We start from the raw sequence: 72,089 nt of genomic DNA, 5'->3' as shown, positions 1-72,089 counted from the left end.
TGTGAAATACGAGTACTATGTGTTCTAAGACATTTCCATCTAAATCGAGTAACGTTTCTATGGAAACGACAGGATTTTCTTTAGGGATACGACAATCTCATTTCCGATCCACTAATCCTTCTTTACTGCATCCCTCACTCCCACACATTGAAGAATTCACACGGAAATTGCGTCGCTGTGAAATACGAGTACTATGTGTTCTAAGACATTTCCTTCTAAATCGAGTAACGTTTCTATGGAAACGACAGGATTTTCTTCTGGGATACGACAATCACATTTCCGATCCACTAATCCTTCTTTACTGCATCCCTCACTCCCACACATTGAAGAATTCACACGGAAATTGCGTCGCTGTGAAATACGAGTACTATGTGTTCTAAGACATTTCCTTCTAAATCGAGTAAGGTTTCTATGGGAACGACAGGATTTTCTTTTGGGATACGACAATCTCATTTCCGATCCACTAATCCTTCTTTACTGCATCCCTCACTCCCACACATTGAAGATTTCACACGGAAATTGCGTCGCTGTGAAATACGAGTACTATGTGTTCTAAGACATTTCCTTCTAAATCGAGTAACGTTTCTATGGAAACGACAGGATTTTCATTTGGGATACGACAATCTCATTTCCCATCCACTAATCCTTTTTTACTGCATCCCTCACTCCCAAACATTGACGAATTCACACGGAAATTGCGTCGCTGTGAAATACGAGTACTATGTGTTCTAAGACATTTCCTTCTAAATCGAGTAACGTTTCTATGGAAACGACAGGATTTTCTTTTGGGATACGACAATCACATTTCCGATCCACTAATCCTTCTTTACTGCATCCCTCACTCCCACACATTGAAGAATTCACACGGAAATTGCGTCGCTGTGAAATACGAGTACTATGTGTTCTAAGACATTTCCTTCTAAATCGAGTAACGTTTCTATGGAAACGACAGGATTTTCTTTTGGGATACGACAATCTCATTTCCGATCCACTAATCCTTCTTTACTGCATCCCTCACTCCCAAACATTGACGAATTCACACGGAAATTGCGTCGCTGTGAAATACGAGTACTATGTGTTCTAAGACATTTCCTTCTAAATCGAGTAACGTTTCTATGGAAACGACAGAATTTTCTTTTGGGATACGACAATCTCATTTCCGATCCACTAATCCTTCTTTACTGCATCCCTCACTCCCAAACATTGAAGAATTCACACGGAAATTGCGTCGCTGTGAAATACGAGTGTTATGTGTTCTAAGACATTTCCTTCTAAATCAAGTAACGTTTCTATGGAAACGACAGGATTTTCTTTTGGGATACGACAATCACATTTCCGATCCACTAATCCTTCTTTACTGCATCCCTCACTCCCAAACATTGACGAATTCACACGGAAATTCCGTCGCTATGAAATACGAGTACTATGTGTTCTAAGACATTTCCTTCTAAATCGAGTAACGTTTCTATGGAAACGACAGGATTTTCTTCTGGGATACGACAATCACATTTCCGATCCACTAATCCTTCTTTACTGCATCCCTCACTCCCACACATTGAAGAATTTACACGGAAATTGCGTCGCTGTGAAATACGAGTACTATGTGTTCTAAGACATTTCCTTCTAAATCGAGTAACGTTTCTATGGAACCGACAGGATTTTCTTTTGGGATACGACAATCACATTTCCGATCCACTAATCCTTCTTTACTGCATCCCTCACTCCCAGACATTGTAGAATTCACACGGAAATTGCGTCGCTGTGAAATGCGAGTACTATGTGTTCTAAGACATTTCCTTCTACATCGAGTAACGTTTCTAAGGAAACGACAGGATTTTCTTTTGGGATACGACAATCACATTTCCGATCCACTAATCCTTCTTTACTGCATCCCTCACTCCCACACATTGAAGAATTCACACGGAAATTGCGTCGCTGTGAAATACGAGTACTATGTGTTCTAAGACATTTCCTTCTAGATCGAGTAACGTTTCTATGGAAACGACAGGATTTTCTTTTGGGATACGACAATCACATTTCCGATCCACTAATCCTTCTTTACTGCATCCCTCACTCCCACACATTGAAGAATTCACACGGAAATTGCGTCGCTGTGAAATACGAGTACTATGTGTTCTAAGACATTTCCTTCTAAATCGAGTAACGTTTCTATGGAAACGACAGGATTTTGTTTTGGGATACGACAATCTCTTTTCTGATCCACTAATCCTTTTTTACTGCATCCCTCACTCCCAAACATTGACGAATTCACACGGAAATTGCGTCGCTGTGAAATACGAGTACTATGTGTTCTAAGACATTTCCTTCTAAATCGAGTAACGTTTCTATGGAAACGACAGGATTTTCTTTTGGGATACGACAATCACATTTCCGATCCACTAATCCTTCTTTACTGCATCCCTCACTCCCACACATTGAAGAATTCACACGGAAATTGCGTCGCTGTGAAATACGAGTACTATGTGTTCTAAGACATTTCCTTCTAAATCGAGTAACGTTTCTATGGAAACGACAGGATTTTCTTTTGGGATACGACAATCTCATTTCCGATCCACTAATCCTTCTTTACTGCATCCCTCACTCCCAAACATTGACGAATTCACACGGAAATTGCGTCGCTGTGAAATACGAGTACTATGTGTTCTAAGACATTTCCTTCTAAATCGAGTAACGTTTCTATGGAAACGACAGGATTTTCTTTTGGGATACGACAATCTCATTTCCGATCCACTAAACCTTCTTTACTGCATCCCTCACTCCCACACATTGAAGAATTCACACGGAAATTGCGTCGCTGTGAAATACGAGTACTATGTGTTCTAAGACATTTCCTTCTAAAACAAGTAACGTTTCTATGGAAACGACAGGATTTTCTTTTGGGATACGACAATCACATTTCCGATCCACTAATCCTTCTTTACTGCATCCCTCACTCCCAAACATTGACGAATTCACACGGAAATTCCGTCGCTATGAAATACGTGTACTATGTGTTCTAAGACATTTCCTTCTAAATCGAGTAACGTTTCTATGGAAACGACAGGATTTTCTTCTGGGATACGACAATCACATTTCCGATCCACTAATCCTTCTTTACTGCATCCCTCACTCCCACACATTGAAGAATTCACACGGAAATTGCGTCGCTGTGAAATACGAGTACTATGTGTTCTAAGACATTTCCTTCTAAATCGAGTAACGTTTCTATGGAAACGACAGGATTTTCTTTTGGGATACGACAATCACATTTCCGATCCACTAATCCTTCTTTACTGCATCCCTCACTCCCAGACATTGTAGAATTCACACGGAAATTGCGTCGCTGTGAAATACGAGTACTATGTGTTCTAAGACATTTCCTTCTAAATCGAGTAACGTTTCTAAGGAAACGACAGGATTTTCTTTTGGGATACGACAATCACATTTCCGATCCACTAATCCTTCTTTACTGCATCCCTCACTCCCACACATTGAAGAATTCACACGGAAATTGCGTCGCTGTGAAATACGAGTACTATGTGTTCTAAGACATTTCCTTCTAAATCGAGTAACGTTTCTATGGAAACGACAGGATTTTCTTTTGGGATACGACAATCACATTTCCTATCCACTAATCCTTCATTACTGCATCCCTCACTCCCAGACATTGTAGAATTCACACGGAAATTGCGTCGCTGTGAAATACGAGTACTATGTGTTCTAAGACATTTCCTTCTAAATCGAGTAACGTTTCTAAGGAAACGACAGGTTTTTCTTTTGGGATACGACAATCACATTTCCGATCCACTAATCCTTCTTTACTGCATCCCTCACTCCCACATATTGAAGAATTCACACGGAAATTGCGTTGCTGTGAAATACGAGTATTATGTGTTCTAAGACATTTCCTTCTAAATCGAGTAACGTTTCTATGGAATCGACAGGATTTTCTTTTGGGATACGACAATCACATTTACGATCCACTAATCCTTCTTTACTGCATCCCTCACTCCCACACATTGAAGAATTCACACGGAAATTCCGTCGCTGCGAAATACGAGTACTATGTGTTCTAAGACATTTCCTTCTAAATCGAGTAACGTTTCTATGGAAACGACAGGATTTTCTTTTGGGATACGACAATCACATTTCCGATCCACTAATCCTTCTTTACTGCATCCCTCACTCCCAAACATTGAAGAATTCACACGGAAATTGCGTCGCTGTGAAATACGAGTACTATGTGTTCTAAGACATTTCCTTCTAAGTCGAGTAAAGTTTCTATGGAAACGACAGGATTTTCTTTTCGGATACGACAATCTCATTTCCGATCCGCTAATCCTTCTTTACTGCATCCCTCACTCCCAAACATTGAGGAATTCACTCGGAAATTCCGTCGCTGTGAAATACGAGTACTATGTGTTCTAAGACATTTCCTTCTAAATCGAGTAACGTTTCTATGGAAACGACAGGATTTTCTTTTATGATACGACACTCACATTTCCGATCCACTAATCCTTCTTTACTGCATCCCTCACTCCCACACATTGAAGAATTCACACGGAAATTGCGTCGCTGTGAAATACGAGTACTATGTGTTCTAAGACACTTCCTTCTAAATCGAGTAACGTTTCTATGGAAACGACAGGATTTTCTTTTGGGATACGACAATCACATTTCCGATCCACTTATCCTTCTTTACTGCATCCCTCACTCCCAAACATTGACGAATTCACACGGAAATTGCGTCCCCATGAAATACGAGTACTATGTGTTCTAAGACATTTCCTTCTAATTCGAGTAACGTTTCTATGGAAACGACAGGATTTTCTTTTGGGATACGACAATCACATTTCCGATCCACTAATCCTTCTTTACTGCATCCCTCACTCCCACACATTGAAGAATTCACACGGAAATTCCGTCGCTGTGAAATACGAGTATTATGTGTTCTAAGACATTTCCTTCTAAATCGAGTAACGTTTCTATGGAAACGACAGGATTTTCTTTTGGGATACGACAATCACATTTCCGATCCACTAATCCTTCTTTACTGCATCCCTCACTCCCAAAGATTGAAGAATTCACACGGAAATTGCGTCGCTGTGAAATACGAGTACTATGTGTTCTAAGACATTTCCTTCTAAATCGAGTAACGTTTCTATGGAAACGAAAGGATTTTCTTTTGGGATACGACAATCACATTTACGATCCACTAATCCTTCTTTACTGCATCCCTCACTCCCACACATTGAAGAATTCACACGGAAATTGCGTCGCTGTGAAATACGAGTACAATGTGTTCTAAGACATTTCCTTCTAAATCGAGTAACGTTTCTATGGAAACGACAGGATTTCCTTTTGGTATACGACAATCACATTTCCGATCCACTAATCCTTCTTTACTGCATCCCTCACTCCCACACATTGAAGAATTCACACGGAAATTGCGTCGCTGTGAAATACGAGTACTATGTGTTCTAAGACATTTCCTTCTAAGTCGAGTAACGTTTCTATGGAAACGACAGGATTTTCTTTTGGGATACGACAATCTCATTTCCGATCCGCTAATCCTTCTTTACTGCATCCCTCACTCCCAAACATTGACGAATTCACACGGAAATTCCGTCGCTGTGAAATACGAGTACTATGTGTTCTAAGACATTTCCTTCTAAATCGAGTAACGTTTCTAAGGAAACGACAGGATTTTCTTTTGGGATACGACAATCACATTTCCGATCCACTAATCCTTCTTTACTGCATCCCTCACTCCCACATATTGAAGAATTCACACGGAAATTGCGTCGCTGTGAAATACGAGTATTATGTGTTCTAAGACATTTCCTTCTAAATCGAGTAACGTTTCTATGGAATCGACAGGATTTTCTTTTGGGATACGACAATCACATTTACGATCCACTAATCCTTCTTTACTGCATCCCTCACTCCCACACATTGAAGAATTCACACGGAAATTCCGTCGCTGCGAAATACGAGTACTATGTGTTCTAAGACATTTCCTTCTAAATCGAGTAACGTTTCTATGGAAACGACAGGATTTTCTTTTGGGATACGACAATCACATTTCCGATCCACTAATCCTTCTTTACTGCATCCCTCACTCCCAAACATTGAAGAATTCACACGGAAATTGCGTCGCTGTGAAATACGAGTACTATGTGTTCTAAGACATTTCCTTCTAAGTCGAGTAAAGTTTCTATGGAAACGACAGGATTTTCTTTTCGGATACGACAATCTCATTTCCGATCCGCTAATCCTTCTTTACTGCATCCCTCACTCCCAAACATTGAGGAATTCACTCGGAAATTCCGTCGCTGTGAAATACGAGTACTATGTGTTCTAAGACATTTCCTTCTAAATCGAGTAACGTTTCTATGGAAACGACAGGATTTTCTTTTATGATACGACACTCACATTTCCGATCCACTAATCCTTCTTTACTGCATCCCTCACTCCCACACATTGAAGAATTCACACGGAAATTGCGTCGCTGTGAAATACGAGTACTATGTGTTCTAAGACACTTCCTTCTAAATCGAGTAACGTTTCTATGGAAACGACAGGATTTTCTTTTGGGATACGACAATCACATTTCCGATCCACTTATCCTTCTTTACTGCATCCCTCACTCCCAAACATTGACGAATTCACACGGAAATTGCGTCCCCATGAAATACGAGTACTATGTGTTCTAAGACATTTCCTTCTAAATCGAGTAACGTTTCTATGGAAACGACAGGATTTTCTTTTGGGATACGACAATCACATTTCCGATCCACTAATCCTTCTTTACTGCATCCCTCACTCCCACACATTGAAGAATTCACACGGAAATTCCGTCGCTGTGAAATACGAGTATTATGTGTTCTAAGACATTTCCTTCTAAATCGAGTAACGTTTCTATGGAAACGACAGGATTTTCTTTTGGGATACGACAATCACATTTCCGATCCACTAATCCTTCTTTACTGCATCCCTCACTCCCAAAGATTGAAGAATTCACACGGAAATTGCGTCGCTGTGAAATACGAGTACTATGTGTTCTAAGACATTTCCTTCTAAATCGAGTAACGTTTCTATGGAAACGAAAGGATTTTCTTTTGGGATACGACAATCACATTTACGATCCACTAATCCTTCTTTACTGCATCCCTCACTCCCACACATTGAAGAATTCACACGGAAATTGCGTCGCTGTGAAATACGAGTACAATGTGTTCTAAGACATTTCCTTCTAAATCGAGTAACGTTTCTATGGAAACGACAGGATTTCCTTTTGGTATACGACAATCACATTTCCGATCCACTAATCCTTCTTTACTGCATCCCTCACTCCCACACATTGAAGAATTCACACGGAAATTGCGTCGCTGTGAAATACGAGTACTATGTGTTCTAAGACATTTCCTTCTAAGTCGAGTAACGTTTCTATGGAAACGACAGGATTTTCTTTTGGGATACGACAATCTCATTTCCGATCCGCTAATCCTTCTTTACTGCATCCCTCACTCCCAAACATTGACGAATTCACACGGAAATTCCGTCGCTGTGAAATACGAGTACTATGTGTTCTAAGACATTTCCTACTAAATCGAGGAACGTTTCTATGGAAACGACAGGATTTTCTTTTGGGATACGACAATCACATTTCCGATCCACTAATCCTTCTTTAGTGCATCCCTCACTCCCACACATTGAAGAATTCACACGGAAATTGCGTCGCTGTGAAATACGAGTACTATGTGTTCTAAGACATTTCCTTCTAGATCGAGTAACGTTTCTATGGAAACGATAGGATTTTCTTTTGGGATACGACAATCACATTTCCGATCCACTAATCCTTCTTTACTGCATCCCTCACTCCCACACATTGAAGAATTCACACGGAAATTGCGTCGCTGTGAAATACGAGTACTATGTGTTCTAAGACATTTCCTTCTAAATCGAGTAACGTTTCTATGGGAACGACAGGATTTTCTTTTGGGATACGACAATCACATTTACGATCCACTAATCCTTCTTTACTGCATCCCTCACTCCCACACATTGAAGAATTCACACGGAAATTCCGTCGCTGTGAAATACGAGTACTATGTGTTCTAAGACATTTCCTTCTAAATCGAGTAACGTTTCTAAGGAAACGACAGGATTTTCTTTTGGGATACGACAATCACATTTCCGATCCACTAATCCTTCTTTACTGCATCCCTCACTCCCACATATTGAAGAATTCACACGGAAATTGCGTCGCTGTGAAATACGAGTATTATGTGTTCTAAGACATTTCCTTCTAAATCGAGTAACGTTTCTATGGAATCGACAGGATTTTCTTTTGGGATACGACAATCACATTTACGATCCACTAATCCTTCTTTACTGCATCCCTCACTCCCACACATTGAAGAATTCACACGGAAATTCCGTCGCTGCGAAATACGAGTACTATGTGTTCTAAGACATTTCCTTCTAAATCGAGTAACGTTTCTATGGAAACGACAGGATTTTCTTTTGGGATACGACAATCACATTTCCGATCCACTAATCCTTCTTTACTGCATCCCTCACTCCCAAACATTGAAGAATTCACACGGAAATTGCGTCGCTGTGAAATACGAGTACTATGTGTTCTAAGACACTTCCTTCTAAGTCGAGTAAAGTTTCTATGGAAACGACAGGATTTTCTTTTCGGATACGACAATCTCATTTCCGATCCGCTAATCCTTCTTTACTGCATCCCTCACTCCCAAACATTGAGGAATTCACTCGGAAATTCCGTCGCTGTGAAATACGAGTACTATGTGTTCTAAGACATTTCCTTCTAAATCGAGTAACGTTTCTATGGAAACGACAGGATTTTCTTTTATGATACGACACTCACATTTCCGATCCACTAATCCTTCTTTACTGCATCCCTCACTCCCACACATTGAAGAATTCACACGGAAATTGCGTCGCTGTGAAATACGAGTACTATGTGTTCTAAGACACTTCCTTCTAAATCGAGTAACGTTTCTATGGAAACGACAGGATTTTCTTTTGGGATACGACAATCACATTTCCGATCCACTTATCCTTCTTTACTGCATCCCTCACTCCCAAACATTGACGAATTCACACGGAAATTGCGTCCCCATGAAATACGAGTACTATGTGTTCTAAGACATTTCCTTCTAAATCGAGTAACGTTTCTATGGAAACGACAGGATTTTCTTTTGGGATACGACAATCACATTTACGATCCACTAATCCTTCTTCACTGCATCCCTCACTCCCACACATTGAAGAATTCACACGGAAATTCCGTCGCTGTGAAATACGAGTACTATGTGTTCTAAGACATTTCCTTCTAAATCGAGTAACGTTTCTAAGGAAACGACAGGATTTTCTTTTGGGATACGACAATCACATTTCCGATCCACTAATCCTTCTTTACTGCATCCCTCACTCCCACATATTGAAGAATTCACACGGAAATTGCGTCGCTGTGAAATACGAGTATTATGTGTTCTAAGACATTTCCTTCTAAATCGAGTAACGTTTCTATGGAATCGACAGGATTTTCTTTTGGGATACGACAATCACATTTACGATCCACTAATCCTTCTTTACTGCATCCCTCACTCCCACACATTGAAGAATTCACACGGAAATTCCGTCGCTGCGAAATACGAGTACTATGTGTTCTAAGACATTTCCTTCCAAATCGAGTAACGTTTCTATGGAAACGACAGGATTTTCTTTTGGGATACGACAATCACATTTCCGATCCACTAATCCTTCTTTACTGCATCCCTCACTCCCAAACATTGAAGAATTCACACGGAAATTGCGTCGCTGTGAAATACGAGTACTATGTGTTCTAAGACATTTCCTTCTAAGTCGAGTAAAGTTTCTATGGAAACGACAGGATTTTCTTTTCGGATACGACAATCTCATTTCCGATCCGCTAATCCTTCTTTACTGCATCCCTCACTCCCAAACATTGAGGAATTCACTCGGAAATTCCGTCGCTGTGAAATACGAGTACTATGTGTTCTAAGACATTTCCTTCTAAATCGAGTAACGTTTCTATGGAAACGACAGGATTTTCTTTTATGATACGACACTCACATTTCCGATCCACTAATCCTTCTTTACTGCATCCCTCACTCCCACACATTGAAGAATTCACACGGAAATTGCGTCGCTGTGAAATACGAGTACTATGTGTTCTAAGACACTTCCTTCTAAATCGAGTAACGTTTCTATGGAAACGACAGGATTTTCTTTTGGGATACGACAATCACATTTCCGATCCACTTATCCTTCTTTACTGCATCCCTCACTCCCAAACATTGACGAATTCACACGGAAATTGCGTCCCCATGAAATACGAGTACTATGTGTTCTAAGACATTTCCTTCTAAATCGAGTAACGTTTCTATGGAAACGACAGGATTTTCTTTTGGGATACGACAATGACATTTCCGATCCACTAATCCTTCTTTACTGCATCCCTCACTCCCACACATTGAAGAATTCACACGGAAATTCCGTCGCTGTGAAATACGAGTATTATGTGTTCTAAGACATTTCCTTCTAAATCGAGTAACGTTTCTATGGAAACGACAGGATTTTCTTTTGGGATACGACAATCACATTTCCGATCCACTAATCCTTCTTTACTGCATCCCTCACTCCCAAAGATTGAAGAATTCACACGGAAATTGCGTCGCTGTGAAATACGAGTACTATGTGTTCTAAGACATTTCCTTCTAAATCGAGTAACGTTTCTATGGAAACGAAAGGATTTTCTTTTGGGATACGACAATCACATTTACGATCCACTAATCCTTCTTTACTGCATCCCTCACTCCCACACATTGAAGAATTCACACGGAAATTGCGTCGCTGTGAAATACGAGTACAATGTGTTCTAAGACATTTCCTTCTAAATCGAGTAACGTTTCTATGGAAACGACAGGATTTCCTTTTGGTATACGACAATCACATTTCCGATCCACTAATCCTTCTTTACTGCATCCCTCACTCCCACACATTGAAGAATTCACACGGAAATTGCGTCGCTGTGAAATACGAGTACTATGTGTTCTAAGACATTTCCTTCTAAGTCGAGTAACGTTTCTATGGAAACGACAGGATTTTCTTTTGGGATACGACAATCTCATTTCCGATCCGCTAATCCTTCTTTACTGCATCCCTCACTCCCAAACATTGACGAATTCACACGGAAATTCCGTCGCTGTGAAATACGAGTACTATGTGTTCTAAGACATTTCCTACTAAATCGAGGAACGTTTCTATGGAAACGACAGGATTTTCTTTTGGGATACGACAATCACATTTCCGATCCACTAATCCTTCTTTACTGCATCCCTCACTCCCACACATTGAAGAATTCACACGGAAATTGCGTCGCTGTGAAATACGAGTACTATGTGTTCTAAGACATTTCCTTCTAGATCGAGTAACGTTTCTATGGAAACGATAGGATTTTCTTTTGGGATACGACAATCACATTTCCGATCCACTAATCCTTCTTTACTGCATCCCTCACTCCCACACATTGAAGAATTCACACGGAAATTGCGTCGCTGTGAAATACGAGTACTATGTGTTCTAAGACATTTCCTTCTAAATCGAGTAACGTTTCTATGGAAACGACAGGATTTTCTTTTGGGATACGACAATCACATTTACGATCCACTAATCTTTCTTTACTGCATCCCTCACTCCCACACATTGAAGAATTCACACGGAAATTCCGTCGCTGTGAAATACGAGTACTATGTGTTCTAAGACATTTCCTTCTAAGTCGAGTAACGTTTCTGTGGAAACGACCGGATTTTCTTTTGGGATACGACAATCACATTTCCGATCCACTAATCCTTCTTTACTGCATCCCTCACTCCCAAACATTGAAGAATTCACACGGAAATTGCGTCGCTGTGAAATACGAGTACTATGTGTTCTAAGACATTTCCTTCTAAATCGAGTAACGTTTCTATGGAAACGACAGGATTTTCTTTTGGGATACGACAATCACATTTACGATCCACTAATCCTCCTTTACTGCATCCCTCACTCCCACAAATTGAAGAATTCACACGGAAATTGCGTCGCTGTGAAATACGAGTACTATGTGTTCTAAGACATTTCCTTCTAAATCGAGTAACGTTTCCATGGAAACGACAGGATTTTCTTTTGGGATACGACAATCACATTTCCGATCCACCAATCCTTCTTAACTGCATCCCTCACTCCCACACATTGAAGAATTCACACGGAAATTGCGTCGCTGTGAAATACGAGTACTATGTGTTCTAAGACATTTCCTTCTAAATCGAGTAACGTTTCTATGGAAACGACAGGATTTTCTTTTGGGATACGACAATCACATTTCCGATCCACTAATCCTTCTTTACTGCATCCCTCACTCCCAAACATTGACGAATTCACACGGAAATTGCGTCGCTGTGAAATACGAGTACTATGTGTTCTAAGACATTTCCTTCTAAGTCGAGTAACGTTTCTATGGAAACGACAGGATTTTCTTTTGGGATACGACAATCACATTTCCGATCCACTAATCCTTCTTTACTGCATTCCTCTCTCCAACACATTGAAGAATTCACACGGAAATTGCGTCGCTGTGAAATACGAGTACTATGTGTTCTAAGACATTTCCTTTTAAATCGAGTAACGTTTCTATGGAAACGACAGGATTTTCTTTTGGGATACGACAATCACATTTCCGATCCACTAATCCTTCTTTACTGCATCCCTCACTCCCAATCATTGACGAATTCACACGGAAATTGCGTCGCTATGAAATACGAGTACTATGTGTTCTAAGACATTTCCTTCTAAATCGAGTAACGTTTCTATGGAAACGACAGGATTTTCTTTTGGGATACGACAATCACTTTTCCGATCCACTAATCCTTCTTTACTGCATCCCTCACTCCCACACATTGAAGAATTCACACGGAAATTGCGTCGCTGTGAAATACGAGTACTATGTGTTCTAAGACATTTCCTTCTAAATCGAGTAACGTTTCTATGGAAACGACAGGATTTTCTTTTGGGATACGACAATCACATTTCCGATCCACTAATCCTTCTTTACTGCATCCCTCACTCCCACACATTGAAGAATTCACACGGAAATTCCGTCGCTGTGAAATACGACTACTATGTGTTCTAAGACATTTCCTTCTAAATCGAGTAACGTTTCTATGGAAACGACAGGATTTTCTTTTGGGATACGACAATCACATTTCCGATCCACTAATCCTTCTTTACTGCATCCCTCACTCCCAAACATTGACGAATTCACCCGGAAATTCCGTCGCTGTGAAATACGAGTACTATGTGTTCTAAGACATTTCCTTCTAAGTCGAGTAAAGTTTCTATGGAAACGACAGGATTTTCTTTTCGGATACGACAATCTCATTTCCGATCCGCTAATCCTTCTTTACTGCATCCCTCACTCCCAAACATTGAGGAATTCACTCGGAAATTCCGTCGCTGTGAAATACGAGTACTATGTGTTCTAAGACATTTCCTTCTAAATCGAGTAACGTTTCTATGGAAACGACAGGATTTTCTTTTATGATACGACACTCACATTTCCGATCCACTAATCCTTCTTTACTGCATCCCTCACTCCCACACATTGAAGAATTCACACGGAAATTGCGTCGCTGTGAAATACGAGTACTATGTGTTCTAAGACACTTCCTTCTAAATCGAGTAACGTTTCTATGGAAACGACAGGATTTTCTTTTGGGATACGACAATCACATTTCCGATCCACTTATCCTTCTTTACTGCATCCCTCACTCCCAAACATTGACGAATTCACACGGAAATTGCGTCCCCATGAAATACGAGTACTATGTGTTCTAAGACATTTCCTTCTAAATCGAGTAACGTTTCTATGGAAACGACAGGATTTTCTTTTGGGATACGACAATGACATTTCCGATCCACTAATCCTTCTTTACTGCATCCCTCACTCCCACACATTGAAGAATTCACACGGAAATTCCGTCGCTGTGAAATACGAGTATTATGTGTTCTAAGACATTTCCTTCTAAATCGAGTAACGTTTCTATGGAAACGACAGGATTTTCTTTTGGGATACGACAATCACATTTCCGATCCACTAATCCTTCTTTACTGCATCCCTCACTCCCAAAGATTGAAGAATTCACACGGAAATTGCGTCGCTGTGAAATACGAGTACTATGTGTTCTAAGACATTTCCTTCTAAATCGAGTAACGTTTCTATGGAAACGAAAGGATTTTCTTTTGGGATACGACAATCACATTTACGATCCACTAATCCTTCTTTACTGCATCCCTCACTCCCACACATTGAAGAATTCACACGGAAATTGCGTCGCTGTGAAATACGAGTACAATGTGTTCTAAGACATTTCCTTCTAAATCGAGTAACGTTTCTATGGAAACGACAGGATTTCCTTTTGGTATACGACAATCACATTTCCGATCCACTAATCCTTCTTTACTGCATCCCTCACTCCCACACATTGAAGAATTCACACGGAAATTGCGTCGCTGTGAAATACGAGTACTATGTGTTCTAAGACATTTCCTTCTAAGTCGAGTAACGTTTCTATGGAAACGACAGGATTTTCTTTTGGGATACGACAATCTCATTTCCGATCCGCTAATCCTTCTTTACTGCATCCCTCACTCCCAAACATTGACGAATTCACACGGAAATTCCGTCGCTGTGAAATACGAGTACTATGTGTTCTAAGACATTTCCTACTAAATCGAGGAACGTTTCTATGGAAACGACAGGATTTTCTTTTGGGATACGACAATCACATTTCCGAACCACTAATCCTTCTTTACTGCATCCCTCACTCCCACACATTGAAGAATTCACACGGAAATTGCGTCGCTGTGAAATACGAGTACTATGTGTTCTAAGACATTTCCTTCTAGATCGAGTAACGTTTCTATGGAAACGATAGGATTTTCTTTTGGGATACGACAATCACATTTCCGATCCACTAATCCTTCTTTACTGCATCCCTCACTCCCACACATTGAAGAATTCACACGGAAATTGCGTCGCTGTGAAATACGAGTACTATGTGTTCTAAGACATTTCCTTCTAAATCGAGTAACGTTTCTATGGAAACGACAGGATTTTCTTTTGGGATACGACAATCACATTTACGATCCACTAATCTTTCTTTACTGCATCCCTCACTCCCACACATTGAAGAATTCACACGGAAATTCCGTCGCTGTGAAATACGAGTACTATGTGTTCTAAGACATTTCCTTCTAAGTCGAGTAACGTTTCTGTGGAAACGACCGGATTTTCTTTTGGGATACGACAATCACATTTCCGATCCACTAATCCTTCTTTACTGCATCCCTCACTCCCAAACATTGAAGAATTCACACGGAAATTGCGTCGCTGTGAAATACGAGTACTATGTGTTCTAAGACATTTCCTTCTAAATCGAGTAACGTTTCTATGGAAACGACAGGATTTTCTTTTGGGATACGACAATCACATTTACGATCCACTAATCCTCCTTTACTGCATCCCTCACTCCCACAAATTGAAGAATTCACACGGAAATTGCGTCGCTGTGAAATACGAGTACTATGTGTTCTAAGACATTTCCTTCTAAATCGAGTAACGTTTCTATGGAAACGACAGGATTTTCTTTTGGGATACGACAATCACATTTCCGATCCACCAATCCTTCTTAACTGCATCCCTCACTCCCACACATTGAAGAATTCACACGGAAATTGCGTCGCTGTGAAATACGAGTACTATGTGTTCTAAGACATTTCCTTCTAAATCGAGTAACGTTTCTATGGAAACGACAGGATTTTCTTTTGGGATACGACAATCACATTTCCGATCCACTAATCCTTCTTTACTGCATCCCTCACTCCCAAACATTGACGAATTCACACGGAAATTGCGTCGCTGTGAAATACGAGTACTATGTGTTCTAAGACATTTCCTTCTAAGTCGAGTAACGTTTCTATGGAAACGACAGGATTTTCTTTTGGGATACGACAATCACATTTCCGATCCACTAATCCTTCTTTACTGCATTCCTCTCTCCAACACATTGAAGAATTCACACGGAAATTGCGTCGCTGTGAAATACGAGTACTATGTGTTCTAAGACATTTCCTTTTAAATCGAGTAACGTTTCTATGGAAACGACAGGATTTTCTTTTGGGATACGACAATCACATTTCCGATCCACTAATCCTTCTTTACTGCATCCCTCACTCCCAATCATTGACGAATTCACACGGAAATTGCGTCGCTATGAAATACGAGTACTATGTGTTCTAAGACATTTCCTTCTAAATCGAGTAACGTTTCTATGGAAACGACAGGATTTTCTTTTGGGATACGACAATCACTTTTCCGATCCACTAATCCTTCTTTACTGCATCCCTCACTCCCACACATTGAAGAATTCACACGGAAATTGCGTCGCTGTGAAATACGAGTACTATGTGTTCTAAGACATTTCCTTCTAAATCGAGTAACGTTTCTATGGAAACGACAGGATTTTCTTTTGGGATACGACAATCACATTTCCGATCCACTAATCCTTCTTTACTGCATCCCTCACTCCCACACATTGAAGAATTCACACGGAAATTCCGTCGCTGTGAAATACGACTACTATGTGTTCTAAGACATTTCCTTCTAAATCGAGTAACGTTTCTATGGAAACGACAGGATTTTCTTTTGGGATACGACAATCACATTTCCGATCCACTAATCCTTCTTTACTGCATCCCTCACTCCCAAACATTGACGAATTCACCCGGAAATTCCGTCGCTGTGAAATACGAGTACTATGTGTTCTAAGACATTTCCTTCTTAATCGAGGAACGTTTCTATGGAAACGACAGGATTTTCTTTTGGGATACGACAATCACATTTCCGATCCACTAATCCTTCTTTACTGCATCCCTCACTCCCACACATTGAAGAATTCACACGGAAATTGCGTCGCTGTGAAATACGAGTACTATGTGTTCTAAGACATTTCCTTCTAGATCGAGTAACGTTTCTATGGAAACGACAGGATTTTCTTTTGGGATACGACAATCACATTTCCGATCCACTAATCCTTCTTTACTGCATCCCTCACTCCCACACATTGAAGAATTCACACGGAAATTGCGTCGCTGTGAAATACGAGTACTATGTGTTCTAAGACATTTCCTTCTAAATCGAGTAACGTTTCTATGGAAACGACAGGATTTTCTTTTGGGATACGACAATCACATTTACGATCCACTAATCCTTCTTTACTGCATCCCTCACTCCCCCACATTGAAGAATTCACACGGAAATTCCGTCGCTGTGAAATACGAGTACTATGTGTTCTAAGACATTTCCTTCTAAGTCGAGTAACGTTTCTATGGAAACGACAGGATTTTCTTTTGGGATACGACAATCACATTTCCGATCCACTAATCCTACTTTACAGCATCCCTCACTCCCAAACATTGAAGAATTCACACGGAAATTGCGTCGCTGTGAAATACGAGTACTATGTGTTCTAAGACATTTCCTTCTAAATCGAGTAACGTTTCTATGGAAACGACAGGATTTTCTTTTGGGATACGACAATCACATTTCCGATCCACTAATCCTTCTTTACTGCATCCCTCACTCCCAAACATTGACGAATTCACACGGAAATTGCGTCGCTGTGAAATACGAGTACTATGTGTTCTAAGACATTTCCTTCTAAATCGAGTAACGTTTCTATGGAAACGACAGGATTTTCTTTTGGGATACGACAATCACATTTCCCATCCACTAATCCTTCTTTACTGCATCCCTCACTCCCAATCATTGACGAATTCACACGGAAATTGCGTCGCTATGAAATACGAGTACTATGTGTTCTAAGACATTTCCTTCTAAATCGAGTAACGTTTCTATGGAAACGACAGGATTTCCTTTTGGGATACGACAATCACATTTCCGATCCACTAATCCTTCTTTACTGCATCCCTCACTCCCACACATTGAAGAATTCACACGGAAATTGCGTCGCTGTGAAATACGAGTACTTTGTGTTCTAAGACATTTCCTTCTAAATCGAGTAACGTTTCTATGGAAACGGCAGGATTTTCTTTTGGGATACGACAATCACATTTCCGATCCACTAATCCTTCTTTACTGCATCCCTCACTCCCAAACATTGACGAATTCACACGGAAATTGAGTCGCTGTGAAATACGAGTACTATGTGTTCTAAGACATTTCCTTCTAAGTCGAGTAACGTTTCTATGGAAACGACAGGATTCTCTTTTGGGATACGACAATCTCATTTCCGATCCGCTAATCCTTCTTTACTGCATCCCTCACTCCCAAACATTGACGAATTCACACGGAAATTCCGTCGCTGTGAAATACGAGTACTATGTGTTCTAAGACATTTCCTTCTTAATCGAGGAACGTTTCTATGGAAACGACAGGATTTTCTTTTGGGATACGACAATCACATTTCCGATCCACTAATCCTTCTTCACTGCATCCCTCACTCCCACACATTGAAGAATTCACACGGAAATTGCGTTGCTGTGAAATACGAGTACTATGTGTTCTAAGACATTTCCTTCTAGATCGAGTAACGTTTCTATGGAAACGACAGGATTTTCTTTTGGGATACGACAATCACATTTCCGATCCACTAATCCTTCTTTACTGCATCCCTCACTCCCACACATTGAAGAATTCACACGGAAATTGCGTCGCTGTGAAATACGAGTACTATGTGTTCTAAGACATTTCCTTCTAAATCGAGTAACGTTTCTATGGAAACGACAGGATTTTCTTTTGGGATACGACAATCACATTTACGATCCACTAATCCTTCTTTACTGCATCCCTCACTCCCCCACATTGAAGAATTCACACGGAAATTCCGTCGCTGTGAAATACGAGTACTATGTGTTCTAAGACATTTCCTTCTAAGTCGAGTAACGTTTCTATGGAAACGACAGGATTTTCTTTTGGGATACGACAATCACATTTCCGATCCACTAATCCTTCTTTACAGCATCCCTCACTCCCAAACATTGAAGAATTCACACGGAAATTGCGTCGCTGTGAAATACGAGTACTATGTGTTCTAAGACGTTTCCTTCTAAATCGAGTAACGTTTCTATGGAAACGACAGGATTTTCTTTTGGGATACGACAATCACATTTCCGATCCACTAATCCTTCTTTACTGCATCCCTCACTCCCAAACATTGACGAATTCACACGGAAATTGCGTCGCTGTGAAATACGAGTACTATGTGTTCTAAGACATTTCCTTCTAAATCGAGTAACGTTTCTATGGAAACGACAGGATTTTCTTTTGGGATACGACAATCACATTTCCGATCCACTAATCCTTCTTTACTGCATCCCTCACTCCCAATCATTGACGAATTCACACGGAAATTGCGTCGCTATGAAATACGAGTACTATGTGTTCTAAGACATTTCCTTCTAAATCGAGTAACGTTTCTATGGAAACGACAGGGCTTTCTTTTGGCATACGACAATCACATTTCCGATCCACTAATCCTTCTTTACTGCATCCCTCACTCCCACACATTGAAGAATTCACACGGAAATTGCGTCGCTGTGAAATACGAGTACTATGTGTTCTAAGACATTTCCCTCTAAATCGAGTAACGTTTCTATGGAAACGACAGGATTTTCTTTTGGGATACGACAATCACATTTCCGATCCACTAATCCTTCTTTACTGCATCCCTCACTCCCAAACATTGACGAATTCCCACAGAAATTGCGTCGCTGTGAAATACGAGTACTATGTCTTCTAAGACATTTCCTTCTAAATCGAGTAACGTTTCTATGGAAACGACAGGATTTTCTTTTGGGATACGACAATCACATTTCCGATCCACTAATCCTTCTTTACTGCATCCCTCACTCCCAATCATTGACGAATTCACACGGAAATTGCGTCGCTATGAAATACGAGTACTATGAGTTCTAAGACATTTCCATCTAAACCGAGTAACGTTTCTATGGAAACGACAGGATTTTCTTTTGGGATACGACAATCACATTTCCGATCCACTAATCCTTCTTTACTGCATCCCTCACTCCCACACATTGAAGAATTCACACGGAAATTGCGTCGCTGTGAAATACGAGTACTATGTGTTCTAAGACATTTCCTTCTAAATCGAGTAACGTTTCTATGGAAACGACAGGATTTTCTTTTGGGGTACGACAATCACATTTACGATCCACTAATCCTTCTTTACTGCATCCCTCACTCCCACACATTGAAGAATTCACACGGAAATTCCGTCGCTGTGAAATACGAGTACTATGTGTTCTAAGACATTTCCTCCTAAATCGAGTAACGCTTCTATGGAAACGACAGGATTTTCTTTTGGGATACGACAATCACATTTCCGATCCACTAATCCTTCTTTACTGCTTCCTCACTCCCAAAGATTGAAGAATTCACACGGAAATTGAGTCGCTGTGAAATACGAATACTATGTGTTCTAAGACATTTCCTTCTAAATCGAGTAACGTTTCTATGGAAACGACAGGATTCCCTTTTCGGATACGACAATTACATTTCCGATCCACTAATCCTTCTTTACTGCATCCCTCACTCCCACACATTGAAGAATTCTCACGGAAATTGCGTCGCTGTGAAATACGAGTACTATGTGTTCTAAGACATTTCCTTCTAAATCGAGTAACGTTTCTATGGAAACGACAGGATTTTCTTTTGGGATACGACAATCACATTTCCGATCCACTAATCCTTCTTTACTGCATCCCTCACACCCACACATTGAAGAATTCACACAAAAATTGCGTCGCTGTGAAATACGAGTACTATGTGTTCTAAGACATTTCCTTCTAAATCGAGTAACGTTTCTATGGAAACGACAGGATTTTCTTTTGGGATACGACAATCACATTTCCGATCCACTAATCCTTCTTTACTGCATCCCTCACTCCCAAACATTGACGAATTCACACGGAAATTGCGTCGCTGTGAAATACGAGTACTATGTGTTCTAAGACATTTCCTTCTAAGTCGAGTAACGTTTCTATGGAAACGACAGGATTTCCTTTTGGGATACGACAATCTCATTTCCGATCCGCTAATCCTTCTTTACTGCATCCCTCACTCCCAAACATTGACGAATTCACACGGAAATTCCGTCGCTGTGAAATACGAGTACTATGTGTTCTAAGACATTTCCTTCTAAATCGAGTAACGTTTCTATGGAAACGACAGGATTTTCTTTTGGGATACGACAATCACATTTCCGATCCACTAATCCTTCTTTACTGCATCCCTCACTCCCACACATTGAAGAATTCACACGGAAATTGCGTCGCTGTGAAATACGAGTACTATGTGTTCTAAGACATTTCCTTCTAAATCGAGTAACGTTTCTATGGAAACGACAGGATTTTCTTTTGGGATACGACAATCACATTTATGATCCACTAATCCTTCTTCACTGCATCCCTCACTCCCACACATTGAAGAATTCACACGGAAATTGCGTCGCTGTGAAATACGAGTACTATGTGTTCTAAGACATTTCCTTCTAAATCGAGTAACGTTTCTATGGAAACGAAAGGATTTTCTTTTGGGATACGACAATCACATTTACGATCCACTAATCCTTCTTTACTGCATCCCTCACTCCCACACATTGAAGAATTCACACGGAAATTCCGTCGCTGTGAAATACGAGTACTATGTGTTCTAAGACATTTCCTTCTAAATCGAGTAACGTTTCTATGGAAACGACAGGATTATCTTTTGGGATACGACAATCACATTTCCGATCCACTAATCCTTCTTTACTGCATCCCTCACTCCCAAACATTGAAGAATTCACACGGAAATTGCGTCGCTGTGAAATACGAGTACTATGTGTTCTAAGACATTTCCTTCTAAATCGAGTAACGTTTCTATGGAAACGACAGGATTTTCTTTTGGGATACGACAATCACATTTCCGATCCACTAATTCTTCTTTACTGCATCCCTAACTCCCACACATTGAAGAATTCACACGGAAATTGCGTCGCTGTGAAATACGAGTACTATGTGTTCTAAGACATTTCCTTCTAAATCGAGTAACGTTTCTATGGAAACGACAGGATTTTCTTTTGGGATACGACAATCACATTTCCGATCCACTAATCCTTCTTTACTGCATCCCTCACTCCCACACATTGAAGAATTCACACGGAAATTGCGTCGCTGTGAAATACGAGTACTATGTGTTCTAGGACATTTCCTTCTAAATCGAGTAACGTTTCTATGGAAACGACAGGACTTTCTTTTGGGATACGACAATCACATTTACGATCCACAAATCCTTCTTTACTGCATAACTCACTCCCACACATTGAAGAATTCACACGGATATTGCGTCGCTGTGAAATACTAGTACTATGTGTTCTAAGACATTTCCTTCTAAATCGAGTAACGTTTCAATGGAAACGACAGGATTTTCTTTTGGGATACGACAATCTCATTTCCGATCCGCTAATCCTTCTTTACTGCATCCCTCACTCCCAAACATTGACGAATTCACACGGAAATTAAGTCGCTGTGAAATACGAGTACTATGTGTTCTAAGACATTTCCTTCTAAATCGAGTAACGTTTCTATGGAAACGACAGGATTTTCTTTTGGGATACGACAATCACATTTCCGATCCACTTATCCTTCTTTACTGCATCCCTAACTCCCACACATTGAAGAATTCACACGGAAATTGCGTCGCTGTGAAATACGAGTACTATGTGTTCTAAGACATTTCCTTCTAAATCGAGTAACGTTTCTATGGAAACGACAGGATTTTCTTTTGGGATACGACAATCACATTTACGATCCACTAATCCTTCTTTACTGCATCCCTCACTCCCACACATTGAAGAATTCACACGGAAATTCCGTCGCTGTGAAATACGAGTACTATGTGTTCTAAGACATTTCCTCCTAAATCGAGTAACGCTTCTATGGAAACGACTGGATTTTCTTTCGGGATACGACAATCACATTTCCGATCCACTAATCCTTCTTTACTGCTACCTCACTCCCAAAGATTGAAGAATTCACACGGAAATTGCGTCGCTGTGAAATACGAGTACTATGTGTTCTAAGACATTTCCTTCTAAATCGAGTAACGTTTCTATGGAAACGACAGGATTCCCTTTTCGGATACGACAATTACATTTCCGATCCACTAATCCTTCTTTACTGCATCCCTCACTCCCACACATTGAAGAATTCTCACGGAAATTGCGTCGCTGTGAAATACGAGTACTATGTGTTCTAAGACATTTCCTTCTAAATCGAGTAACGTTTCTATGGAAACGACAGGATTTTCTTTTGGGATACGACAATCACATTTCCGATCCACTAATCCTTCTTTACTGCATCCCTCACACCCACACATTGAAGAATTCACACGGAAATTGCGTCGCTGTGAAATACGAGTACTATGTGTTCTAAGACATTACCTTCTAAATCGAGTAACGTTTCTATGGAAACGACAGGATTTTCTTTTGGGATACGACAATCACATTTCCGATCCACTAATCCTTCTTTACTGCATCCCTCACTCCCAAACATTGACGAATTCACACGGAAATTGCGTCGCTGTGAAATACGAGTACTATGTGTTCTAAGACATTTCCTTCTAAGTCGAGTAACGTTTCTATGGAAACGACAGGATTTCCTTTTGGGATACGACAATCTCATTTCCGATCCGCTAATCCTTCTTTACTGCATCCCTCACTCCCAAACATTGACGAATTCACACGGAAATTCCGTCGCTGTGAAATACGAGTACTATGTGTTCTAAGACATTTCCTTCTAAATCGAGTAACGTTTCTATGGAAACGACAGGATTTTCTTTTGGGATACGACAATCACATTTCCGATCCACTAATCCTTCTTTACTGCATCCCTCACTCCCACACATTGAAGAATTCACACGGAAATTGCGTCGCTGTGAAATACGAGTATTATGTGTTCTAAGACATTTCCTTCTAAATCGAGTAACGTTTCTATGGAAACGACAGGATTTTCTTTTGGGATACGACAATCACATTTATGATCCACTAATCCTTCTTTACTGCATCCCTCACTCCCACACATTGAAGAATTCACACGGAAATTGCGTCGCTGTGAAATACGAGTACTATGTGTTCTAAGACATTTCCTTCTAAATCGAGTAACGTTTCTATGGAAACGACAGGATTTTCTTTTGGGATACGACAATCACATTTCCGATCCACTAATCCTTCTTTACTGCATCCCTAACTCCCACACATTGAAGAATTCACACGGAAATTGCGTCGCTGTGAAATAAGAGTACTATGTGTTCTAAGACATTTCCTTCTAAATCGAGTAACGTTTCTATGGAAACGACAGGATTTTCTTTTGGGATACGACAATCACATTTCCGATCCACTAATCCTTCTTTACTGCATCCCTCACTCCCACACATTGAAGAATTCACACGGAAATTGCGTCGCTGTGAAATACGAGTACTATGTGTTCTAGGACATTTCCTTCTAAATCGAGAAACGTTTCTATGGAAACGACAGGACTTTCTTTTGGGATACGACAATCACATTTACGATCCACTAATCCTTCTTTACTGCATAACTCACTCCCACACATTGAAGAATTCACACGGATATTGCGTCGCAGTGAAATACTAGTACTATGTGTTCTAAGACATTTCCTTCTAAATCGAGTAACGTTTCAATGGAAACGACAGGATTTTCTTTTGGGATACGACAATCTCATTTCCGATCCGCTAATCCTTCTTTACTGCATCCCTCACTCCCAAACATTGACGAATTCACACGGAAATTAAGTCGCTGTGAAATACGAGTACTATGTGTTCTAAGACATTTCCTTCTAAATCGAGTAACGTTTCTATAGAAACGACAGGATTTTCTTTTGGGATACGACAATCACATTTCCGATCCACTTATCCTTCTTTACTGCATCCCTAACTCCCACACATTGAAGAATTCACACGGAAATTGCGTCGCTGTGAAATACGAGTACTATGTGTTCTAAGACATTTCCTTCTAAATCGAGTAACGTTTCTATGGAAACGACAGGATTTTCTTTTGGGATACGACAATCACATTTACGATCCACTAATCCTTCTTTACTGCATCCCTCACTCCCACACATTGAAGAATTCACACGGAAATTCCGTCGCTGTGAAATACGAGTACTATGTGTTCTAAGACATTTCCTCCTAAATCGAGTAACGCTTCTATGGAAACGACAGGATTTTCTTTTGGGATACGACAATCACATTTCCGTTCCACTAATCCTTCTTTACTGCTTCCTCACTCCCAAAGATTGAAGAATTCACACGGAAATTGCGTCGCTGTGAAATACGAGTACTATGTGTTCTAAGACATTTCCTTCTAAATCGAGTAACGTTTCTATGGAAACGACAGGATTCCCTTTTCGGATACGACAATTACATTTCCGATCCACTAATCCTTCTTTACTGCATCCCTCACTCCCACACATTGAAGAATTCTCACGGAAATTGCGTCGCTGTGAAATACGAGTACTATGTGTTCTAAGACATTTCCTTCTAAATCGAGTAACGTTTCTATGGAAACGACAGGATTTTCTTTTGGGATACGACAATCACATTTCCGATCCACTAATCCTTCTTTACTGCATCCCTCACACCCACACATTGAAGAATTCACACGGAAATTGCGTCGCTGTGAAATACGAGTACTATGTGTTCTAAGACATTTCCTTCTAAATCGAGTAACGTTTCTATGGAAACGACAGGATTTTCTTTTGGGATACGACAATCACATTTCCGATCCTCTAATCCTTCTTTACTGCATCCCTCACTCCCAAACATTGACGAATTCACACGGAAATTGCGTCGCTGTGAAATACGAGTACTATGTGTTCTAAGACATTTCCTTCTAAGTCGAGTAACGTTGCTATGGAAACGACAGGATTTTCTTTTGGGATACGACAATCTCATTTCCGATCCGCTAATCCTTCTTTACTGCATCCCTCACTCCCAAACATTGACGAATTCACACGGAAATTCAGTCGCTGTGAAATACGAGTACTATGTGTTCTAAGACATTTCCTTCTAAATCGAGTAACGTTTCTATGGAAACGACAGGATTTTCTTTTGGGATACGACAATCACATTTCCGATCCACTAATCCTTCTTTACTGCATCCCTCACTCGCACACATTGAAGAATTCACACGGAAATTGCGTCGCTGTGAAATACGAGTACTATGTGTTCTAAGACATTTCCTTCTAAATCGAGTAACGTTTCTATGGAAACGACAGGATTTTCTTTTGGGATACGACAATCACATTTATGATCCACTAATCCTTCTTTACTGCATCCCTCACTCCCACACATTGAAGAATTCACACGGAAATTGCGTCGCTGTGAAATACGAGTACTATGTGTTCTAAGACATTTCCTTCTAAATCGAGTAACGTTTCTATGGATACGAAAGGATTTTCTTTTGGGATACGACAATCACATTTACGATCCACTAATCCTTCTTTACTGCATCCCTCACTCCCACACATTGAAGAATTCACACGGAAATTCCGTCGCTGTGAAATACGAGTACTATGTGTTCTAAGACATTTCCTTCTAAATCGAGTAACGTTTCTATGGAAACGACAGGATTTTCTTTTGGGATACGACAATCACATTTCCGATCCACTAATCCTTCTTTACTGCATCCCTCACTCCCAAACATTGAAGAATTCACACGGAAATTGCGTCGCTGTGAAATACGAGTACTATGTGTTCTAAGACATTTCCTTCTAAATCGAGTAACGTTTCTATGGGAACGACAGGATTTTCTTTTGGGATACGACAATCACATTTCCGATCCACTAATCCTTCTTTACTGCATCCCTCACTCCCACACATTGAAGAATTCACACGGAAATTGCGTCGCTGTGAAATACGAGTACTATGTGTTCTAAGACATTTCCTTCTAAATCGAGTAACGTTTCTATGGAAACGACAGGATTTTCTTTTGGGATACGACAATCACATTTCCGATCCACTAATCCTTCTTTACTGCATCCCTCACTCCCACACATTGAAGAATTCACACGGAAATTGCGTCGCTGTGAAATACGAGTACTATGTGTTCTAAGACATTTCCTTCTAAATCGAGTAACGTTTCTATGGAAACGACAGGATTTTCTTTTGGGATACGACAATCACATTTCCGATCCACTAATCCTTCTTTACTGCATCCCTCACTCCCAAACATTGACGAATTCACACGGAAATTGCGTCGCTGTGAAATACGAGTACTATGTGTTCTAAGACCTTTCCTTCTAAGTCGAGTAACGTCTCTATGGAAACGACAGGATTTTCTTTTGGGATACGACAATCTCATTTCCGATCCGCTAATCCTTCTTTACTGCATCCCTCACTCCCAAACATTGACGAATTCACACGGAAATTAAGTCGCTGTGAAATACGAGTACTATGTGTTCTAAGACATTTCCTTCTAAATCGAGTAACGTTTCTATGGAAACGACAGGATTTTCTTTTGGGATTCGACAATCACATTTCCGATCCACTAATCCTTCTTTACTGCATCCCTCACTCCCACACATTGAAGAATTCACACGGAAATTGCGTCGCTGTGAAATACGAGTACTATGTGTTCTAAGACATTTCCTTCTAAATCGAGTAACGTTTCTATGGAAACGACAGGATTTTCTTTTGGGATACGACAATCACATTTACGATCCACTAATCCTTCTTTACTGCATCCCTCACTCCCACACATTGAAGAATTCACACGGAAATTGCGTCGCTGTGAAATACGAGTACTATGTGTTCTAGGACATTTCCTTCTAAATCGAGTAACGTTTCTTTGGAAACGACAGGACTTTCTTTTGGGATACGACAATCACATTTACGATCTACTAATCCTTCTTTACTGCATCCCTCACTCCCACACATTGAAGAATTCACACGGAAATTCCGTCGCTGTGAAATACGAGTACTATGTGTTCTAAGACATTTCCTTCTAAATCGAGTAACGTTTCTATGGAAACGACAGGATTTTCTTTTGGGATACGACAATCACATTTATGATCCACTAATCCTTCTTTACTGCATCCCTCACTCCCACACATTGAAGAATTCACACGGAAATTCCGTCGCTGTGAAATACGAGTACTATGTGTTCTAAGACATTTCCTTCTAAATCGAGTAACGTTTATATGGAAACGACAGGATTTTCTTTTGGGATACGACAATCACATTTCCGATCCACTAATCCTTCTTTACTGCATCCCTCACTCCCAAACATTGAAGAATTCACACGGAAATTGCGTCGCTGTGAAATACGAGTACTATGTGTTCTAAGACATTTCCTTCTAAATCGAGTAACGTTTCAATGGGAACGACAGGATTTTCTTTTGGGATACGACAATCACATTTCCGATCCACTAATCCTTCTTTACTGCATCCCTCACTCCCACACATTGAAGAATTCACACGGAAATTGCGTCGCTGTGAAATACGAGTACTATGTGTTCTAAGACATTTCCTTCTAAATCGAGTAACGTTTCTATGGAAACGACAGGATTTTCTTTTGGGATACGACAATCACATTTCCGATCCCCTAATCCTTCTTTACTGCATCCCTCACACCCACACAATGAAGAATTCACACGGAAATTGCGTCGCTGTGAAATACGAGTACTATGTGTTCTAAGACATTTCCTTCTAAATCGAGTAACGTTTCTATGGAAACGACAGGATTTACTTTTGGGATACGACAATCACATTTCCGATCCACTAATCCTTCTTTACTGCATCCCTCACTCCAACACATTGAAGAATTCACACGGAAATTGCGTCGCTGTGAAATACGAGTACTATGTGTTCTAAGACATTTCCTTCTAAATCGAGTAACGTTTCTATGGAAACGACAGGATTTTCTTTTGGGATACGACAATCACATTTACGATCCACTAATCCTTCTTTACTGCATCCCTCACTCCCAAAGATTGAAGAATTAACACGGAAATTGCGTCGCTGTGAAATACGAGTACTATGTGTTCTAAGACATTTCCTTCTAAATCGAGTAACGTTTCTATGGAAACGACAGGATTTTCTTTTGGGATACGACAATCACATTTCCGATCCACTAATCCTTCTTTACTGCATCCCTCACACCCACACATTGAAGAATTCACACGGAAATTGCGTCGCTGTGAAATACGAGTACTATGTGTTCTAAGACATTTCCTTCTAAATCGAGTAACGTTTCTATGGAAACGACAGGATTTTCTTTTGGGATACGACAATCACATTTCCGATCCTCTAATCCTTCTTTACTGCATCCCTCACTCCCAAACATTGACGAATTCACACGGAAATTGCGTCGCTGTGAAATACGAGTACTATGTGTTCTAAGACATTTCCTTCTAAGTCGAGTAACGTTGCTATGGAAACAACAGGATTTTCTTTTGGGATACGACAATCTCATTTCCGATCCGCTAATCCTTCTTTACTGCATCCCTCACTCCCAAACATTGACGAATTCACACGGAAATTCCGTCGCTGTGAAATACGAGTATTATGTGTTCTAAGACATTTCCTTCTAAATCGAGTAACGTTTCTATGGAAACGACAGGATTTTCTTTTGGGATACGACAATCACATTTCCGATCCACTAATCCTTCTTTACTGCATCCCTCACTCGCACACATTGAAGAATTCACACGGAAATTGCGTCGCTGTGAAATACGAGTACTATGTGTTCTAAGACATTTCCTTCTAAATCGAGTAACGTTTCTATGGAAACGACAGGATTTTCTTTTGGGATACGACAATCACATTTATGATCCACTAATCCTTCTTTACTGCATCCCTCACTCCCACACATTGAAGAATTCACACGGAAATTGCGTCGCTGTGAAATACGAGTACTATGTGTTCTAAGACATTTCCTTCTAAATCGAGTAACGTTTCTATGGAAACGACAGGATTTTCTTTTGGGATACGACAATCACATTTATGATCCACTAATCCTTCTTTACTGCATCCCTCACTCCCACACATTGAAGAATTCACACGGAAATTGCGTCGCTGTGAAATACGAGTACTATGTGTTCTAAGACATTTCCTTCTAAATCGAGTAACGTTTCTATGGAAACGAAAGGATTTTCTTTTGGGATACGACAATCACATTTACGATCCACTAATCCTTCTTTACTGCATCCCTCACTCCCACACATTGAAGAATTCACACGGAAATTCCGTCGCTGTGAAATACGAGTACTATGTGTTCTAAGACATTTCCTTCTAAATCGAGTAACGTTTCTATGGAAACGACAGGATTTTCTTTTGGGATACGACAATCACATTTCCGATCCACTAATCCTTCTTTACTGCATCCCTCACTCCCAAACATTGAAGAATTCACACGGAAATTGCGTCGCTGTGAAATACGAGTACTATGTGTTCTAAGACATTTCCTTCTAAATCGAGTAACGTTTCTATGGAAACGACAGGATTTTCTTTTGGGATACGACAATCACATATATGATCCACTAATCCTTCTTTACTGCATCCCTCACTCCCACACATTGAAGAATTCACACGGAAATTGCGTCGCTGTGAAATACGAGTACTATGTGCTCTAAGACATTTCCTTCTAAATCGAGTAACGTTTCTATGGAAACGAAAGGATTTTCTTTTGGGATACGACAATCACATTTACGATCCACTAATCCTTCTTTACTGCATCCCTCACTCCCACACATTGAAGAATTCACACGGAAATTCCGTCGCTGTGAAATACGAGTACTATGTGTTCTAAGACATTTCCTTCTAAATCGAGTAACGTTTCTATGGAAACGACAGGATTTTCTTTTGGGATACGACAATCACATTTCCGATCCACTAATCCTTCTTTACTGCATCCCTCACTCCCAAACATTGAAGAATTCACACGGAAATTGCGTCGCTGTGAAATACGAGTACTATGTGTTCTAAGACATTTCCTTCTAAATCGAGTAACGTTTCTATGGGAACGACAGGATTTTCTTTTGGGATACGACAATCACATTTCCGATCCACTAATCCTTCTTTACTGCATCCCTAACTCCCACACATTGAAGAATTCACACGGAAATTGCGTCGCTGTGAAATACGAGTACTATGTGTTCTAGGACATTTCCTTCTAAATCGAGTAACGTTTCTATGGAAACGACAGGACTTTCTTTTGGGATACGACAATCACATTTACGATCTACTAATCCTTCTTTACTGCATCCCTCACTCCCACACATTCAAGAATTCACACGGATATTGCGTCGCTGTGAAATTCTAGTACTATGTGTTCTAAGACATTTCCTTCTAAATCGAGTAACGTTTCTATGGAAACGACAGGATTTTCTTTTGGGATACGACAATCACATTTCCGATCCACTAATCCTTCTTTACTGCATCCCTCACTCCCAAACATTGAAGAATTCACACGGAAATTGCGTCGCTGTGAAATACGAGTACTATGTGTTCTAAGACATTTCCTTCTAAATCGAGTAACGTTTGTATGAAAAGGACAGGATTTTCTTTTGGGATACGACAATCACATTTCCGATCCACTAATCCTTCTTTACTGCATCCCTTACTCCCGCACATTGAAGAATTCGCACGGAAATTGCGTCGCTGTGAAATACGAGTACTATGTGTTCTAAGACATTTCCTTCTAAATCGAGTAACGTTTCTATGGAAACGACAGGATTTTCTTTTGGGATACGACAATCACATTTCCGATCCACTAATCCTTCTTTACTGCATCCCTCACTCCCACACATTGAAGAATTCACACGGAAATTCCGTCGCTGTGAAATACGAGTACTATGTGTTCTAAGACATTTCCTTCTAAATCGAGTAACGTTTCTATGGAAACGACAGGATTTTCTTTTGGGATACGACAATCACATTTCCGATCCACTAATCCTTCTTTACTGCATCCCTCACTCCCAAACATTGACGAATTCACACGGAAATTGCGTCGCTGTGAAATACGAGTACTATGTGTTCTAAGACATTTCCTTCTAAATCGAGTAACGTTTCTATGGAAACGACAGGATTTTCTTTTGGGATACGACAATCACATTTCCGATCCACTAATCCTTCTTTACTGCATCCCTCACTCCCAATCATTGACGAATTCACACGGAAATTGCGTCGCTGTGAAATACGAGTACTATGTGTTCTAAGACATTTCCTTCTAAATCGAGTAACGTTTCTATGGAAACGACAGGATTTTCTTTTGGGATACGACAATCACATTTCCGATCCACTAATCCTTCTTTACTGCATCCCTCACTCCCACACATTGAAGAATTCACACGGAAATTGCGTCGCTGTGAAATACGAGTACTATGTGTTCTAAGACATTTCCTTCTAAATCGAGTAACGTTTCTATGGAAACGACAGGATTTTCTTTTGGGATACGACAATCACATTTCCGACCCACTAATCCTTCTTTACTGCATCCTTCACACCCACACAATGAAGAATTCACACGGATATTGCGTCGCTGTGAAATACGAGTACTATGTGTTCTAAGACATTTCCTTCTAAATCGAGTAACGTTTCTATGGAAACGACAGGATTTACTTTTGGGATACGACAATCACATTTCCGATCCACTAATCCTTCTTTACTGCATCCCTCACTCCAACACATTGAAGAATTCACACGGAAATTGCGTCGCTGTGAAATACGAGTACTATGTGTTCTAAGACATTTCCTTCTAAATCGAGTAACGTTTCTATGGAAACGACAGGATTTTCTTTTGGGATACGACAATCACATTTACGATCCACTAATCCTTCTTTACTGCATCCCTCACTCCCAAAGATTGAAGAATTCACACGGAAATTGCGTCGCTGTGAAATACGAGTACTATGTGTTCTAAGACATTTCCTTCTAAATCGAGTAACGTTTCTATGGAAACGACAGGATTTTCTTTTGGGATACGACAATCACATTTCCGATCCACTAATCCTTCTTTACTGCATCCCTCACACCCACACATTGAAGAATTCACACGGAAATTGCGTCGCTGTGAAATACGAGTACTATGTGTTCTAAGACATTTCCTTCTAAATCGAGTAACGTTTCTATGGAAACGACAGGATTTTCTTTTGGGATACGACAATCACATTTCCGATCCTCTAATCCTTCTTTACTGCATCCCTCACTCCCAAACATTGACGAATTCACACGGAAATTGCGTCGCTGTGAAATACGAGTACTATGTGTTCTAAGACATTTCCTTCTAAGTCGAGTAACGTTGCTATGGAAACGACAGGATTTTCTTTTGGGATACGACAATCTCATTTCCGATCCGCTAATCCTTCTTTACTGCATCCCTCACTCCCAAACATTGACGAATTCACACGGAAATTCCGTCGCTGTGAAATACGAGTATTATGTGTTCTAAGACATTTCCTTCTAAATCGAGTAACGTTTCTATGGAAACGACAGGATTTTCTTTTGGGATACGACAATCACATTTCCGATCCACTAATCCTTCTTTACTGCATCCCTCACTCGCACACATTGAAGAATTCACACGGAAATTGCGTCGCTGTGAAATACGAGTACTATGTGTTCTAAGACATTTCCTTCTAAATCGAGTAACGTTTCTATGGAAACGACAGGATTTTCTTTTGGGATACGACAATCACATTTATGATCCACTAATCCTTCTTTACTGCATCCCTCACTCCCACACATTGAAGAATTCACACGGAAATTGCGTCGCTGTGAAATACGAGTACTATGTGTTCTAAGACATTTCCTTCTAAATCGAGTAACGTTTCTATGGAAACGAAAGGATTTTCTTTTGGGATACGACAATCACATTTACGATCCACTAATCCTTCTTTACTGCATCCCTCACTCCCACACATTGAAGAATTCACACGGAAATTCCGTCGCTGTGAAATACGAGTACTATGTGTTCTAAGACATTTCCTTCTAAATCGAGTAACGTTTCTATGGAAACGACAGGATTTTCTTTTGGGATACGACAATCACATTTCCGATCCACTAATCCTTCTTTACTGCATCCCTCACTCCCAAACATTGAAGAATTCACACGGAAATTGCGTCGCTGTGAAATACGAGTACTATGTGTTCTAAGACATTTCCTTCTAAATCGAGTAACGTTTCTATGGAAACGACAGGATTTTCTTTTGGGATACGACAATCACATTTCCGATCCACTAATCCTTCTTTACTGCATCCCTAACTCCCACACATTGAAGAATTCACACGGAAATTGCGTCGCTGTGAAATACGAGTACTATGTGTTCTAAGACATTTCCTTCTAAATCGAGTAACGTTTCTATGGAAACGACAGGATTTTCTTTTGGGATACGACAATCACATTTCCGATCCACTAATCCTTCTTTACTGCATCCCTCACTCCCACACATTGAAGAATTCACACGGAAATTGCGTCGCTGTGAAATACGAGTACTATGTGTTCTAAGACATTTCCTTCTAAATCGAGTAACGTTTCTATGGAAACGACAGGATTTTCTTTTGGGATACGACAATCACATTTCCGATCCACTAATCCTTCTTTACTGCATCCCTCACTCCCAAACATTGACGAATTCACACGGAAATTGCGTCGCTGTGAAATACGAGTACTATGTGTTCTAAGACCTTTCCTTCTAAGTCGAGTAACGTCTCTATGGAAACGACAGGATTTTCTTTTGGGATACGACAATCTCATTTCCGATCCGCTAATCCTTCTTTACTGCATCCCTCACTCCCAAACATTGACGAATTCACACGGAAATTAAGTCGCTGTGAAATACGAGTACTATGTGTTCTAAGACATTTCCTTCTAAATCGAGTAACGTTTCTATGGAAACGACAGGATTTTCTTTTGGGATTCGACAATCACATTTCCGATCCACTAATCCTTCTTTACTGCATCCCTCACTCCCACACATTGAAGAATTCACACGGAAATTGCGTCGCTGTGAAATACGAGTACTATGTGTTCTAAGACATTTCCTTCTAAATCGAGTAACGTTTCTATGGAAACGACAGGATTTTCTTTTGGGATACGACAATCACATTTACGATCCACTAATCCTTCTTTACTGCATCCCTCACTCCCACACATTGAAGAATTCACACGGAAATTGCGTCGCTGTGAAATACGAGTACTATGTGTTCTAGGACATTTCCTTCTAAATCGAGTAACGTTTCTTTGGAAACGACAGGACTTTCTTTTGGGATACGACAATCACATTTACGATCTACTAATCCTTCTTTACTGCATCCCTCACTCCCACACATTGAAGAATTCACACGGAAATTCCGTCGCTGTGAAATACGAGTACTATGTGTTCTAAGACATTTCCTTCTAAATCGAGTAACGTTTCTATGGAAACGACAGGATTTTCTTTTGGGATACGACAATCACATTTCCGATCCACTAATCCTTCTTTACTGCATCCCTCACTCCCAAACATTGACGAATTCACACGGAAATTGCGTCGCTGTGAAATACGAGTACTATGTGTTCTAAGACATTTCCTTCTAAATCGAGTAACGTTTCTATGGAAACGACAGGATTTTCTTTTGGGATACGACAATCACATTTCCGATCCACTAATCCTTCTTTACTGCATCCCTCACTCCCAATCATTGACGAATTCACACGGAAATTGCGTCGCTATGAAATACGAGTACTATGTGTTCTAAGACATTTCCTTCTAAATCGAGTAACGTTTCTATGGAAACGACAGGATTTTCTTTTGGGATACGACAATCACATTTCCGATCCACTAATCCTTCTTTACTGCATCCCTCACTCCCACACATTGAAGAATTCACACGGAAATTGCGTCGCTGTGAAATACGAGTACTATGTGTTCTAAGACATTTCCTTCTAAATCGAGTAACATTTCTATGGAAACGACAGTATTTTCTTTTGGGATATGACAATCACATTTCCGATCCACTAATCCTTCTTTACTGCATCCTTCACTTTCAAAGATTGAAGAATTCACACGGAAATTGCGTCGCTGTGAAATACGAGTACTATGTGTTCTAAGACATTTCCTTCTAAATCGAGTAACGTTTCTATGGAAACGACAGGATTTTCTTTTGGGATACGACAATCACATTTCCGATCCACTAATCCTTCTTTACTGCATCCCTCACTCCCAAACATTGACGAATTCACACGGAAATTGCGTCGCTGTGAAATACGAGTACTATGTGTTCTAAGACATTTCCTTCTAAATCGAGTAACGTTTCTATGGAAACGACAGGATTTTCTTTTGGGATACGACAATCACATTTACGATCCACTAATCCTTCTTTACTGCATCCCTCACTCCCACACATTGAAGAATTCACACGGAAATTCCGTCGCTGTGAAATACGAGTACTATGAGTTCTAAGACATTTCCTTCTAAATCGAGTAACGTTTCTATGGAAACGACAGTATTTTCTTTTGGGATATGACAATCACATTTCCGATCCACTAATCCTTCTTTACTGCATCCCTCACTCCCAAAGATTGAAGAATTCACACGGAAATTGCGTCGCTGTGAAATACGAGTACTATGTGTTCTAAGACATTTCCTTCTAAATCGAGTAACGTTTCTATGGAAACGACAGGATTTTCTTTTGGGATACGACAATCACATTTCCGATCCACTAATCCTTCTTTACAGCATCCCTCACTCCCAAACATTGAAGAATTCACACGGAAATTGCGTCGCTGTGAAATACGAGTACTATGTGTTCTAAGACATTTCCTTCTAAATCGAGTAACGTTGCTATGGAAACGACAGGATTTTCTTTTGGGATACGACAATCTCATTTCCGATCCGCTAATCCTTCTTTACTGCATCCCTAACTCCCACACATTGAAGAATTCGCACGGAAATTGCGTCGCTGTGAAATACGAGTACTATGTGTTCTAAGACATTTCCTTCTAAATCGAGTAACGTTTCTATGGAAACGACAGGATTTTCTTTTGGGATACGACAATCACATTTCCGATCCACTAATCCTTCTTTACTGCATCCCTCACTCCCACACATTGAAGAATTCACACGGAAATTGCGTCGCTGTGAAATACGAGTACTATGTGTTCTAAGACATTTCCTTCTAAATCGAGTAACGTTTCTATGGAAACGACAGGATTTTCTTTTGGGATACGACAATCACATTTCCGATCCACTAATCCTTCTTTACTGCATCCCTCACTCCCAAACATTGACGAATTCACACGGAAATTGCGTCGCTGTGAAATACGAGTACTATGTGTTCTAAGACATTTCCTTCTAAATCGAGTTACGTTTCTATGGAAACGACAGGATTTTCTTTTGGGATACGACAATCACATTTCCGATCCACTAATCCTTCTTTACTGCATCCCTCACTCCCAATCATTGACGAATTCACACGGAAATTGCGTCGCTATGAAATACGAGTACTATGTGTTCTAAGACATTTCCTTCTAAATCGAGTAACGTTTCTATGGAAACGACAGGATTTTCTTTTGGGATACGACAATCACATTTCCGATCCACTAATCCTTCTTTACTGCATCCCTCACTCCCACACATTGAAGAATTCACACGGAAATTGCGTCGCTGTGAAATACGAGTACTATGTGTTCTAAGACATTTCCTTCTAAATCGAGTAACGTTTCTATGGAAACGACAGGATTTTCTTTTGGGATACGACAATCACATTTACGATCCACTAATCCTTCTTTACTGCATCCCTCACTCCCACACATTGAAGAATTCACACGGAAATTCCGTCGCTTTGAAATACGAGTACTATGTGTTCTAAGACATTTCCTTCTAAATCGAGTAACGTTTCTATGGAAACGACAGTATTTTCTTTTGGGATATGACAATCACATTTCCGATCCACTAATCCTTCTTTACTGCATCCCTCACTCCCAAAGATTGAAGAATTCACACGGAAATTGCGTCGCTGTGAAATACGAGTACTATGTGTTCTAAGACATTTCCTTCTAAATCGAGTAACGTTTCTATGGAAACGACAGGATTTTCTTTTGGGATACGACAATCACATTTCCGATCCACTAATCCTTCTTTACAGCATCCCTCACTCCCAAACATTGAAGAATTCACACGGAAATTGCGTCGCTGTGAAATACGAGTACTATGTGTTCTAAGACATTTCCTTCTAAATCGAGTAACGTTTCTATGGAAACGACAGGATTTTCTTTTGGGATACGACAATCACATTTCCGATCCACTAATCCATCTTTACTGCATCCCTCACTCCCAAACATTGACGAATTCACACGGAAATTGCGTCGCTGTGAAATACGAGTACTATGTGTTCTAAGACATTTCCTTCTAAATCGAGTAACGTTTCTATGGAAACGACAGGATTTTCTTTTGGGATACGACAATCACATTTCCGATCCACTAATCCTTCTTTACTGCATCCCTCACTCCCAATCATTGACGAATTCACACGGAAATTGCGTCGCTATGAAATACGAGTACTATGTGTTCTAAGACATTTCCTTCTAAATCGAGTAACGTTTCTATGGAAACGACAGGATTTTCTTTTGGGATACGACAATCACATTTCCGATCCACTAATCCTTCTTTACTGCATCCCACACTCCCACACATTGAAGAATTCACACGGAAATTGCGTCGCTGTGATATACGAGTACTATGTGTTCTAAGACATTTCCTTCTAAATCGAGTAACGTTTCTATGGAAACGACAGGATTTTCTTTTGGGATACGACAATCACATTTCCGATCCACTAATCCTTCTTTACTGCATCCCTCACTCCCACACATTGAAGAATTCACACGGAAATTCCGTCGCTGTGAAATACGAGTACTATGTGTTCTAAGACATTTCCTTCTAAATCGAGTAACGTTTCTATGGAAACGACAGGATTTTCTTTTGGGATACGACAATCACATTTCTGATCCACTAATCCTTCTTTACTGCATCCCTCACTCCCAAAGATTGAAGAATTCACACAGAAATTGCGTCGCTGTGAAATACGAGTATTATGTGTTCTAAGACATTTCCTTCTAAATCGAGTAACGTTTCTATGGAAACGACAGGATTTTCTTTTGGGATACGACAATCACATTTCCGATCCACTAATCCTTCTTTACTGCATCCCTCACTCCCACACATTGAAGAATTCACACGGAAATTACGTCGCTGTGAAATACGAGTACTATGTGTTCTAAGACATTTCCTTCTAAATCGAGTAACGTTTCTATGGAAACGACAGGATTTTCTTTTGGGATACGACAATCACATTTCCGATCCACTAATCCTTCTTTACTGCATCCCTCACTCCCAAACATTGACGAATTCACACGGAAATTGCGTCGCTGTGAAATACGAGTACTATGTGTTCTAAGACATTTCCTTCTAAGTCGAGTAGCGTTTCTATGGAAACGACAGGATTTTCTTTTGGGATACGACAATCTCATTTCCGATCCGCTAATCCTTCTTTACTGCTTCCCTCACTCCCAAACGTTGACGAATTCACACGGAAATTCCGTCGCTGTGAAATACGAGTACTATGTGTTCTAAGACATTTCCTTCTAAATCGAGTAACGTTTCTATGGAAACGACAGGATTTTCTTTTGGGATACGACAATCACATTTCCGATCCACTAATCCTTCTTTACTGCATCCCTCACTCCCACACATTGAAGAATTCACACGGAAATTGCGTCGCTGTGAAATACGAGTACTATGTGTTCTAAGACATTTCCTTCTAAATCGAGTAACGTTTCTATGGAAACGACAGGATTTTCTTTTGGGATACGACAATCACATTTATGATCCACTAATCCTTCTTTACTGCTTCCCTCACTCCCACACATTGAAGAATTCACACGGAAATTGCGTCGCTGTGAAATACGAGTACTATGTGTTCTAAGACATTTCCTTCTAAGTCGAGTAACGTCTCTACGGAAACGACAGGATTTTCTTTTGGGATACGACAATCTCATTTCCGATCCGCTAATCCTTCTTTACTGCATCCCTCACTCCCAAACATTGACGAATTCACACGGAAATTAAGTCGCTGTGAAATACGAGTACTATGTGTTCTAAGACATTTCCTTCTAAATCGAGTAACGTTTCTATGGAAACGACAGGATTTTCTTTTGGGATACGACAATCACATTTCCGATCCACTAATCCTTCTTTACTGCATCCCTCACTCCCACACATTGAAGAATTCACACGGAAATTGCGTCGCTGTGAAATACGAGTACTATGTGTTCTAAGACATTTCCTTCTAAATCGAGTAACGTTTCTATGGAAACGACAGGATTTTCTTTTGGAATACGACAATCACATTTACGATCCACTAATCCTTCGTTACTGCATCCCTCACTCCCACACATTGAAGAATTCACACGGAAATTGCGTCGCTGTGAAATACGAGTACTATGTGTTCTAAGACATTTCCTTCTAAATCGAGTAACGTTTCTATGGAAACGACAGGATTTTCTTTTGGGATACGACAATCACATTTCCGATCCACTAATCCTTCTTTACTGCATCCCTCACTCCCAAACATTGACGAATTCACACGGAAATTGCGTCGCTGTGAAATACGAGTACTATGTGTTCTAAGACATTTCCTTCTAAGTCGAGTAACGTTTCTATGGAAACGACAGGATTTTCTTTTGGGATACGACAATCTCATTTCCGATCCGCTAATCCTTCTTTACTGCTTCCCTCACTCCCAAACGTTGACGAATTCACACGGAAATTCCGTCGCTGTGAAATACGAGTACTATGTGTTCTAAGACATTTCCTTCTAAATCGAGTAACGTTTCTATGGAAACGACAGGATTTTCTTTTGGGATACGACAATCACATTTCCGATCCACTAATCCTTCTTTACTGCATCCCTCACTCCCACACATTGAAGAATTCACACGGAAATTGCGTCGCTGTGAAATACGAGTACTATGTGTTCTAAGACATTTCCTTCTAAATCGAGTAACGTTTCTATGGAAACGACAGGATTTTCTTTTGGGATACGACAATCACATTTATGATCCACTAATCCTTCTTTACTGCTTCCCTCACTCCCACACATTGAAGAATTCACACGGAAATTGCGTCGCTGTGAAATACGAGTACTATGTGTTCTAAGACATTTCCTTCTAAGTCGAGTAACGTCTCTACGGAAACGACAGGATTTTCTTTTGGGATACGACAATCTCATTTCCGATCCGCTAATCCTTCTTTACTGCATCCCTCACTCCCAAACATTGACGAATTCACACGGAAATTAAGTCGCTGTGAAATACGAGTACTATGTGTTCTAAGACATTTCCTTCTAAATCGAGTAACGTTTCTATGGAAACGACAGGATTTTCTTTTGGGATACGACAATCACATTTCCGATCCACTAATCCTTCTTTACTGCATCCCTCACTCCCACACATTGAAGAATTCACACGGAAATTGCGTCGCTGTGAAATACGAGTACTATGTGTTCTAAGACATTTCCTTCTAAATCGAGTAACGTTTCTATGGAAACGACAGGATTTTCTTTTGGGATACGACAATCACATTTACGATCCACTAATCCTTCGTTACTGCATCCCTCACTCCCACACATTGAAGAATTCACACGGAAATTGCGTCGCTGTGAAATACGAGTACTATGTGTTCTAAGACATTTCCTTCTAAATCGAGTAACGTTTCTATGGAAACGACAGGATTTTCTTTTGGGATACGACAATCACATTTACGATCCACTAATCCTTCTTTGCTGCATCCCTCACTCCCACACATTGAAGAATTCACACGGATATTGCGTCGCTGTGAAATACTAGTACTATGTGTTCTAAGACATTTCCTTCTAAATCGAGTAACGTTTCTATGGAAACGACAGGATTTTCTTTTGGGATACGACAATCACATTTCCGATCCACTAATCCTTCTTTACTGCATCCCTCACTCCCAAACATTGAAGAATTCACACGGAAATTGCGTCGCTGTGAAATACGAGTACTATGTGTTCTAAGACATTTCCTTCTAAATCGAGTAACGTTTCTATGGAAACGACAGGATTTTCTTTTGGGATACGACAATCACATTTCCGATCCACTAATCCTTCTTTACTGCATCCCTAACTCCCACACATTGAAGAATTCACACGGAAATTGCGTCGCTGTGAAATACGAGTACTACGTGTTCTAAGACATTTCCTTCTAAATCGAGTAACGTTTCTATGGAAACGACAGGATTTTCTTTTGGGATACGACAATCACATTTCCGATCCACTAATCCTTCTTTACTGCATCCCTCATTCCCACACATTGAAGAATTCACACGGAAATTGCGTCGCTGTGAAATACGAGTACTATGTGTTCTAAGACATTTCCTTCTAAATCGAGTAACGTTTCTATGGAAATGACAGGATTTTCTTTTGGGATACGACAATCACATTTCCGATCCACTAATCCTTCTTTACTGAATCCCTCACTCCCAAACATTGACGAATTCACACGGAAATTGCGTCGCTGTGAAATACGAGTACTATGTGTTCTAAGACATTTCCTTCTAAGTCGAGTAACGTCTCTATGGAAACGACAGGATTTTCTTTTGGGATACGACAATCTCATTTCCGATCCGCTAATCCTTCTTTACTGCATCCCTCACTCCCAAACATTGACGAATTCACACGGAAATTAAGTCGCTGTGGAACACGAGTACTATGTGTTCTAAGACATTTCCTTCGAAAACGAGTAACGTTTCTATGGAAACGACAGGATTTTCTTTTGGGATACGACAATCACATTTCCGATCCACTAATCCTTCTTTACTGCATCCCTCACTCCCACACATTGAAGAATTCACACGGAAATTGCGTCGCTGTGAAATACGAGTACTATGTGTTCTAAGACATTTCCTTCTAAATCGAGTAACGTTTCTATGGAAACGACAGGATTTTCTTTTGGGATACGACATTCACATTTACGATCCACTAATCCTTCTTTACTGCATCCCTCACTCCCACACATTGAAGAATTCACACGGATATTGCGTCGCTGTGAAATACTAGTACCATGTGTTCTAAGACATTTCCTTCTAAATCGAGTAACGTTTCTATGGAAACGACAGGATTTTCTTTTGTGATACGACAATCACATTTACGATCCACTAATCCTTCTTTACTGCATCCCTCACTCCCACACATTGAAGAATTCACACGGAAATTCCGTCGCTGTGAAATACGAGTACTATGTGTTCTAAGACATTTCCTTCTAAATCGAGTAACGTTTCTATGGAAACGACAGGATTTTCTTTTGGGATACGACAATCACATTTCCGATCCACTAATCCTTCTTTACTGCATCCCTCACTCCCAAACATTGACGCATTCACACGGAAATTCCGTCGCTGTGAAATACGAGTACTATGTGTTCTAAGACATTTCCTTCTAAATCGAGTAACGTTTCTATGGAAACGACAGGATTTTCTTTTGGGATACGACAATCACATTTCCGATCCACTAATCCTTCTTTACTGCATCCCTCACTCCCAAACATTGACGAATTCACACGGAAATTGCGTCGCTATGAAATACGAGTACTATGTGTTCTAAGACATTTCCTTCTAAATCGAGTAACGTTTCTATGGAAACGACAGGATTTTCTTTTGGGATACGACAATCACATTTCCGATCCACTAATCCTTCTTTACTGCATCCCTCACTCCCACACATTGAAGAATTCACACGGAAATTGCGTCGCTGTGAAATACGAGTACTATGTGTTCTAAGACATTTCCTTCTAAATCGAGTAACGTTTCTATGGAAACGACAGGATTTTCTTTTGGGATACGACAATCACATTTACGATCCACTAATCCTTCGTTACTGCATCCCTCACTCCCACACATTGAAGAATTCACACGGAAATTGCGTCGCTGTGAAATACGAGTACTATGTGTTCTAAGACATTTCCTTCTAAATCGAGTAACGTTTCTATGGAAACGACAGGATTTTCTTTTGGGATACGACAATCACATTTACGATCCACTAATCCTTCTTTGCTGCATCCCTCACTCCCACACATTGAAGAATTCACACGGATATTGCGTCGCTGTGAAATACTAGTACTATGTGTTCTAAGACATTTCCTTCTAAATCGAGTAACGTTTCTATGGAAACGACAGGATTTTCTTTTGGGATACGACAATCACATTTCCGATCCACTAATCCTTCTTTACTGCATCCCTCACTCCCAAACATTGAAGAATTCACACGGAAATTGCGTCGCTGTGAAATACGAGTACTATGTGTTCTAAGACATTTCCTTCTAAATCGAGTAACGTTTCTATGGAAACGACAGGATTTTCTTTTGGGATACGACAATCACATTTCCGATCCACTAATCCTTCTTTACTGCATCCCTAACTCCCACACATTGAAGAATTCACACGGAAATTGCGTCGCTGTGAAATACGAGTACTACGTGTTCTAAGACATTTCCTTCTAAATCGAGTAACGTTTCTATGGAAACGACAGGATTTTCTTTTGGGATACGACAATCACATTTCCGATCCACTAATCCTTCTTTACTGCATCCCTCATTCCCACACATTGAAGAATTCACACGGAAATTGCGTCGCTGTGAAATACGAGTACTATGTGTTCTAAGACATTTCCTTCTAAATCGAGTAACGTTTCTATGGAAATGACAGGATTTTCTTTTGGGATACGACAATCACATTTCCGATCCACTAATCCTTCTTTACTGCATCCCTCACTCCCAAACATTGACGAATTCACACGGAAATTGCGTCGCTGTGAAATACGAGTACTATGTGTTCTAAGACATTTCCTTCTAAGTCGAGTAACGTCTCTATGGAAACGACAGGATTTTCTTTTGGGATACGACAATCTCATTTCCGATCCGCTAATCCTTCTTTACTGCATCCCTCACTCCCAAACATTGACGCATTCACACGGAAATTCCGTCGCTGTGAAATACGAGTACTATGTGTTCTAAGACATTTCCTTCTAAATCGAGTAACGTTTCTATGGAAACGACAGGATTTTCTTTTGGGATACGACAATCACATTTCCGATCCACTAATCCTTCTTTACTGCATCCCTCACTCCCAAACATTGACGAATTCACACGGAAATTGCGTCGCTATGAAATACGAGTACTATGTGTTCTAAGACATTTCCTTCTAAATCGAGTAACGTTTCTATGGAAACGACAGGATTTTCTTTTGGGATACGACTATCACATTTCCGATCCACTAATCCTTCTTTACTGCATCCCTCACTCCCACACATTGAAGAATTCACACGGAAATTGCGTCGCTGTGAAATACGAGTACTATGTGTTCTAAGACATTTCCTTCTAAATCGAGTAACGTTTCTATGGAAACGAGAGGATTTTCTTTTGGGATACGACAATCACATTTACGATCCACTAATCCTTCTTTACTGCATCCGTCACTCCCACACATTGAAGAATTCACACGGAAATTCCGTCGCTGTGAAATACGAGTACTATGTGTTCTAAGACATTTCCTTCTAAATCGAGTAACGTTTCTGTGGAAACGACAGCATTTTCTTTTGGGATACGACAATCGCATTTCCGATCCACTAATCCTTCTTTACTGTATCCCTCACTCCCAAACATTGAAGAATTCACACGGAAATTGCGTCGCTGTGAAATACGAGTACTATGTGTTCTAAGACATTTTCTTCTAAATCGAGTAACGTTTCTATGGAAACGACAGGATTTTCTTTTGGGATACGACAATCACATTTCCGATTCACTAATCCTTCTTTACTGCATCCCTCACTCCCACACATTGATGAATTCACACGGAAATTCCGTCGCTGTGAAATACGAGTACTATGTGTTCTAAGACATTTCCTTCTAAATCGAGTGACGTTTCTATGGAAACGACAGGATTTTCTTTTGGGATACGACAATCACATTTCCGATCCACTAATCCTTCTTTACTGCATCCCTCACTCCCACACATTAAAGAATTCACACGGAAATTGCGTCGCTGTGAAATACGAGTACTATGTGTTCTAAGACATTTCCTTCTAAATCGAGTAACGTTTCTATGGAAACGACAGGATTTTCTTTTGGGATATGACAATCAAATTTCCGATCCACTAATCCTTCTTTACTGCATCCCACACTCCCAAACATTGACGAATTCACACGGTAATTGCGTCGCTGTGAAATACGAGTACTATGTGTTCTAAGACATTTCCTTCTAAGTCGAGTAACGTTTCTATGGAAACGACAGGATTTTCTTTTGGGATACGACAATCTTATTTCCGATCCGCTAATCCTTCTTTACTGCATCACTAACTCCCAAACTTTGACGAATTCACACGGAAATTCCGTCGCTGTGAAATACGAGTACTATGTGTTCTAAGACATTTCCTTCTAAATCGAGTAACGTTTCTATGGAAACGACAGGATTCTCTTTTGGGATACGACAATCACATTTCCGATCCACTAATCCTTCTTTGCTGCATCCCTCACTCCCACACATTGAAGATTTCACACGGAAATTGCGTCGCTGTGAAATACGAGTACTATGTGTTCTAAGACATTTCCTTCTAAATCGAGTAACGTTTCTATAGAAACGACGGGATTTTCTTTTGGGATACGACAATCACATTTCCGATCCACTAATCCTTCTTTACTGCATCCCTCACTCCCACACATTGAAGAACTCACACGGAAATTGCGTCGCTGTGAAATACGAGTACTATGTGTTCTAAGACATTTCCTTCTAAATCGAGTAACGATTCTATGGAAACGACAGGATTTTCTTTTGGGATACGACAATCACATTTACGATCCACTAATCCTTCTTTACTGCATCCTAACTCCCACACATTGAAGAATTCACACGGAAATTGCGTAGCTGTGAAATACGAGTACTACGTGTTCTAAGACATTTCCTTCTAAATCGAGTAACGTTTCTATGGAAACGACAGGATTTTCTTTTGGGATACGACAATCAGATTTCCGATCCACTAATCCTTCTTTACTGCATTCCTCACTCCCACACATTGAAGAATTCACACGGAAATTGCGTCGCTGTGAAATACGAGTACTATGTGTTCTAAGACATTTCCTTCTAAATTGAGTAACGTTTCCATGGAAATGACAGGATTTTCTTTTGGGATACGACAATCACATTTCCGATCCACTAATCCTTCTTTACTGCATCCCTCACTCCCAAACATTGACGAATTCACACGGAAACTGCGTCGCTGTGAAATACGAGTACTATGTGTTCTAAGACATTTCCTTCTAAGTCGAGTAACGTCTCTTTGGAAACGACAGGATTTTCTTTTGGGTTACGACAATCTCATTTCCGATCCGCTAATCCTTCTTTACTGCATCCCTCACTCCCAAACATTGACGAATTCACACGGAAATTAAGTCGCTGTGGAATACGAGTACTATGTGTTCTAAGACATTTCCTTCTAAAACGAGTAACGTTTCTATGGAAACGACAGGATTTTCTTTTGGGATACGACAATCACATTTCCGATCCACTAATCCTTCTTTACTGCATCCCTCACTCCCACACATTGAAGAATTCACACGGAAATTGCGTCGCTGTGAAATACGAGTACTATGTGTTCTAAGACATTTCCTTCTAAATCGAGTAACGTTTCTATGGAAACGACAGGATTTTCTTTTGGGATACGACATTCACATTTACGATCCACTAATCCTTCTTTACTGCATCCCTCACTCCCACACATTGAAGAATTCACACGGATATTGCGTCGCTGTGAAATACTAGTACTATGTGTTCTAAGACATTTCCTTCTAAATCGAGTAACGTTTCTATGGAAACGACAGGATTTTCTTTTGTGATACGACAATCACATTTACGATCCACTAATCCTTCTTTACTGCATCCCTCACTCCCACACATTGAAGAATTCACACGGAAATTCCGTCGCTGTGAAATACGAGTACTATGTGTTCTAAGACATTTCCTTCTAAATCGAGTAACGTTTCTATGGAAACGACAGGATTTTCTTTTGGGATACGACAATCACATTTCCGATCCACTAATCCTTCTTTACTGCATCACTCACTCCCAAACATTGACGTATTCACACGGAAATTCCGTCGCTGTGAAATACCAGTACTATGTGTTCTAAGACATTTCCGTCTAAATCGAGTAACGTGTCTATGGAAACGACAGGATTTTCTTTTGGGATACGACAATCACATTTCCGATCCACTAATCCTTCTTTACTGCATCCCTCACTCCCAAACATTGACGAATTCACACGGAAATTGCGTCGCTATGAAATACGAGTACTATGTGTTCTAAGACATTTCCTTCTAAATCGAGTAACGTTTCTATGGAAACGACAGGATTTTCTTTTGGGATACGACTGTCACATTTCCGATCCACTAATCCTTCTTTACTGCATCCCTCACTCCCACACATTGAAGAATTCACACGGAAATTGCGTCGCTGTGAAATACGAGTACTATGTGTTCTAAGACATTTCCTTCTAAATCGAGTAACGTTTCTATGGAATCGACAGGATTTTCTTTTGGGATACGACAATCACATTTACGATCCACTAATCCTTCTTTACTGCATCCCTCACTCCCACACATTGAAGAATTCACACGGAAATTCCGTCGCTGTGAAATACGAGTACTATGTGTTCTAAGACATTTCCTTCTAAATCGAGTAACGTTTCTATGGAAACGACAGGATTTTCTTTTGGGATACGACAATCACATTTCCGATCCACTAATCCTTCTTTACTGCATCCCTCACTCCCACACATTGAAGAATTCACACGGAAATTGCGTCGCTGTGAAATACGAGTACTATGTGTTCTAAGACATTTCCTTCTAAATCGAGTAACGTTTCTATGGAAACGACAGGATTTTCTTTTGGAATACGACAATCACATTTCCGATCCACTAATCCTTCTTTACTGCATCCCTCACTCCCACACATTGAAGAATTCACACGGAAATTGCGTCGCTGTGAAATACGAGTACTATGTGTTCTAAGACATTTCCTTCTAAATCGCGTAACGTTTCTATGGAAACGACAGGATTTTCTTTTGGGATATGACAATCACATTTCCGATCCACTAATCCATCTTTACTGCATCCCTCACTCCCAAACATTGACGAATTCACACGGAAATTGCGTCGCTGTGAAATACGAGTACTATGTGTTCTAAGACATTTCCTTCTAAGTCGAGTAACGTTTCTATGGAAACGACAGGATTTTCTTTTGGGATACGACAATCTCATTTCCGATCCGCTAATCCTTCTTTACTGCATCCCTCACTCCCAAACATTGACGAATTCACACGGAAATTCCGTCGCTGTGAAATTCGAGTACTATGTGTTCTAAGACATTTCCTTCTAAATCGAGTAACGTTTCTATGGAAACGACAGGATTTTCTTTTGGGATACGACAATCACATTTCCGATCCACTAATCCTTCCTTAATGCATCCCTCACTCTTACACATTGAAGAATTCACACGTAAATTGCGTCGCTGTGAAATACGAGTACTATGTGTTCTAAGACATTTCCTTCTAAATCGAGTAACGTTTCTATAGAAACGACAGGATTTTCTTTTGGGATACGACAATCACATTTCCGATCCACTAATCCTTCTTTACTGCATCCCTCACTCCCACACATTGAAGAATTCACACGGAAAAATGCGTCGCTGTGAAATACGAGTACTATGTGTTCTAAGACATTTCCTTCTAAATCGAGTAACGTTTCTATGGAAACGAGAGGATTTTCTTTTGGGATACGACAATCACATTTACGATCCACTAATCCTTCTTTACTGCATCCCTCACTCCCACACATTGAAGAATTCACACGGAAACTCCGTCGCTGTGAAATACGAGTACTATTGTTCAAAGACATTTCCTTCTAAATCGAGTAACGTTTCTATGGAAACGACAGGATTTTCTTTTGTGATACGACAATCACGTTTCCGATCCACTAATCCTTCTTTACTGCATCCCTCACTCCCAAACATTGAAGAATTCACACGGAAATTGCGTCGCTGTGAAATACGAGTACTATGTGTTCTAAGACATTTTCTTCTAAATCGATTAACGTTTCTATGGAAACGACAGAATTTTCTTTTGGGATACGACAATCACATTTCCGATTCACTAATCCTTCTTTACTGCATCCCTCACTCCCACACATTGAAGAATTCACACGGAAATTGCGTCGCTGCGAAATACGAGTACTATGTGTTCTAAGACATTTCCTTCTAAATCGAGTAACGTTTCTATGGAAACGACAGGATTTTCTTTTGGGATACGACAATCACATTTCCGATCCACTAATCCTTCTTTACTGCATCCCTCACTCCCACACATTGATGAATTCACACGGAAATTCCGTCGCTGTGAAATACGAGTACTATGTGTTCTAAGACATTTCCTTCTAAATCGAGTAACGTTTCTATGGAAACGACAGGATTTTCTTTTGGGATACGACAATCACATTTCCGATCCACTAATCCTTCTTTACTGCATCCCTCACTCCCACACATTGAAGAATTCACACGGAAATTGCGTCGCAGTGAAATACGAGTACTATGTGTTCTAAGACATTTCCTTCTAAATCGAGTAACGTTTCTATGGAAACGACAGGATTTTCTTTTGGGATATGACAATCACATTTCCGATCCACTAATCCTTCTTTACTGCATCCCTCACTCCCAAACATTGACGAATTCACACGGAAATTGCGTCCCTGTAAAATACGAGTACTATGTGTTCTAAGACATTTCCTTCTAAGTCGAGTAACGTTTCTATGGAAACGACAGGATTTTCTTTTGGGATACGACAATCTTATTTCCGATCCGCTAATCCTTCGCTACTGCATCCCTAACTCCCAAACATTGACGAATTCACACGGAAATTCCGTCGCTGTGAAATACGAGTACTATGTGTTCTAAGACATTTCCTTCTAAATCGAGTAACGTTTCTATGGAAACGACAGGATTCTCTTTTGGGATACGACAATCACATTTCCGATCCACTAATCCTTCTTTGCTGCATCCCTCACTCCCACACATTGAAGAATTCACACGGAAATTGCGTCGCTGTGAAATACGAGTACTATGTGTTCTAAGACATTTCCTTCTAAATTGAGTAACGTTTCCATGGAAATGACAGGATTTTCTTTTGGGATACGACAATCACATTTCCGATCCACTAATCCTTCTTTACTGCATCCCTCACTCCCAAACATTGACGAATTCACACGGAAATTGCGTCGCTGTGAAATGCGAGTACTATGTGTTCTAAGACATTTCCTTCTAAGTCGAGTAACGTCTCTTTGGAAACGACAGGATTTTCTTTTGGGATACGACAATCTCATTTCCGATCCGCTAATCCTTCTTTACTGCATCCCTCACTCCCAAACATTGACGAATTCACACGGAAATTAAGTCGCTGTGGAATACGAGTACTATGTGTTCTAAGACATTTCCTTCTAAAACGAGTAACGTTTCTATGGAAACGACAAGATTTTCTTTTGGGATACGACAATCACATTTCCGATCCACTAATCCTTCTTTACTGCATCCCTCACTCCCACACATTGAAGAATTCACACGGAAATTGCGTCGCTGTGAAATACGAGTACTATGTGTTCTAAGACATTTCCTTCTAAATCGAGTAACGTTTCTATGGTAACGACAGGATTTTCTTTTGGGATACGACATTCACATTTACGATCCACTAATCCTTCTTTACTGCATCCCTCACTCCCACACATTGAAGAATTCACACGGATATTGCGTCGCTGTGAAATACTAGTACTATGTGTTCTAAGACATTTCCTTCTAAATCGAGTAACGTTTCTATGGAAACGACAGGATTTTCTTTTGTGATACGACAATCACATTTACGATCCACTAATCCTTCTTTACTGCATCCCTCACTCCCACACATTGAAGAATTCACACGGAAATTGCGTCGCTGTGAAATACGAGTACTATGTGTTCTAAGACATTTCCTTCTAAATCGAGTAACGTTTCTATGGAAACGACAGGTTTTTCTTTTGGGATACGACAATCACATTTACGATCCACTAATCCTTCTTTACTGCAACCCTCACTCCCACACATTGAAGAATTCACACGGAAATTCCGTCGCTGTGAAATACGAGTACTATGTGTTCTAAGACATTTCCTTCTAAATCGAGTAACGTTTCTATGGAAACGACAGGATTCTCTTTTGGGATACGACAATCACATTTCCGATCCACTAATCCTTCTTTACTGCATCCCTCACTCCCACACATTGAAGAATTCACACGGAAATTGCGTCGCTGTGAAATACGAGTACTATGTGTTCTAAGACATTTCCTTCTAAATCGAGTAACGTTTCTTTGGAAACGACAGGATTTTCTTTTGGAATACGACAATCACATTTCCAATCCACTAATCCTTCTTTACTGCATCCCTCACTCCCAAACATTGACGAATTCACACGGAAATTGCGTCGCTGTGAAATACGAGTACTATGTGTTCTAAGACATTTCCTTCTAAGTCGAGTAACGTTTCTATGGAAACGACAGGATTTTCTTTTGGGATACGACAATCTCATTTCCGATCCACTAATCCTTCTTTACTGCATCCCTCACTCCCACACATTGAAGAATTCACACGGAAATTGCGTCGCTGTGAAATACGAGTACTATGTGTTCTAAGACATTTCCTTCTAAATCGAGTAACGTTTCTATAGAAACGACAGGATTTTCTTTTGGGATATGACAATCACATTTCCGATCCACTAATCCTTCTTTACTGCATCCCTCACTCCCACACATTGAAGAATTCACACGGAAAAATGCGTCGCTGTGAAATACGAGTACTATGTGTTCTAAGACATTTCCTTCTAAATCGAGTAACGTTTCTATGGAAACGAGAGGATTTTCTTTTGGGATACGACAATCACATTTACGATCCACTAATCCTTCTTTACTGCATCCCTCACTCCCACACATTGAAGAATTCACACGGAAACTCCGTCGCTGTGAAATACGAGTACTATTGTTCAAAGACATTTCCTTCTAAATCGAGTAACGTTTCTATGGAAACGACAGGATTTTCTTTTGGGATACGACAATCACATTTCCGATCCACTAATCCTTCTTTACTGCATCCCTCACTCCCAAACATTGAAGAATTCACACGGAAATTGCGTCGCTGTGAAATACGAGTACTATGTGTTCTAAGACATTTTCTTCTAAATCGAGTAACGTTTCTATGGAAACAACAGAATTTTCTTTTGGGATACGACAATCACATTTCCGATTCACTAATCCTTCTTTACTGCATCCCTCACTCCCACACATTGAAGAATTCACACGGAAATTGCGTCGCTGTGAAATACGAGTACTATGTGTTCTAAGACATTTCCTTCTAAATCGAGTAACGTTTCTATGGAAACGACAGGATTTTCTTTTGGGATACGACAATCACATTTCCGATCCACTAATCCTTCTTTACTGCATCCCTCACTCCCACACATTGATGAATTCACACGGAAATTCCGTCGCTGTGAAATACGAGTACTATGTGTTCTAAGACATTTCCTTCTAAATCGAGTAACGTTTCTATGGAAACGACAGGATTTTCTTTTGGGATACGACAATCACATATCCGATCCACTAATCCTTCTTTACTGCATCCCTCACTCCCACACATTGAAGAATTCACACGGAAATTGCGTCGCAGTGAAATACGAGTACTATGTGTTCTAAGACATTTCCTTCTAAATCGAGTAACGTTTCTATGGAAACGACAGGATTTTCTTTTGGGATATGACAATCACATTTCCGATCCACTAATCCTTCTTTACTGCATCCCTCACTCCCAAACATTGACGAATTCACACGGAAATTGCGTCGCTGTAAAATACGAGTACTATGTGTTCTAAGACATTTCCTTCTAAGTCGAGTAACGTTTCTGTGGAAACGACAGGATTTTCTTTTGGGATACGACAATCTTATTTCCGATCCGCTAATCCTTCTTTACTGCATCCCTAACTCCCAAACATTGACGAATTCACACGGAAATTCCGTCGCTGTGAAATACGAGTACTATGTGTTCTAAGACATTTCCTTCTAAATCGAGTAACGTTTCTATGGAAACGACAGGATTCTCTTTTGGGATACGACAATCACATTTCCGATCCACTAATCCTTCTTTGCTGCATCCCTCACTCCCACACATTGAAGAATTCACACGGAAATTGCGTCGCTGTGAAATACGAGTACTATGTGTTCTAAGACATTTCCTTCTAAATCGAGTAACGTTTCTATAGAAACGACAGGATTATCTTTTGGGATACGACAATCACATTTCCGATCCACTAATCCTTCTTTACTGCATCCCTCACTCCCACACATTGAAGAATTCACACGGAAATTGCGTCGCTGTGAAATACGAGTACTATGTGTTCTAAGACATTTCCTTCTAAATCGAGTAACGTTTCTATGGAAACGAGAGGATTTTCTTTTGGGATACGACAATCACATTTACGATCCACTAATCCTTCTTTACTGCATCCCTCACTCCCACACATTGAAGAATTCACACGGAAACTCCGTCGCTGTGAAATACGAGTACTATGTGTTCCAAGACATTTCCTTCTAAATCGAGTAACGTTTCTATGGAAACGACAGGATTTTCTTTTGGGATACGACAATCACATTTCCGATCCACTAATCCTTCTTTACTGCATCCCTCACTCCCAAACATTGAAGAATTCACACGGAAATTGCGTCGCTGTGAAATACGAGTACTATGAGTTCTAAGACATTTTCTTCTAAATCGAGTAACGTTTCTATGGAAACCACAGGATTTTCTTTTCGGATACGACAATCACATTTCCGATTCACTAATCCTTCTTTACTGCATCCCTCACTCCCACACATTGAAGAATTCACACGGAAATTGCGTCGCTGTGAAATACGAGTACTATGTGTTCTAAGACATTTCCTTCTAAATCGAGTAACGTTTCTATGGAAACGACAGGATTTTCTTTTGGGATATGACAATCACATTTCCGATCCACTAATCCTTCTTTACTGCATCCCTCACTCCCAAACATTGACGAATTCACACGGAAATTGCGTCGCTGTGAAATACGAGTACTATGTGTTCTAAGACATTTCCTTCTAAGTCGAGTAACGTTTCTATGGAAACGACAGGATTTTCTTTTGGGATACGACAATCTTATTTCCGATCCGCTAATCCTTCTTTACTGCATCCCTAACTCCCAAACATTGACGAATTCACACGGAAATTCCGTCGCTGTGAAATACGAGTACTATGTGTTCTAAGACATTTCCTTCTAAATCGAGTAACATTTCTATGGAAACGACAGGATTTTCTTTTGGGATACGACAATCACATTTCCGATCCACTAATCCTTCTTTACTGCATCCCTCACTCCCACACATTGAAGAATTCACACGAAAATTGCGTCGCTGTGAAATACGAGTACTATGTGTTCTAAGACATTTCCTTCTAAATCGAGTAACGTTTCTATAGAAACGACAGGATTTTCTTTTGGGATACGACAATCACATTTCCGATCCACTAATCCTTCTTTACTGCATCCCTCACTCCCACACATTGAAAAATTCACACGGAAATTACGTCGCTGTGAAATACGGGTACTATGTGTTCTAAGACATTTCCTTCTAAATCGAGTAACGTTTCTATGGAAACGAGAGGATTTTCTTTTGGGATACGACAATCACATTAACGATCCACTAATCCTTCTTTACTGCATCCCTCACTCCCACACATTGAAGAATTCACACGGAAACTCCGTCGCTTTGAAATACGAGTACTATGTGTTCTAAGACATTTCCTTCTAAATCGAGTAACGTTTCTATGGAAACGACAGGATTTTCTTTTGGGATACGACAATCACATTTACGATCCACTAATCCTTCTTTACTGCATCCCTCACTCCCAAACATTGAAGAATTCACACGGAAATTGCGTCGCTGTGAAATACGAGTACTATGTGTTCTAAGACATTTCCTTCTAAATCGAGTAACGTTTCTATGGAAACGACAGGATTTTCTTTTGGGATACGACAATCACATTTCCGATCCTCTAATCCTTCTTTACTGCATCCCTCACTCCGACACATTGAAGAATTCACACGGAAATTGCGTCGCTGTGAAATACGAGTACTATGTGTTCTAAGACATTTCCTTCTAAATCGAGTAACGTTTCTATGGAAACGACAGGATTCTCATTTGGGATACGACAATCACATTTCCGATCCACTAATCCTTCTTTGCTGCATCCCTCACTCCCACACATTGAAGAATTCACACGGAAATTGCGTCGCTGTGAAATACGAGTACTATGTGTTCTAAGACATTTCCTTCTAAATCGAGTAACGTTTCTATAGAAACGACAGGATTATCTTTTGGGATACGACAATCACATTTCCGATCCACTAATCCTTCTTTACTGCATCCCTCACTCCCACACATTGAAGAATTCACACGGAAATTGCGTCGCTGTGAAATACGAGTACTATGTGTTCTAAGACATTTCCTTCTAAATCGAGTAACGTTTCTATGGAAACGAGAGGATTTTCTTTTGGGATACGACAATCACATTTACGATCCACTAATCCTTCTTTACTGCATCCCTCACTCCCACACATTGAAGAATTCACACGGAAACTCCGTCGCTGTGAAATACGAGTACTATGTGTTCCAAGACATTTCCTTCTAAATCGAGTAACGTTTCTATGGAAACGACAGGATTTTCTTTTGGGATACGACAATCACATTTCCGATCCACTAATCCTTCTTTACTGCATCCCTCACTCCCAAACATTGAAGAATTCACACGGAAATTGCGTCGCTGTGAAATACGAGTACTATGAGTTCTAAGACATTTTCTTCTAAATCGAGTAACGTTTCTATGGAAACGACAGGATTTTCTTTTCGGATACGACAATCACATTTCCGATTCACTAATCCTTCTTTACTGCATCCCTCACTCCCACACATTGAAGAATTCACACGGAAATTGCGTCGCTGTGAAATACGAGTACTATGTGTTCTAAGACATTTCCTTCTAAATCGAGTAACGTTTCTATGGAAACGACAGGATTTTCTTTTGGGATATGACAATCACATTTCCGATCCACTAATCCTTCTTTACTGCATCCCTCACTCCCAAACATTGACGAATTCACACGGAAATTGCGTCGCTGTGAAATACGAGTACTATGTGTTCTAAGACATTTCCTTCTAAGTCGAGTAACGTTTCTATGGAAACGACAGGATTTTCTTTTGGGATACGACAATCTTATTTCCGATCCGCTAATCCTTCTTTACTGCATCCCTAACTCCCAAACATTGACGAATTCACACGGAAATTCCGTCGCTGTGAAATACGAGTACTATGTGTTCTAAGACATTTCCTTCTAAATCGAGTAACATTTCTATGGAAACGACAGGATTTTCTTTTGGGATACGACAATCACATTTCCGATCCACTAATCCTTCTTTACTGCATCCCTCACTCCCACACATTGAAGAATTCACACGAAAATTGCGTCGCTGTGAAATACGAGTACTATGTGTTCTAAGACATTTCCTTCTAAATCGAGTAACGTTTCTATAGAAACGACAAGATTTTCTTTTGGGATACGACAATCACATTTCCGATCCACTAATCCTTCTTTACTGCATCCCTCACTCCCACACATTGAAAAATTCACACGGAAATTACGTCGCTGTGAAATACGAGTACTATGTGTTCTAAGACATTTCCTTCTAAATCGAGTAACGTTTCTATGGAAACGAGAGGATTTTCTTTTGGGATACGACAATCACATTAACGATCCACTAATCCTTCTTTACTGCATCCCTCACTCCCACACATTGAAGAATTCACACGGAAACTCCGTCGCTGTGAAATACGAGTACTATGTGTTCTAAGACATTTCCTTCTAAATCGAGTAACGTTTCTATGGAAACGACAGGATTTTCTTTTGGGATACGACAATCACATTTACGATCCACTAATCCTTCTTTACTGCATCCCTCACTCCCAAACATTGAAGAATTCACACGGAAATTGCGTCGCTGTGAAATACGAGTACTATGTGTTCTAAGACATTTCCTTCTAAATCGAGTAACGTTTCTATGGAAACGACAGGATTTTCTTTTGGGATACGACAATCACATTTCCGATCCTCTAATCCTTCTTTACTGCATCCCTCACTCCGACACATTGAAGAATTCACACGGAAATTGCGTCGCTGTGAAATACGAGTACTATGTGTTCTAAGACATTTCCTTGTAAATCGAGTAACGTTTCTATGGAAACGACAGGATTTTCTTTTGGGATACCACAATCACATTTCCGATCCACTAATCCTTCTTTACTGCATCCCTCACTCCCACACATTGAAGAATTCACACGGAAATTGCGTCGCTGTGAAATACGAGTACTATGTGTTCTAAGACATTTCCTTCTAAATAGAGTAACGTTTCTATGGAAACGACAGGATTTTCTTTTGGGTACGTCAATCACATTTCCGATCCACTAATCCTTCTTTACTGCATCCCTCACTCCCACACATTGAAGAATTCACACGGAAATTGCGTCGCTGTGAAATACGAGTACTATGTGTTCTAAGACATTTCCTTCTAAATCGAGTAACGTTTCTATGGAAACGACAGGATTTTCTTTTGGGATACGACAATCACATTTCCGATCCACTAATCCTTCTTTACTGCATCCCTTACTCCCACACATTGAAGAATTCACACGGAAATTGCGTCGCTGTGAAATACGAGTACTATGTGTTCTAAGACATTTCCTTCTAAATCGAGTAACGTTTCTATGGAAACGACAGGATTTTCTTTTGGGGTACGACAATCACATTTCCGACCCACTAATCCTTCTTTACTGCATCCCTCACTCCCAAACATTGACGAATTCACACGGAAATTGCGTCGCTATGAAATACGAGTACTATGTGATCTAAGACATTTCCTTCTAAATCGAGTAACGTTTCTATGGAAACGACAGGATTTTCTTTTGGGATACGACAATCACATTTCCGATCCACTAATCCTTCTTTACTGCTTACCTCACTCGCACACATTGAAGAATTCACACGGAAATTCCGTCGCTGTGAAATACGAGTACTATGTGTTCTAAGACATTTTCTTCTAAATCGAGTAACGTTTCTATGGAAACGACAGGATTTTCTTTTGGGATACGACAATCACATTTCCGATCCACTAATCCTTCTTTACTGCGTCCCTCACTCCCAAACATTGAAGAATTCACACGGTAATTGCGTCGCTGTGAAATACGAGTACTATGTGTTCTAAGACATTTCCTTCTAAATCGAGTAACGTTTCTATGGAAACGACAGGATTTTCTTTTGGGATACGACAATCACATTTCCGATCCACTAATCCTTCTTTACTGCATCCCTCACTCCCACACATTGAAGAATTCACACGGAAATTGCGTCGCTGTGAAATACGAGTACTATGTGTTCTAAGACATTTCCTTCTAAATCGAGTAACGTTTCTATGGAAACGACAGGATTTTCTTTTGGGGGTACGACAATCACATTTCCGATCCACAACCTTCTTTACTGCATCCCTCACTCCCACACATTGAAGAATTCACACGGAAATTGCGCCGCTGTGAAATACGAGTACTATGTGTTCTAAGACATTTCCTTCTAAATCGAGTAACGTTTCTATGGAAACGACAGGATTTTCTTTTGGGATACGACAATCACATTTACGATCCACTAATCCTTCTTTACTGCATCCCTCACTCCCACACATTGAAGAATTCACACGGAAATTGCGTCGCTGTGAAATACGAGTACTATGTGTTCTAAAACATTTCCTTCTAAATCGAGTAACGTTTCTATGGAAACGACAGGATTTTCTTTTGGGATACGACAATCACATATCCGATCCACTATTCCTTCTTTACTGCATCCCTCACTCCCAAACATTGAAGAATTCACACGGAAATTGCGTCGCTGTGAAATACGAGTACTATGTGTTCTAAGACATTTCCTTCTAAATCGAGTAACGTTTCTATGGAAACGACAGGATTTTCTTTTGGGATACGACAATCACATTTCCGATCCTCTAATCCTTCTTTACTGCATCCCTCACTCCGACACATTGAAGAATTCACACGGAAATTGCGTCGCTGTGAAATACGAGTACTATGTGTTCTAAGACATTTCCTTCTAAATCGAGTAACGTTTCTATGGAAACGACAGGATTCTCATTTGGGATACGACAATCACATTTCCGATCCACTAATCCTTCTTTGCTGCATCCCTCACTCCCACACATTGAAGAATTCACACGGAAATTGCGTCGCTGTGAAATACGAGTACTATGTGTTCTAAGACATTTCCTTCTAAATCGAGTAACGTTTCTATAGAAACGACAGGATTATCTTTTGGGATACGACAATCACATTTCCGATCCACTAATCCTTCTTTACTGCATCCCTCACTCCCACACATTGAAGAATTCACACGGAAATTGCGTCGCTGTGAAATACGAGTACTATGTGTTCTAAGACATTTCCTTCTAAATCGAGTAACGTTTCTATGGAAACGAGAGGATTTTCTTTTGGGATACGACAATCACATTTACGATCCACTAATCCTTCTTTACTGCATCCCTCACTCCCACACATTGAAGAATTCACACGGAAACTCCGTCGCTGTGAAATACGAGTACTATGTGTTCCAAGACATTTCCTTCTAAATCGAGTAACGTTTCTATGGAAACGACAGGATTTTCTTTTGGGATACGACAATCACATTTCCGATCCACTAATCCTTCTTTACTGCATCCCTCACTCCCAAACATTGAAGAATTCACACGGAAATTGCGTCGCTGTGAAATACGAGTACTATGAGTTCTAAGACATTTTCTTCTAAATCGAGTAACGTTTCTATGGAAACGACAGGATTTTCTTTTCGGATACGACAATCACATTTCCGATTCACTAATCCTTCTTTACTGCATCCCTCACTCCCACACATTGAAGAATTCACACGGAAATTGCGTCGCTGTGAAATACGAGTACTATGTGTTCTAAGACATTTCCTTCTAAATCGAGTAACGTTTCTATGGAAACGACAGGATTTTCTTTTGGGATATGACAATCACATTTCCGATCCACTAATCCTTCTTTACTGCATCCCTCACTCCCAAACATTGACGAATTCACACGGAAATTGCGTCGCTGTGAAATACGAGTACTATGTGTTCTAAGACATTTCCTTCTAAGTCGAGTAACGTTTCTATGGAAACGACAGGATTTTCTTTTGGGATACGACAATCTTATTTCCGATCCGCTAATCCTTCTTTACTGCATCCCTAACTCCCAAACATTGACGAATTCACACGGAAATTCCGTCGCTGTGAAATACGAGTACTATGTGTTCTAAGACATTTCCTTCTAAATCGAGTAACATTTCTATGGAAACGACAGGATTTTCTTTTGGGATACGACAATCACATTTCCGATCCACTAATCCTTCTTTACTGCATCCCTCACTCCCACACATTGAAGAATTCACACGAAAATTGCGTCGCTGTGAAATACGAGTACTATGTGTTCTAAGACATTTCCTTCTAAATCGAGTAACGTTTCTATAGAAACGACAAGATTTTCTTTTGGGATACGACAATCACATTTCCGATCCACTAATCCTTCTTTACTGCATCCCTCACTCCCACACATTGAAAAATTCACACGGAAATTACGTCGCTGTGAAATACGAGTACTATGTGTTCTAAGACATTTCCTTGTAAATCGAGTAACGTTTCTATGGAAACGAGAGGATTTTCTTTTGGGATACGACAATCACATTAACGATCCACTAATCCTTCTTTACTGCATCCCTCACTCCCACACATTGAAGAATTCACACGGAAACTCCGTCGCTGTGAAATACGAGTACTATGTGTTCTAAGACATTTCCTTCTAAATCGAGTAACGTTTCTATGGAAACGACAGGATTTTCTTTTGGGATACGACAATCACATTTACGATCCACTAATCCTTCTTTACTGCATCCCTCACTCCCAAACATTGAAGAATTCACACGGAAATTACGTCGCTGTGAAATACGAGTACTATGTGTTCTAAGACATTTCCTTCTAAATCGAGTAACGTTTCTATGGAAACGACAGGATTTTCTTTTGGGATACGACAATCACATTTCCGATCCTCTAATCCTTCTTTACTGCATCCCTCACTCCGACACATTGAAGAATTCACACGGAAATTGCGTCGCTGTGAAATACGAGTACTATGTGTTCTAAGACATTTCCTTCTAAATCGAGTAACGTTTCTATGGAAACGACAGGATTTTCTTTTGGGATACGACAATCACATTTCCGATCCACTAATCCTTCTTTACTGCATCCCTCACTCCCACACATTGAAGAATTCACACGGAAATTGCGTCGCTGTGAAATACGAGTACTATGTGTTCTAAGACATTTCCTTCTAAATAGAGTAACGTTTCTATGGAAACGACAGGATTTTCTTTTGGGTACGTCAATCACATTTCCGATCCACTAATCCTTCTTTACTGCATCCCTCACTCCCACACATTGAAGAATTCACACGGAAATTGCGTCGCTGTGAAATACGAGTACTATGTGTTCTAAGACATTTCCTTCTAAATCGAGTAACGTTTCTATGGAAACGACAGGATTTTCTTTTGGGATACGACAATCACATTTCCGATCCACTAATCCTTCTTTACTGCATCCCTTACTCCCACACATTGAAGAATTCACACGGAAATTGCGTCGCTGTGAAATACGAGTACTATGTGTTCTAAGACATTTCCTTCTAAATCGAGTAACGTTTCTATGGAAACGACAGGATTTTCTTTTGGGGTACGACAATCACATTTCCGACCCACTAATCCTTCTTTACTGCATCCCTCACTCCCAAACATTGACGAATTCACACGGAAATTGCGTCGCTATGAAATACGAGTACTATGTGATCTAAGACATTTCCTTCTAAATCGAGTAACGTTTCTATGGAAACGACAGGATTTTCTTTTGGGATACGACAATCACATTTCCGATCCACTAATCCTTCTTTACTGCTTACCTCACTTGCACACATTGAAGAATTCACACGGAAATTCCGTCGCTGTGAAATACGAGTACTATGTGTTCTAAGACATTTTCTTCTAAATCGAGTAACGTTTCTATGGAAACGACAGGATTTTCTTTTGGGATACGACAATCACATTTCCGATCCACTAATCCTTCTTTACTGCGTCCCTCACTCCCAAACATTGAAGAATTCACACGGTAATTGCGTCGCTGTGAAATACGAGTACTATGTGTTCTAAGACATTTCCTTCTAAATCGAGTAACGTTTCTATGGAAACGACAGGATTTTCTTTTGGGATACGACAATCACATTTCCGATCCACTAATCCTTCTTTACTGCATCCCTCACTCCCACACATTGAAGAATTCACACGGAAATTGCGTCGCTGTGAAATACGAGTACTATGTGTTCTAAGACATTTCCTTCTAAATCGAGTAACGTTTCTATGGAAACGACAGGATTTTCTTTTGGGGGTACGACAATCACATTTCCGATCCACAACCTTCTTTACTGCATCCCTCACTCCCACACATTGAAGAATTCACACGGAAATTGCGCCGCTGTGAAATACGAGTACTATGTGTTCTAAGACATTTCCTTCTAAATCGAGTAACGTTTCTATGGAAACGACAGGATTTTCTTTTGGGATACGACAATCACATTTACGATCCACTAATCCTTCTTTACTGCATCCCTCACTCCCACACATTGAAGAATTCACACGGAAATTGCGTCGCTGTGAAATACGAGTACTATGTGTTCTAAAACATTTCCTTCTAAATCGAGTAACGTTTCTATGGAAACGACAGGATTTTCTTTTGGGATACGACAATCACATATCCGATCCACTATTCCTTCTTTACTGCATCCCTCACTCCCAAACATTGAAGAATTCACACGGAAATTGCGTCGCTGTGAAATACGAGTACTATGTGTTCTAAGACATTTCCTTCTAAATCGAGTAACGTTTCTATGGAAACGACAGGATTTTCTTTTGGGATACGACAATCACATTTCCGATCCACTAATCCTTCTTTACTGCATCCCTCACTCCCACACATTGAAGAATTCACACGGAAATTGCGTCGCTGTGAAATACGAGTACTATGTGTTCTAAGACATTTACTTCTAAATCGAGTAACGTTTCTATGGAAACGACAGGATTTTCTTTGGGATACGACAATCTTATTTCCGATCCGCTAATCCTTCTTTACTGCATCCGTAACTCCCAAACATTGACGAATTCACACGGAAATTCCGTCGCTGTGAAATACGAGTACTATGTGTTCTAAGACATTTCCTTCTAAATCGAGTAACGTTTCTATGGAAACGACAGGATTCTCTTTTGGGATACGACAATCACATTTCCGATCCACTAATCCTTCTTTGCTGCATCCCTCACTCCCACACATTGAAGAATTCACACGGAAATTGCGTCGCTGTGAAATACGAGTACTATGTGTTCTAAGACATTTCCTTCTAAATCGAGTAACGTTTCTATGGAAACGAGGGGATTTTCTTTTGGGATACGACAATCACATTTCCGATCCACTAATCCTTCTTTACTGCATCCCTCACTCCCACACATTGAAGAATTCACACGAAAATTGCGTCGCTGTGAAATACGAGTACTATGTGTTCTAAGACATTTCCTTCTAAATCGAGTAACGTTTCTATAGAAACGACAAGATTTTCTTTTGGGATACGACAATCACATTTCCGATCCACTAATCCTTCTTTACTGCATCCCTCACTCCCACACATTGAAAAATTCACACGGAAATTACGTCGCTGTGAAATACGAGTACTATGTGTTCTAAGACATTTCCTTGTAAATCGAGTAACGTTTCTATGGAAACGAGAGGATTTTCTTTTGGGATACGACAATCACATTAACGATCCACTAATCCTTCTTTACTGCATCCCTCACTCCCACACATTGAAGAATTCACACGGAAACTCCGTCGCTGTGAAATACGAGTACTATGTGTTCTAAGACATTTCCTTCTAAATCGAGTAACGTTTCTATGGAAACGACAGGATTTTCTTTTGGGATACGACAATCACATTTACGATCCACTAATCCTTCTTTACTGCATCCCTCACTCCCAAACATTGAAGAATTCACACGGAAATTACGTCGCTGTGAAATACGAGTACTATGTGTTCTAAGAAATTTCCTTCTAAATCGAGTAACGTTTCTATGGAAACGACAGGATTTTCTTTTGGGATACGACAATCACATTTCCGATCCTCTAATCCTTCTTTACTGCATCCCTCACTCCGACACATTGAAGAATTCACACGGAAATTGCGTCGCTGTGAAATACGAGTACTATGTGTTCTAAGACATTTCCTTCTAAATCGAGTAACGTTTCTATGGAAACGACAGGATTTTCTTTTGGGATACGACAATCACATTTCCGATCCACTAATCCTTCTTTACTGCATCCCTCACTCCCACACATTGAAGAATTCACACGGAAATTGCGTCGCTGTGAAATACGAGTACTATGTGTTCTAAGACATTTCCTTCTAAATAGAGTAACGTTTCTATGGAAACGACAGGATTTTCTTTTGGGTACGTCAATCACATTTCCGATCCACTAATCCTTCTTTACTGCATCCCTCACTCCCACACATTGAAGAATTCACACGGAAATTGCGTCGCTGTGAAATACGAGTACTATGTGTTCTAAGACATTTCCTTCTAAATCGAGTAACGTTTCTATGGAAACGACAGGATTTTCTTTTGGGATACGACAATCACATTTCCGATCCACTAATCCTTCTTTACTGCATCCCTTACTCCCACACATTGAAGAATTCACACGGAAATTGCGTCGCTGTGAAATACGAGTACTATGTGTTCTAAGACATTTCCTTCTAAATCGAGTAACGTTTCTATGGAAACGACAGGATTTTCTTTTGGGGTACGACAATCACATTTCCGACCCACTAATCCTTCTTTACTGCATCCCTCACTCCCAAACATTGACGAATTCACACGGAAATTGCGTCGCTATGAAATACGAGTACTATGTGATCTAAGACATTTCCTTCTAAATCGAGTAACGTTTCTATGGAAACGACAGGATTTTCTTTTGGGATACGACAATCACATTTCCGATCCACTAATCCTTCTTTACTGCTTACCTCACTTGCACACATTGAAGAATTCACACGGAAATTCCGTCGCTGTGAAATACGAGTACTATGTGTTCTAAGACATTTTCTTCTAAATCGAGTAACGTTTCTATGGAAACGACAGGATTTTCTTTTGGGATACGACAATCACATTTCCGATCCACTAATCCTTCTTTACTGCGTCCCTCACTCCCAAACATTGAAGAATTCACACGGTAATTGCGTCGCTGTGAAATACGAGTACTATGTGTTCTAAGACATTTCCTTCTAAATCGAGTAACGTTTCTATGGAAACGACAGGATTTTCTTTTGGGATACGACAATCACATTTCCGATCCACTAATCCTTCTTTACTGCATCCCTCACTCCCACACATTGAAGAATTCACACGGAAATTGCGTCGCTGTGAAATACGAGTACTATGTGTTCTAAGACATTTCCTTCTAAATCGAGTAACGTTTCTATGGAAACGACAGGATTTTCTTTTGGGGGTACGACAATCACATTTCCGATCCACAACCTTCTTTACTGCATCCCTCACTCCCACACATTGAAGAATTCACACGGAAATTGCGCCGCTGTGAAATACGAGTACTATGTGTTCTAAGACATTTCCTTCTAAATCGAGTAACGTTTCTATGGAAACGACAGGATTTTCTTTTGGGATACGACAATCACATTTACGATCCACTAATCCTTCTTTACTGCATCCCTCACTCCCACACATTGAAGAATTCACACGGAAATTGCGTCGCTGTGAAATACGAGTACTATGTGTTCTAAAACATTTCCTTCTAAATCGAGTAACGTTTCTATGGAAACGACAGGATTTTCTTTTGGGATACGACAATCACATATCCGATCCACTATTCCTTCTTTACTGCATCCCTCACTCCCAAACATTGAAGAATTCACACGGAAATTGCGTCGCTGTGAAATACGAGTACTATGTGTTCTAAGACATTTCCTTCTAAATCGAGTAACGTTTCTATGGAAACGACAGGATTTTCTTTTGGGATACGACAATCACATTTCCGATCCACTAATCCTTCTTTACTGCATCCCTCACTCCCACACATTGAAGAATTCACACGGAAATTGCGTCGCTGTGAAATACGAGTACTATGTGTTCTAAGACATTTACTTCTAAATCGAGTAACGTTTCTATGGAAACGACAGGATTTTCTTTGGGATACGACAATCTTATTTCCGATCCGCTAATCCTTCTTTACTGCATCCGTAACTCCCAAACATTGACGAATTCACACGGAAATTCCGTCGCTGTGAAATACGAGTACTATGTGTTCTAAGACATTTCCTTCTAAATCGAGTAACGTTTCTATGGAAACGACAGGATTCTCTTTTGGGATACGACAATCACATTTCCGATCCACTAATCCTTCTTTGCTGCATCCCTCACTCCCACACATTGAAGAATTCACACGGAAATTGCGTCGCTGTGAAATACGAGTACTATGTGTTCTAAGACATTTCCTTCTAAATCGAGTAACGTTTCTATGGAAACGAGGGGATTTTCTTTTGGGATACGACAATCACATTTACGATCCACTAATCCTTCTTTACTGCATCCCTCACTCTCACACATTGAAGAATTCACACGGAAACTCCGTCGCTGTGAAATACGAGTACTATGTGTTCTAAGACATTTCCTTCTAAATCGAGTAACGTTTCTATGGAAACGACAGGATTTTCTTTTGGGATACGACAATCACATTTCCGATCCACTAATCCTTCTTTACTGCATCCCTCACTCCCAAACATTGAAGAATTCACACGGAAATTGCGTCGCTGTGAAATACGAGTACTATGAGTTCTAAGACATTTTCTTCTAAATCGAGTAACGTTTCTATGGAAACGACAGGATTTTCTTTTGGGATACGACAATCTTATTTCCGATCCGCTAATCCTTCTTTACTGCATCCCTAACTCCCAAACATTGACGAATTCACACGGAAATTTCGTCGCTGTGAAATACGAGTACTATGTGTTCTAAGACATTTCCTTCTAAATCGAGTAACATTTCTATGGATACGACAGGATTTTCTTTTGGGATACGACAATCACATTTCCGATCCACTAATCCTTCTTTACTGCATCCCTCACTCCCACACATTGAAGAATTCACACGGAAATTGCGTCGCTGTGAAATACGAGTACTATGTGTTCTAAGACATTTCCTTCTAAATCGAGTAACGTTTCTATAGAAACGACAGGATTTTCTTTTGGGATACGACAATCACATTTCCGATCCACTAATCCTTCTTTACTGCATCCCTCACTCCCACACATTGAAGAATTCACACGGAAATTACGTCGCTGTGAAATACGAGTACTATGTGTTCTAAGACATTTCCTTCTAAATCGAGTAACGTTTCTATGGAAACGAGAGGATTTTCTTTTGGGATACGACAATCACATTAACGATCCACTAATCCTTCTTTACTGCATCCCTCACTCCCACACATTGAAGAATTCACACGGAAACTCCGTCGCTGTGAAATACGAGTACTATGTGTTCTAAGACATTTCCTTCTAAATCGAGTAACGTTTCTATGGAAACGACAGGATTTTCTTTTGGGATACGACAATCACATTTCCGATCCACTAATCCTTCTTTACTGCATCCCTCACTCCCAAACATTGAAGAATTCACACGGAAATTGCGTCGCTGTGAAATACGAGTACTATGTGTTCTAAGACATTTCCTTCTAAATCGAGTAACGTTTCTATGGAAACGACAGGATTTTCTTTTGGGATACGACAATCACATTTCCGATCCACTAATCCTTCTTTACTGCATCCCTCACTCCGACACATTGAAGAATTCACACGGAAATTGCGTCGCTGTGAAATACGAGTACTATGTGTTCTAAGACATTTCCTTCTAAATCGAGTAACGTTTCTATGGAAACGACAGGATTTTCTTCTGGGATACGACAATCACATTTCCGATCCACTAATCCTTCTTTACTGCATCCCTCACTCCCACACATTGAAGAATTCACACGGAAATTGCGTCGCTGTGAAATACGAGTACTATGTGTTCTAAGACATTTCCTTCTAAATAGGGTAACGTTTCTATGGAAGCGACAGGATTTTCTTTTGGGTACGTCAATCACATTTCCGATCCACTAATCCTTCTTTACTGCATCCCTCACTCCCACACATTGAAGAATTCACACGGAAATTGCGTCGCTGTGAAATACGAGTACTATGTGTTCTAAGACATTTCCTTCTAAATCGAGTAACGTTTCTATGGAAACGACAGGATTTTCTTTTGGGATACGACAATCACATTTCCGATCCACTAATCCTTCTTTACTGCATCCCTTACTCCCACACATTGAAGAATTCACACGGAAATTGCGTCGCTGTGAAATACGAGTACTATGTGTTCTAAGACTTTTCCTACTAAATCAAGTAACGTTTCTATGGAAACGACAGGATTTTCTTTTGGGGTACGACAATCACATTTCCGACCCACTAATCCTTCTTTACTGCATCCCTCACTCCCAAACATTGACGAATTCACACGGAAATTGCGTCGCTATGAAATACGAGTACTATGTGATCTAAGACATTTCCTTCTAAATCGAGTAACGTTTCTATGGAAACGACAGGATTTTCTTTTGGGATACGACAATCACATTTCCGATCCACTAATCCTTCTTTACTGCTTACCTCACTCCCACACATTGAAGAATTCACACGGAAATTGCGTCGCTGTGAAATACGAGTACTATGTGTTCTAAGACATTTCCTTCTAAATCGAGTAACGTTTCTATGGAAACGACAGGATTTTCTTTTGGGATACGACAATCACATTTACGATCCACTAATCCTTCTTTACTGCATCCCTCATTCCCACATATTGAAGAATTCACACGGTAATTCCGTCGCTGTAAAAACGAGTACAACGTGTTCTAAGACATTTCCTTCTAAATCGAGAAACGTTTCTATGGAAACGACAGGATTTTCTTTTGGGATACGACAATCACATTTCCGATCCACTAATCCTTCTTTACTGCATCCCTCACTCCCAAACATTGAAGAATTCACACGGAAATTGCGTCGCTGTGAAATACGAGTACTATGTGTTCTAAGACATTTCCTTCTAAATCGAGTAACGTTTCTATGGAAACGACAGGATTTTCTTTTGGGATACGACAATCACATTTCCGATCCACTAATCCTTCTTTACTGCATCCCTCACTCCCACACATTGAAGAATTCACACGGAAATTGCGTCGCTGTGAAATACGAGTACTATGTGTTCTAAGACATTTCCTTCTAAATCGAGTAACGTTTCTATGGAAACGACAGGATTTTCTTTTGGGATACGACAATCACATTTCCGATCCACAACCTTCTTTACTGCATCCCTCACTCCCACACATTGAAGAATTCACACGGAAATTGCGCCGCTGTGAAATACGAGTACTATGTGTTCTAAGACATTTCCTTCTAAATCGAGTAATGTTTCTATGGAAACGACAGGATTTTCTTTTGGGATACGACAATCACATTTACGATCCACTAATCCTTCTTGACTGCATCCCTCACTCCCACACATTGAAGAATTCACACGGAAATTGCGTCGCTGTGAAATACGAGTACTATGGGTTCTAAGAAATTTCCTTCTAAATCGAGTACCGTTTCTATGGAAACGACAGGATTTTCTTTTGGGATACGACAATCACATTTCCGATCCACTAATCCTTCTTTACTGCATCCCTCACTCCCACACATTGAAGAATTCACACGGAAATTGCGTCGCTGTGAAATACTAGTACTATGTGTTCTAAGACATTTCCTTCTAAATCGAGTAACGTTTCTATGGAAACGATAGGATTTTCTTTCGGGATACGTCAATGACATTTCCGATCCACTAATCCTTCTTTACTGCATCCCTCACTCCCACACATTGAGGAATTCACACGGAAATTTCGTCGCTGTTAAATTCGAGTACTATGTGTTCTAAGACATTTCCTTCTAAATCGAGTAACGTTTCTATGGAAACGACAGGATTTTCTTTCGGGATACGTCAATCACATTTCCGATCCACTAATCCTTCTTTACTGCATCCCTCACTCCCACACATTGAAGAATTCACACGGAAATTGCGTCGCTGTGAAATACGAGTACTATGTGTTCTAAGACATTTCCTTCTAAATCGAGTAACGTTTCTATGGAAACGACAGGATTTTGTTTTGGGATACGACAATCACATTTACGATCCACTAATCCTTCTTTACTGCATCCCTCACTCCCACACATTGAAGAATCCACACGGAAATTGCTTCGCTGTGAAATACGAGTACTATGTGTTCTAAGACATTTCCTTCTAAATCGAGTAACGTTTCTATAGAAACGACAGGATTTTCTTTTGGGATACAATAATCACATTTCCAATCCACTAATCCTTC

The sequence above is a fragment of the Schistocerca piceifrons genome, chromosome 7 (genome assembly GCF_021461385.2).
Source record: "Schistocerca piceifrons isolate TAMUIC-IGC-003096 chromosome 7, iqSchPice1.1, whole genome shotgun sequence".
In the NCBI taxonomy this organism is placed as follows: Eukaryota; Metazoa; Arthropoda; class Insecta; order Orthoptera; family Acrididae; genus Schistocerca; species Schistocerca piceifrons.
This window is presented reverse-complemented; position numbering follows the sequence as displayed.